General features: G+C 39.2%; 2 protein-coding genes and 2 pseudogenes across 4 annotated transcripts; 3 read left to right on the forward strand and 1 right to left on the reverse strand.

The window, feature by feature from the left end:
- Window positions 1–9,791: 9,791 nt before the first annotated feature.
- smad2 (SMAD family member 2) lies at window positions 9,792–29,244 on the reverse strand. 3 transcript variants are annotated; one of them, XM_084746616.1, is made up of 11 exons: window positions 29,098–29,244; window positions 24,104–24,603; window positions 16,404–16,493; window positions 15,479–15,672; window positions 15,024–15,158; window positions 14,852–14,914; window positions 14,248–14,301; window positions 13,802–14,014; window positions 13,219–13,356; window positions 12,216–12,360; window positions 9,792–10,256 (listed from the first exon to the last, which is right to left on the reverse strand). In XM_084746616.1, exons 2-11 carry the CDS (start codon window positions 24,358–24,360, stop codon window positions 10,133–10,135), a joined length of 1,413 nt encoding a protein of 470 aa, XP_084602742.1. In that variant the 5' UTR covers window positions 24,361–24,603; window positions 29,098–29,244; the 3' UTR covers window positions 9,792–10,132. The 3 variants fall into 3 exon arrangements, with proteins under 3 accessions (XP_084602742.1, XP_084602741.1, XP_084602743.1); XM_084746615.1 differs by having other exon boundaries at window positions 14,840–14,914; XM_084746617.1 differs by lacking the exon at window positions 16,404–16,493 and having other exon boundaries at window positions 14,840–14,914.
- A 1,956-nt stretch (window positions 29,245–31,200) lies between these two features.
- Window positions 31,201–34,451, forward strand: LOC146308212 (N-acetyllactosaminide beta-1,3-N-acetylglucosaminyltransferase 2). The gene is made up of 2 exons (XM_084745884.1): window positions 31,201–31,633; window positions 32,595–34,451. The coding sequence occupies exon 2, from the start codon at window positions 32,624–32,626 to the stop codon at window positions 33,971–33,973; it is 1,350 nt and encodes a 449-aa protein (XP_084602010.1). The 5' UTR covers window positions 31,201–31,633; window positions 32,595–32,623; the 3' UTR covers window positions 33,974–34,451.
- A 2,724-nt stretch (window positions 34,452–37,175) lies between these two features.
- Window positions 37,176–37,924, forward strand: LOC146308213 (heat shock protein 30-like; annotated as a pseudogene).
- Window positions 37,925–39,714: 1,790 nt separating this feature from the next.
- Window positions 39,715–40,401, forward strand: LOC146308214 (heat shock protein 30-like; annotated as a pseudogene).
- The last annotated feature ends 20,547 nt before the right edge of the window (window positions 40,402–60,948 follow it).

The following is a 60,948-nucleotide window of genomic DNA, read 5'->3' on the forward strand; positions in this document are numbered from 1 at the left end:
CACACACGCATCCTGTCTAAGGTTTAGCATCGAGGGGTCAGGTAGGTGAAATGTAAGGAACCCTGGGAGGAACCTTACCCCTGGACGTCAGGCGGCTCAAAAACAACGTCAGAAACAAAAGTCACGTTAATGATAGATGACAGTCTGGGGTCAGCGCTGGGGTCATATGTCAGGACCTGCACTGTGATGTCGCCAGGAACTGAAGATGACAGACAGGGAAAGTTAAACATCCTTTCCCGTCTGTGACAGGTAGGATTTTACCTTAGACACATAGACAGCAATGTAAGACACATGTACCATTATTAGACATGGACAAACCTGCTAAAAATAGGTGATTAACCCTTTTCCCATTGCCAGTTAGAGGAGTCTCCCTTTCTGTTAACTCATGTCTGTGCAGGAGAGCAGAGGGAAAGACTTTTTTTTTTTAAAGTGTCTGTATGTTCAGCTCTCGGTGCTTCCTTAGCTTCTAACTGGATCTCTGTGGTTTAGTTTCTCTCCTGCACCTCTGTTTGCACATTCAGTTATCTGCCTTATTTTACAGTTTAACGTTCACTTTCAGTTTAGGAGATGGGTTAAGTCACCAGTGACGAAAACCGAACATTTCCTGCTTCATAATAAAAGTTTTCAGATAGCAAAACAATAGGGGACTTTTACTGGGAAGAATTTACAGAAAATAAAATGTTTATCCACTGTTTTACAGACGTTTGACTAAAGACCAGTGCATCATCAGTAAAAACACACCCTCAAGCAAACTCTGCTGTGCTGGGCTGACGCTGAGCCAAACTGAGTCAAGCCAAGCAGCACATGTGTATGACAGAAGCAAAAGATTTGCTGAGGAGACAACAGAGGTGATAAGCCTTCACTGCCTCCCCATGAAAGGGGCAAAAATTTGTGCGTCATGTTTACATGACTGCCAATCAGGGCTAGAACCCATAAATGACTATGACTACTGCACAGTCATTTGACCCCGGAGTGAATGACGATTGTACTCTTTCCCATTGAAGACAAAAGCCAGAACTATAGAGAGATGGATAGCAATACATAACAGACACATTATAAATCAAGGAAATGTTCTCTGTTTCTACTGAAATGTGTGACTTAAGGTAAGCAGTACAGCTTAGTAAAAAAAATCTCCAATATTTACGCATCTGTGTTTGTTTGAATGTATAATGGAGAAAGTAATCCCAAGCATTTCTTTAACACAGAAACCAATGAAAGCACATAATTACACTCTAATAATCTACTCTTAATGTGATACGATATTGACAGAAAAATCTTTTGCATCAGGACGACATGCTTACCAGCACAGAAATCTGAACCTGCTATTACTCTCCTGGACCAGTCAACCTCATGTTCATATGAAATCCATAATACACCGCAGACTAACAGGCTGGTGTAAGCTCACTGTTGCAATAATACATATGCTGCTGAGTGTAATTTACCAACCTGAATTACTCTCATAGTTATTGGAAAGGATTTTGCATTTGCAGCCGCTGCACGAGACAGCGTGGTTACAGCACGTCTGATCGATATCCAGCCCATAAAGCAGACGCCACGGTCACAGGAATTAACGTGCCTGCGTCTATAAACCATTCAGAAACATAAACATAAACTGAAATCCGTTCTGCAACCACAAGAGATAAAAGTGACTGCCACCATTACCAGTCTATATTACACTTCCAGAAAGTTTAGGTACACACAGGATATGGTATTAATTTGTTTGGGAAATGCTTACTGCTCTGCACTGTAATAGGGCTCAGGGGAACAGATGAGATCCAAGGCCAAACCATAAGGAAGGAGGGCGAGCATCAACAACAACAGCTTAATGATGCTCTGGTAATGGAGCACAAGCGGGTCACTTAGAAAGAGTACTCACTCTGGCAAGCAAAAACACACTTTGCACACACATCAGGAAATATGTGCACTAACACAGATGTCAAGGGGAAACCCAGTGGGTGCTGAGTATTAATGCGTAGACACACAAACAAAATGTACATGCCTAAAATATGTAGAAGCAGGAGCACGTCTAGACAGATGAATAATAAACATGCATGTTTCAATCAATCCATGCAGAGGAAAATTAGCCATTTTACTAAATCTGGTACATTTCCATCATACGAAGTCAACTAATGTGCAAGTACAAGCCACACACACACACACACACACACACACACACACACACACACACACACACACACACACATACAGACACAATCTCATCACTCCAACTCCAAACCTTTTAACTGCAAAGGGTTTTAATGTGTTTTAATGTCGCTGGGATGTTTAACTGTAAGGCCGTCATTTCACTAAGTAGCTTGCTGCACTGTGCTCAGGAGGGAGGGGTTAGAGGTTTCACTCACTGACAGTAAACAATTCTAAATAATTCAGAAGGAGAAATTAACATTTTATTTATTTGTTATTTATCAATTACTGTTTCAGGGTTGTGATCCATTGTGTGTGTGTGTGTGTGTGTGTGTGTGTGTGCGCGCGTGCACGCATAGAAGGAAGATGGAACCAATTGTGAGTCTAATAGAAAGACTGGATTGATCAGAGTCCTATTGCTTGTCTTTCCTGAATCTGCTTTCAAATGTGATTCCTGCTTTTGTTGAAAAACTAAATGCTTCAGACTGCGAACAACAAAACCTTATCAACAGGCTTTTAAAATCTGGGTTATGAGGTCTCAGATGGTTCAGCATCAGAACTGAGGGACCTCGATGCAAAAGGAGACATCTCCTGAAAACACTAACCAAATATAGAGATAGGTTACACTTCTTAAAACATTTTTTTTTAAGTTTGAAAGGTGTATTTTCCACACAACAGACAGGTAAGACACAACATGTAATAATGTGGATTGAGTGCTGGCAGCTGTGTGAGTTTAAAATGATAAAACTGTATGTTCTTCATAAAAGCAAAAGTCTAAATTAACACATTCACAGATTAATAATCATGTAGGTTATATATGGCTTCTCGCTCAGAGGTCTTTCATTAATGCACCTCTACCTCCCTCTACTGGCTATTTAAGTGTATTACATCTTGCACCATGACTTCATCTGCTCATCTTAGCCCTCCTTATTTTTCCTAAACTGTGCATTTCTCATGAAGCACTAGAAGCAGTTCAGCATATTTCAGGAGACTTAATGTGCTTGTGTGATTCTTGAAGTTGTTGAGTTGTATCCACAGGGTTGAATACACTTATTGTGAGTCACTTTAGATAAAAGTATCACTTAAATGAATGCCAACAGAACAAGGCACAAACATTTTTGGTGTAAAATGTGTATTTTTAAACATAACAGGTTAAAGCTGAAAAACATGTCAATGACAGTGAATAAAAACAACGTCTTTGTTATAATATTTAGACTAGAATTGTAAATGAAGGCCTACTAAGTTTAGAAAGTGTTATGAAAAGACATACAAGATACTAGCCTGTTTGTACTTTTCATTTAGCAAATGCTAATAAATTGGGGGCACAAACTCCAGCTACAGAGGTGTAGTAGATATTATAGAGAGCTTAGTGTACTTTTTTTTAGTAAAGTGGTGTAATTGTACGTTAAAAGCAGTTAGAAACCGGTACAATATGTATATGAAGAGTTAAGGAGGATGTAAAGAGTGAGGAATGATTGGCTAACAGAGGACTGCTTTTGGCTAACATCAACATTAGCCGTGAGCAAACAGGACTCCTACAAACAGCCAGCCTAAATGGTGTGTTTTACTGCTGAAACTTACTCCAAAGACGAAAAAGGAAACGAACGAGGTCGACAGTCCCGGTTGTAGCAAAGCTTCCGTGCTAGCTTAATCCAAAAATAAAGGTTAAAAAAAAAAAAAAAAAAAAAAAAAAAAGTCTGTCCCTGTTGGCCTAATCAATTGATTAGCCCCGCCCTCTACCAGCCCATTGGTTCATCTAAGACTAAATTAAACAAGAAACAAAATTAACAGCAATAGAACAAGTTTAAATTAGAATATACTGAGTTATACTGTATTTCAGGGCCACTATTCTTTTATTTAAATTTCATCAGGCTCATTGGTGAAAAAAAAAACATAATTAATTGATTGAACATAAAACAACAATGAAGGGCCCACATGAGTGTTCTTTCCATAAGAAAATGAGAGCAAGACAAAAAAGTTATGTCAAAAAAATCAAAGATTTAAGGATAAATTGTCAGTCTTCACAATAGCCATTGTTTTCTAAGACATATTTGTGAGATGTAGTGTTCAGCTGTTATCAGGGGAACAACTAGTAAACAGTTTTTGCTTCATGATACAGCTTTGTAATGACTGACTTAAACTCTGGGTAGTGAAGGGATGGCTTGTGCAACAAGAAAACAAAATACAGGGTGACCAGACGTCCACATTTTTAGTAGCCAGATATCGCAAGATATATGATGGCAGCTCATCTGGTGAAACAAAACTGCTTCATTTAGTTTAATTGAAAGGAGATACAGCATAGGAAGTTGCAGCCACAGTCCTGGTGGTCATAAAAATATGTAACCTGGAAAACAAAGTTGTGGCTTTTTCTGCAAAAATTAAATACACTGTAGCCTATTAAACCATTATAGTCTGACCATGTTACACAGTTTACTCTAGCTTCACTCACTATGGTAAACTACGGTTTTTACTTAGTATCCAATGTTATCAGTCAGGGTGCACCGTAGTTTATTACAGTACAACAGTTACCACAGTCAAAGTACATGAAACCAGAACCATCTCCCTTTTTTATTTCATAGATAACATTTCATGATATATTTACTGTCAAAGTCTTCATGTACCCAGTTGTCATTGAAGAAATCTGTTCATCTTATTGTACATGTTCAACAGAGGAAGTACAAAATGCTGTCTTTTCCAAGACAAATGCTGCAGGTTTGGATGCAATTATAATTCTATATTTGGCACACATTATATACACATATACACAGTGGTGGACAAAGTACTCAACCACAGTACTTGAGTCAAAATATAGATACTCAAATATTAAAATATTCAGATATCGGTCAAATATTACTCAACTACAATTGAAAAACGCTCAGTCAGAATTTTACCTGAGTTAAAATACTGGAGTACTTGCTTTTAAAAATACTTAAGTATTCAAAAGTACATTTTCCAGTATCAATATATTGCTGTGCTGTTTTCACAATGCATTTATAGAACCTTGTAATTCTCTGAAAAAACCTGATGAATGCACTGACTCACTTATAGAACCACTATGCTACACAAAGCCTATAGAAACACCTATAAAAAAAAAAAATCAAAAACAAAAAGGACAGCTATTGTCATTTTATTTTTTATTTGAACACCCCCTCCCAGAGCAGCAGGGCTTTCATTTTTTTCTCCCCACATATTCACTACAAGGAGTTGCAAGGTTTACTGTACAGTCTGTTATCACGAACAAACCACATCTTTGCTTTCGCGAACTTGCCATTCTTTTGAATCACTTGGCTACACAGGAACAAAACGTGTGGCCAATTGCATTTTCGAAGAGAAAAAAAAACCAGCAACAGCTGACTTCAAAACTATGCTTAGCCTAAAAAATGTATTGAAGTACAGATACTCAAGTAAATGTACTTTGTTACTGTCCACTGCTGCATATACACGTCATATTATCTGTATGTTACATCAGTGAGCTAGCTGTGTTTTGGGTTATGCATACCACTCAATTTTGTTGTTAGGTTAACAAGACAAGATGCAACATGAGACAATTTTCTGTTGAATTAAAACAGCTTTATTAGTGTACACTGTAAGAAGTTGTCTGTATATGTAGAATAGTTGGAAAGCCTAAGAAGATCATCATCAGTGTTTGAAGAAGACAGAAATCCTAACAGCTTGTTGTCTAATGGAATATGCTCTGTTGATAGCAAGAAAAAGGAACAGCGTGTATGGTAAAAGAAAAGTACAACTATACAATAACATCACTAGTGACATGTAGAAGCTTCACTTTCTCCAAAAAGCCACCTTCTTTCTAGTGAATTCATCAGAAAGAGGCTTATTTGGAGATACACAATTGTCATCACAATAAGAAAAAAAAATACAATATGTTATCTGTAAATAGGAATGTGAACCCTCAAAATGTGTAGATGTAGCCTTCATGAAACCTAATTTGGTCTCATCTTCCATCTCCGAACAGACTTCCCAGGAAGTGAGAAAAGCTGGCTGGGTTTTGTGGGTACAATGTTGGGTGGCACTCATTTAAAGAAAAATAAAGTAGATACAAAGGCTTTTGCTGGACCCTGGCAACGTGCATAAAAGAGCATGTCAAGCAATCACAAGATGTATATATCTTCATGGGGAAATATTTTTGAGTCCTAAAGACTTGATGTCACTGCATAGAACAAACGTGGGTTAGCAATGATTTAACCTACTACAATTTCATTTTAGCACATGTACTGACCTCAGCAAAGTAAAGTCAACTTTTTCCCCAAATAAATGAAAAACAAGGACAGACCAACAAAAGGACAAGACAGGACAGGTGGACAAACATTGCATTTTGCTGGTTTCAGTCTCGTTAGAAGTGTAGACTATCAATATTTGATCCAAATGTCAGCAAATTCATTGACAAATGCTCTATGAATGAAGAAAAAGTTTTATCTGATTTACCGTGATCAAATTTTGGTTTGGTCCAAGTGCTAAAGTACATCACCCTACTGAGGAGGATGTCATCAGTCAAGTGTGTATCAAATGCAAACCTCAAATGATAAGGTTTCTGCAGACAATTTATGACTAAACATCAGGATTTCTCGGGTTCTTGTCTCAGCCATTAAATGAAAAACTAAACCTTCATTAAAGGGAAAATTATGCACTTTTCATGTAGATGTCCAGTCAGTAGTTAATGTAGTCAATTGAAGCAATAAACGCCCAAGCTTTTGACAACCCCACCCATGTTGCCATATATCACCCCACCCTATAACCATTATTTTGTTGAGAAAAAACACAGACCATTAGGTGACAAAACTTCTTCAGGAGGAACTACAGATCCTGTTGCAGGAGGTTTTGGTCAGTATAGCATGCACTGAGGAATTTGTTGCTTCATTTGACTACATTTACCATCAAGACTGACTGGACGTCCACATAAAAAGTGACATTTTCCCTTTAATCCTTCATTTGATGTTTTACAAAAGTTGTCGTCGCAGTACTGAGTGATCAAACAGAGAAGGCGAATGTGTTTACATGCACACCAGGTTAAGACCACCGTCATGTTTTGGTCACAGTCCGGAGTAAACAAGCCATCTGGAATGTGCCAGTGTGAGCAAAGACAGTCAGGCAAGAATATACCTAGTCCAATTTACTTACATGCCCCACTTAAAATCCCATTTTTCATTTGTGAGGAATACACTCGGAGATAGTATCATGTGCATGTGAACACGTTCACTGAAGATTAACAGTGTACAACCATACATACAGAAGTAATGAGAATCAAATGTCTGCAGAACTGAAACTGACAGCAGCTTTTACACCGCTTACTGGAATGTCCTATGTTGCTAAATTGAAACAGAATTCAGCAAATTCACCTTCCAGAGTCAGAGCATTTCAATTTAATACCAACTGCTTTGACACTGAAAATAATACTGTTTTGCGCAACTGCTGGACTGAATCCTAATATCTCCACAACACAGGAGTTTTAGTTATTCAAACAACTTTATTTTCTAATGGTATATTGAAAATAAAAATATTTTTAAAACGGGTATCTTTATTTGTTATTTGCAATTTGCAACTAACCAAACCCCAAAGAGACATGGGAAACTTGATATTGCAATTAAGCCAATAAAATTGAATACAGGAAAAGTGGTGCTATTAGGTTTTCATCAGCAATTAGATTAATGACACAGTGAACCTGCAGTGTACAGGACATACTGTAAATACATGCATTCAGTCACTATCATAATTTAGGTCACACCCATACAGCTGAAAAATCAGTAACAATAAGGCAGGAAACTACCTTTATTAATGACTAACAGATGATAAATTAAACCATTTTAGCAGCCAAATTAAGTCGTGAAGAAAATATGGTAATTATGGTGTCTTGGCCTCTCAGTCATTAAGTACACTATTTCAGCTGAAGTCAACTGTTTTCAGTGGTAAATTCAGTGAAAATGTTTTATCCTATGCTACATACTTCATCGTCAAGCTGTGATCATTTCAAACAGAGGGCATATTCTAAAAAAATATTGAATTCTAATAAAAAGGAAGAAAGCTTTTGACGATTTTAAATATATTCATATAGAAAAAATACGTGGAAATACAAAAAGATAGCTAAAAGAATGTGTAAAGAAAATAATAGCTGTGTTGTATTAACTAGCTTGTCAGATACTTAAAGCTTAAACACTTTTGAGTTGAAAAGATTTGGACTCTAAAATACTGCCATAGGTACCTACTGGCTTTTAAATCTAGACAAGAAATCTCATTAAAATCAAATCTTTAATAAGCCAATTCAGACAATATAAGGAACAAATCTTTATAGTGAATATTTATTAGATTTTTAGTAACTGTCTTGACTTAAATTGGGCTTTTCAACATTCCTATCTGTACATTTCAAAGCATATCTCACTGTATTTTACATCAAAGGCAACTTTCTTGTAGCAATATCAAGGGTGCATAATTTGGGGCAGTGCAAGTATGGTACGGAAGCCATTTTTTAAAAATAAAGTCCCATTGTGCAGGACCTCTTATCTCTGTCTTCCAATCAATAAAATGTCAATAACGGGGAAAGTGTGCATCAACTCAAGCATATAATGAAGAGACTTGCTCAATGTCTGAATCAGTGTAACGTAAGTGATTGGTTTCTCTTTTCGTCTGTTCAACAGCAGGGGGCGACATTGAGGCTTAGACTCAAGAGTCATAATCCTGCAGGTTTTCAAATCCAACATACAACTCTCCTTCATGAGCAAGATGATATAATTGTGAAAAGTTTAGGAAGAGAATGTATGTGAGAAAGAGCAAGAGCGTGCAGGGAGGAAACAGAGAGGCAGTGCAAATTGCTGGGCCTCAAAAACCAGAAACTGTTAATTGTGGCTAACTTGTTACAACTTTATTACTGTCTGAAAACAAGTTTATAAATTTTGTAAAGTTCCAGTGGAGTGACACATCTTACACTCTTGCCATGAGAATGCCTTTAGCTTACTAATTCCAGTTATCTGTGCTGGTTAGCCACTGACCACACTTTAAAATAAAAACAAAATACATGCTTTTCTGCAGCTCTGATCCACACTCAAACATCTCCCCCACTGCACACTCATGGTTGAATTAACACCACAGAGGAAATGATTTGTTGTTATGTCAAAGCAAAGATGGTAAAATAGAAAGTTACGAGGTGTGTGAACCGCAAAGGTTTGTCTGTGTTACAGTATATGTGTGTCCATGTCAAGACGGGGTGTGTAATATTAATTATAGACATCAGCTTGACCTCCCAGTGGTCACCCATTTAAGAGCGGTAGGACTGTCATGACAACACAGAGCTGATTAGAGGAAAAGCAGGAAAAGTGGAAATCTCAAGATAAAAATGGAAGTTTGGTCACCAAAACCAAGAAAAAAATTAATGTCCAGGCGGGAAGCTGACTTTGGTTGAACATGAGCCTGGAGTGGCAGTACTACTGTTGGTCAACCTTGTGTAAACGGAAATCTTGAATCAGAGTTGTGCTGTGGTAGGTAGGTAGTGAAGCGGCAAGGTGGGACTAGTGGTTGGAGTGACTCAATCCACTGAAACAGCCGTTCGCGTGTCAATGAACAGGACAGTAAAGCTCTGTTGAGCTTTGTGTTTCTGGATCAGAGCTTCAAGTCAAAAATACCAAAAATGTGAATGTAGTCTGGTCCATTATGACATCACTCTCTTGTCATTTTTAATATTGCAGGGTGATTTCAATCATTAGGTCCATGATTACTGGAATGTCAACATTAATCCAACAGTGCCTGAGGTGATCAGGCCCACTCTGACATCACTGTTAACATTCCACTATTGTCCATGAGTGATGTCTTTGCCCCATCCTCAAGGTCCATTGTGTAATCCTTTTTTTTTTTTTGTTTTTGTTTTGTTTTCATAATGTTGTTAGTACTTCAGTTTAAGACTGCATGGTGGTCTCCCTTAGGACATACTGGTCAAATGTTGTGAAATGTCAGTTTGAGTTAATCCTCAGAAGCAGCAGCACACTGTTTAGGACATACTGGAGCAGCGCACTGATGGTGAACCCATCTGGGTCAGCACCTTATCCAACCACTGGAGGGGGCCATTGAGATGCAGCTCAATCCAACAGGGAGTGCTGGTAACTGTCTGACGCCTGTAAGGATAAAATGCAGAATAAGGGTAAAAATATAAACTTTTCACTGGTTCTGCTTGGTTCAGCTGAAAGTGTGGTATGGGAGAGGCCTAAAGTGATTATATTGTCACTCCTTCCAAAGATTTCCTGAGGTGATTATTGCATAATTCTGATAATTGATTCATTCTGATTTGAATCAATAAATATAACATATAATTAAACCGTAAGTAGTGTGTGTAATGCTAGATCACTTTTATTTACGTGACTTGTCAATGGGATCTTGCATTGCCAAGGTCAGACCAGATGATCAAACACAGCTGACTACTTTGTGGTCCTGCCAGGCTTGGCCTGCGCTCTCCACAGACAGTGGAGACACTGACTGTTAACCAGACAGGCTACACAGCGGCTTAACCCTGGCCAGTGAGGACAAGCCAAAACACCCCCACAAACGCTGCTGTCTGGCTCCTGGGAGGGTGCAACACAAAGCAGAGCCAGGAGCAGAACAGATGTTTGCTGGATGGGTGGTTGGAGGGCCACAGAGACAGAGAGATGCAGACAAATGCCCTGTAATCTCTGACATTTTACAACAAAAGGAGGAATATAATAGAGATTATACGCATGAAGTGCAGATGAGAGCATGCACAAACCTTTTACCTTTCCAACCCTTGTTTACATAATGTACATCGACACTCCCTTGATTTTTATGGAAAGATACACCTGTATTTATTTACCTTAACTACAAAGTGGGGGAGCCAAAACAAAGGAGAAATCCATTCTATTTAAGTAAAATATCTTTGCCCTATTTGCTAAACGAAGTCAGGTTTTATTATATCAGCTTTTATTTGTACGTTGAAAGTGGCAATTCAAAATCTGAGGGTAAATGTTTTTTGAGACCGTGTAACCTGTAAACTTCTTTAGCTTTAATCAGTTGTGCCTCTTTCTCAAAGATGCTGCTATGACATTTGTAGTTTCAGTCCATTAAGCTGAGGGCCTATGACAGCAGCTTGTGAGTCAATGTTAAGGGCAGATGGTACAGCTGTATGCACTAAGCAACATTTGGAGACTCTGCAGCCTTCGCTGGGCTCTAGCCAGTGATTATGTGAAATGCTAAAAGTTAGAAAATACTGCTCTGCCAAATGAAAAGCAGTGTCAACAGAGGTGTCAAAACTAGTAGAGATGCTCCAGATGCAATTTTCTTGGTAATTTCTCTTTTCTGATTTTTTTCAAGTCTGACCTGCCAATTCCAATTTCTTTCTTTCTAAGAACTATAATTGATAGCAAACTGAAACATTTTCATAACTTTTCTTTTAATGGAAAATTAAGGCCTTGTCCTCTTTCCGTCTCTTCTCTCACTCTTTCCTTTTTTCTTCTCCTTCTGTTCTTTTAAATTTTCTTGTCCTCTCTACTTATGTCCTCTCCCCTATTTCTCCTTCTCTTCATTTTCTTAACTCTTCTCTTTATCTTGTCATTGCCAGGGCTGCAGCAGCTCTTCATCTTAAAATCTGACTATTTTTCTGCATGACACGAGTGGTTGTCAGCAAAAAATAGACAGTGAAAATGATCTGTTGATTATCATATCAACATCATACCAGTAACATTACACCTTTCGCTATGATCTTAATCTGTAGACTATATGAAGACTGTCATAAACATGAAAAAAATGGGTGAAGGGCAGTTTTCTGCAGTGTGTTCTCTCTTTTTCTTTTTCTCTCTCTCTAAATGAGGGTAAACAAAAATCATTGACTCCTTTAACTTTTTCCCCACAAGTCTTGCACAAACTCATTGTAGTAAAGACTGGCAGTAGCAGTGATGCAGCAGCAGCCACTACACAGCCTGATTGTAGTCTTTATGTCACCAAGCTTCCAGCATGACCTCTTTCATGAGGACACACAAATGAATTTCACCGTGCCACTCTCTGGTCTGACCTGACACCCACAACCATCCACTCATCATGAATGATGGTAAAAGAGAGTAAAATACCTGTACTCTGCTCCCCAGCCCTTAACGAAGCTCATTCTGATGGTGCACATCCTGGTTAGTTGGTAGACTGCCTCAAACCCCTGATTGACTGACTGGGCCAGCAGTGCAGCAAACTCCTGGTTGTTAAAAATCTTCAGATTACAGCCTGAAAATAAGAAACAAAAATAGGTGTGAGAGACAGGGTGGATACCACAGTCAGAGAAATTAATTCAGACATGAAAGAGCTTTTTCTATTTTGGTAGAGGAGGACGGCTTGTGAAAGCACTGAGAACAACAATGGGTATATGTCCAGGACTTTTTGTTCTATCCCTGGTTTAAGTCTGACATGTCTGAATATTTTATAAATGTGTATGATAAAATAAAAGTTAACTTTACAACAGCGTGTGATCTCAAAACCAATTACTTCAAAACTGGTGAATCTACTCTGCCATTTCTGTGAACACGACTTAAAAGCACCAAGCACGGGCACTGTGAGGTGTGGGTGTATTGTATGTTGGTGATTATTCTCCATGGGGCTGACAAGTCCGACCCCTAAATGTCTACGAGATCCTTGTTTCCTTTCGGTACAATTCTGTGTCTCAGTAATGATACTGTTCACACTGCTCATTTGTCCAGGAAAGAAATGTTCAAAGTTACATGGGTACAGATGAGTCAGTGAGCGTGGGTGGGAGTCTGAGAAAAACTGTCACATTGTGGAGGGCATGAGCGCTCTTCCTCAAGCTTCATTCTATCGATATCAGGTGGGAAAAAAATTTAGTCAAGATTATTTTCATCATAAAAGATGAACTGTTATATACCAACAGTTATATATATCTGTTCATTGGTACCAATTATTGTTCTCAAGTTGCCAGATAAAAGTTTGAGAACAAGCTCAATCTTTATGACAACAAATGTCAACACGACAAATATATTTTGTTAGCAAAGCAGAATGGGTCTTTTTTTGTCAGTTGTAGAGCATCCATATGGCTCAAGAGTCAAAGGTGGAAACACTATTTGTATAAACCTGGTGGTATCTTGCAGACTGTGGCAGGGTGCCAGCCGTATCGCTGGTTGCAGTTGGGACTCTGGACAAAAATGGCACTGTCGCTGAGGCACTCCGCGAACACCTCTCCTCCAATGTAGTACAACCTCACACCACGACCTGCAGAGTGTGAGACAGGAAAAATGTCAAAATAAAAGGGAGGAAGGCAGAAATCATAAAGAGGAAATCATGAATTTTGTGCTACAGAAAATATCATGTTCATTCAGCAGCAGATTCAAATTAAAATACATTTAAAATTCCCTCAAAGGAACTGACCACTATCTCTCCAAACTGGAAGTGTGCCAATTGCCATCTATTACAGGTAATACACTGACTATGGGTAAGTACCTCATATAACCCAAACTGAAATAATCCAAAGTAACCATGTAATGCAAAAACTACTGTATTTTCTATAACCTATAATCTCAGAAGCCTGACCTTTTATGATCCCAAAAATGCCCTTCATCTTTACGTTTCCTTTGTAAGGATGTAATTAACTTTGCCTAACCAAATCAGTCTGCCCATTACTGTGCGCCTCTGTGTGTAGAATTGTGTGTGCTTGTACCTATATGTCTCCTTGTCATTTCAACAGTTGCATTCCTGTTGACATTGCTGAGAAGCCCTAGACAGAAGCGTTCAGAGTTGGAGGGGTCGGTGAAGCCATCAACTGTCAGAGATGGCTGCGAGGCGTGGAAGGTCTCTCCGACCCGCTGGTTTAGCTCATAGTAAGCTATTGAGCACCAGAAAGCTGGCTCACTGTAGGTCACCGGCTGAAGGTCTGAAAGGAAATTAAGGAGCACACTTTTTATACATTAACCTCTTAAAACCCTTACCTGTTCATATTTGTCTGTTACCTAAATTTGCTTGGTTTTCTAGACTCTAATTTCTGGACAAGATGTTATGATTTCAGTCCATTTTTCCACTATTAGAACTACCTTGGGTTTTCAACCATTTAAACATTTTTTTTTAATTCCAACAGTAATGTATCAACTTGCAATCAAGTTGTCTTACCCAGGCCATGACTGACAGGTGACAGGGTGCTTGGTGACATTTCTGCTGGTGAGCCTAGAAGGAAAAAAGAACAAAAAAAACAAACAAATAAATCACATCATACAACAGCCCATGGATGTATAAAGGAGAACTGGATACGGCATTGGAGGCAGGCCTCCATTCATTTCTATAAAAACTGCTCAGTGGCACATGAGGCCAACTTCTGTGCTGGAGCTTCCACATATGCTTCTGTATTGTGTGGCCCAAAGAGTGAGCGCACTAGAGACTTCCTTCAGCTGAGAAGCTAACTCCCAGTTTAGCCCACCGCTAACTTGAATGGAAACAAAATAGTTTAATCATGCAGCTCTTCTAGATTTTCCAAATGTTATCAGACCAAACGAATTCTGATATGATTGCTTGGATCTGATTAACAAACATGCCATTTCATGTGGGCTTTTTTCTACGTAGACTCTCTAAAATCAATCTGGATAAGCCAGATTGGCTCCACATTGGATAATAAAATTTGGGGTGGGAGTCTGGACAAGGCATGTATTTTTCCAAACAGCAAGACACATAGCTGCATCTACACTGGCACATCACTCAACTAGTCTACCTGTTTCCATACTTTGATTCATCTGCTGGTCGCTGGTCTCTCCATCTTCACTGATGTAGCCAGGCGGAGGAGTCTCTGTGAAAAACAAATAATAATGCATTTTAAATGCCACATCGGTGCAAATAATAATGATGCCTTTGTGTGGGTAAAAAAATGAAAATGAGCTCTTGACCTGTATACAGACCTGGTATATAGTTATTAGGAGGGTCTATGCCAGCAGGGAAGTTGGTGTTTTCAGGGATGGAGTTTGTGAAGTCATCTAGAGGCGGAAGCTCTGTCAGAATCTCTGTGTGGCGTGGCACCAACACTGGAGGCAGCACTGGAGACAAAAGGAAGTGTCACTGACAGGCAAACATAATTTGCTGTACAAATCAAAATCCTATAATTAAATGTACCTTTTTGCTAAGCAGGTGTTCCTGCAACAACATTCTGCTTCTTACACACACACACACGAAAAACAGAAAAATAAACACTTACACTGCACAAACTGGCAAAAGTACAAGCAATAATAAAACTCAAAAGCATTTCAGTGGCCACAACTTATTAGAGGGCACCTTGAAGATCACATCCAGCAGTTCTCAAGAGTAAAAACTATGTCACACAAACACACACAAACACACAGTTCTCAAGGATCATTACCAGGCGTCTCCACTCTCTGGTAATGGTAGGGATTGACACACACTTCATCCTTTTTGAGGTTGAAAGCATATTGGCAGGCATCGATAGCCCTCAGCTCGTGGTGGCTGTGAAGGTCGGGCCATCTCCACAGGCGGCAGTATATAACGTGGGGCAGGCCCTTACGGTGGGACACCTGGAGACGCCCGTCCAGTGACCTGAGAGGGTTGGGCGAGAGGTTAGCCAATAGCTCAGTGACATGCCCAAGAGGAAGCTATAAACTGGGAGGGATATTCAAAGAAGTCTGTGCTTTCTTTAGTTTCTGGTTTGGCAGAGTGTCAAGGCAACATCCAAGGCAACCAACTCGCCAGCCAGTGGAGTCCAGGACGCTGGTTATGTTTTATGGCTAGACCTTATTTAATGAGACTCATCAGCACAGCTAGAAAGGACCATTGCACATTCAGAGTGATCTTTGAAAGTGCCACTTTGAAACTAGTAACTAGTAACTAAAAACAAAACAAAATCAAGCCTATAATTGACTAACCTGGTTTTTATAGAAAATGAAACTAATCTTTTGACAGAATGTTTTGATGAGTAATATGACCACTTAAGCTATGCTTAATGTAATATATTTTCATTTGCAACTTGTTACATGCACATTTCCATTAAAATACAATTCAATTATTTCCTCATTACCCCTTTTATCTACAGCACTATTACATTCACAGCTGTGGTATGAGAGGGGATGGCTTTACAGACAGTCTCAAAGTCTTACCAGGATCTTAATAAACAAAACTGGCCACACAAATCAGTGCATAGCGATCCTAAAGATTACAGTAAGACAGATGAACATTAAAGCAACGTGTGGTGGTATTTTTCTGGCAGGAATGAAGACATGTATAGCAATTGTTGACTCATGGTGTGTTTGAGTGCGTGTGAGTATATTCACCTGCTGTGGTCAGGGTATCCGTACATGCCTGAAGAGTCCCACTGCTCTATCGTGTGGCCTGAGCCTAGACCCCACAGATCTGAGCAATTACTACAGACACACACACACGCAATACATGCACACACAGACACACACACAGGACATGTGCAAAAAGGATAAAAATAAAAGAAAACAGATGGTAAACATGAGGCGTTTCATTCCAAATTAGTAGGATGAAATCACAAACATGTACAGTTGGTCTCTTATTGGCACGAAGGAAGGAAGGAGAGATCCACCCTCACTGTTCTCAATAAGAGACATTAACTGAATGACACATGATCATGTGATAAATCTAAACTGAATGGACAGTGGTGTGGTGCAAACAGGTGATGCAGGGTGTAGACAGGATCAAATTTTGGTAGCCTGTTAAAAAAGATGAATTGATCTTCTGAGTACTCTTTCTTGCTTACATATGTGATCATACTCACACTGTAAACACGTGAAAAAGAACATGATCATTTCATTTGTTTTAAGGCTTTGATGGTTAAATAAATTCCTGCACTGCCTGATTGCACATAATATCTGTATAATACACATGAGTCACATATCTGCATATTATTTCTAAGACATGAGAAGTATGATGGGAAGCAAACAGGAAATATATGCATTTACACAACAATGACACATGAGGAACTAAAGAAAGTCAATTGAATACATGTGTCAAGACGTGACAACAGAAAAAACAACACAAATGTGTGTGTACGAATACAAAAGTGTGTGTATGACTGAAGAAAGAGCACATGCCGATGAGGTCTGGGTACCGATTTTCAACACTTCTATGGCACATGCTGAATTGCTGCTTTTTAGCACAGACAAAGCAAGTGGTCCTAGTACTCCACTACTTGCCCACTACCTCCCCAGTGCTTCACTATTTTCCCACTATTTTCCCTCTATGCCACCTGAGTGCCACTATTTTCATACTACACTGCTGAGTACCTCACTATTTTCACACTATGCCCCAAATGTGACACTATTTTCCCACTACACCCCCAGTATTCAGCTATTTTCCCATTATGCCCTAGTACTCCACCATTTTTCCACTACGTGTCAGTAATCTATTGTTTTCCCCCATGCCCCAGTACTCCACTATTTTCCCAGTATATATTAATATCTACAGATATTTAATCACAGTAAGAACACAAGAGTAAAAACATTTCTCCACTTGCACCAGGTTTTCAAAAGCTTCATCCGTTGAAGTAAGTAATTGTTCCCCAATATTTAATGTAATTTTCAGGAATTGGCAGCAGAAATTTATGTAGTCATAATCCTGACAGTTACTAACTTGTTCTTGTTGAGGAGAGGACAGGACAGGACAGGAGAGGAGAGGAGAGGAGAGGAGAGGAGAGGAGAGGAGAGGAGAGGAGAGGAGAGGAGAGGAGAGGAGAGGAGAGGAGAGGAGAGGAGAGGAGAGGAGAGGAGAGGAGAGGAGAGGAGAGGAGAGGAGAGGAAAATTTGCTGTCTGATCAGAACAAAGTAAGTGCCAGACCTGTCTGTACAAGGCCTGCTATCTCAACACTTATCAGCCTACTCAAAGAGTTCTACAAGCACAATCCCCATGTAGATTATCTCCAGACACAGCTAATGTCTCGCCTTCTTCCTTTCTCACTTAAAGGTCACCGTACAATCCCCACAGTGTCTGTTTGTCAAGACTCTTGATCTCCATCCATTCACCTACAAGTCCCCCTGGATCAAAGGTCAAAAGCTAGATTTGGACATAGGCATAATTATTGATGATGTAGTTTGTGACTGACAACATGTTGTGGGTTGAAAGTTGTGGGTGAAAGCACCTAAAGTGATTAAATGAGTTTGTTGTATTATCAATGGACAAATAGACAAAATAAAATATCATTACATTTTTGTCCAAATACCTCAATATTGATATTGTGTCAATATTGTAGGGATGGCTATTTGTGCTTTAACTTGACTAAGTGGGTAAAAATAAATAACAGGACAGCTATAGCAGTCAGGTAAGTTCAGAAAATATTTTTTTACTGTAATGCAGCCTCCAAAACCAGCCATATCATGATATAATGATTTCCAAAATCTATCACAATATCTAGTCTCATATCGCAATACAATATAATATTGATATACTGCCCAGCCCTGCTAGTACACAGTCCAGATATAATGAGAACATTTTCCCCCAGAGCCAAACCAAACATACTGTTTTCTACCTTGCCTGGCCAAAAAAAAAATCACCACCTGGATTTAACTAAGCAAATAGGTAAGAGCCTTCCATTGGATAATCACTGCAGTTGATTAATATGCTTCAGCGTGAAGAGAGTGATGAAGAAGAGAGGCAGATAAAGTGATGCACCCAGCAGGCCTAGTGCCTACTGTACAAGCCTGTGGGGGCAGTGTTATGATCTGGAGTTGCTTCAGTTGGTCAGGTTGAGGTTCAACAATGTTATATGCCAAAAAAAAAAAAAAAAAATTAGGCCAGCTCACTACCTGAATATACTCAATGAGCAGGTTTTTCCATCAATGGATTTTTTCTTCCCTGATGGCATTAGGCATATTCCAAGATGACAATGCCAGGATTCATCAGGCCAAAATAGTCAGAGACCGGTTCAGGGAGCATGAGACATCATTTTCAAATATGGATTGGCAACCACAGAGTCCAGACCTTAATCCCACTGAGAATCTTTGAGATGTGCTGAAGAAGACTTTACACAGCAGTCCGACTCTCTCATCAACAATACAAGATCTTGGCAAAAAATTACTGCGGACTCTGGAGAGAAATAAATGTTGTGACATTGCATAAAAATATCCAAACAATGCCATGGTGAATGCATGCCGTAATAGAAGCTAAAGGCAGTCCAACAAAATATTAAGAGTATATGACTTTTTTTGGCCAGGCAGTGTAAAACTTTCTGAGGTCAGCCACATTTTCATCATTACTCAAAAACCTACCAATGTCTGCTATCTTGAGGAACAGTTGAGCTGTTGCACTCTCCCTCTGTCACATTACTTCTTAACACCACTCAAACAGAAATCTACAAAGCCTACACTTGCTATCTCTGGACGATCCTCAAGACACTGCTCTGACATTCTCAACCCCCCCAAAAAGAAAAAAGACAAGTGCAAGAGACTTTTATCAACCCTACTGTGCTCAAAGAGAGAGTGAGCTATGCATCAAAGGCTAGAAGTGATATCTACCAAAACTGAACGCTGCGGATTAGTACATCCGGGCCTAAGATTTGATGGCGGGGTTGCCCTCAACATGTGGCCTTTTCAACCAAGCAACTGTCAATCTGACACACAATGCAAAACAAGTAAGTGGTGATATGACTCATTACAGAGTTGAAAGAACCTAACTTGTATGGTCCAAACCCTGAAAAAAAAATCTAAATTTGTTCTTCAGAGACTGAAGCAGCATTCAAGTAACAAGAACCATCATCACCTTATCAGTACCACTTCAGAAGCTATTATCTAGCCTACATTCCTCAGAGTAAAGAAACAGGCCTGGCATCACACACTTAATCCTCACATGGTTCGACTGCTTGTTTTCCTCTGTACCAACTTGTTACATTTACAGTACTTCTCTAACTTCCCACTATTTCCGCAACAATGACATTAGTTTCAGAAAAACTGCTGAGCAGACAGTACGTAACCACATCCTGTATGTGTGGTGATGAATGCTGCAAAGTCATTTTGGATCAGTATCTATATTTCTTAATTTGAACTCACTGCAATGATGAGAGCTGCGATGATGAGTTGATTAATCGATTAGAAAGAAAATTAGTTGCCAACTATTTTGATCATTTCAGTAATTTTTCAAGCTTCTCAAATGTAAGGATTTACTGCTTTACTTTATCATTTATGACAACACATTAATCAGATGGATTTGGATTTTGGACTGTTGGCTGGACAAAAGAATGAAACCATCACTTTGAGCTCTGGGAAACTGTGATGAGCATTTTTGACAATTTTTACCAAGTTGTAGACTAAACAATAAATAAAGAAAATTATCATTAGTTGCAGCTAATGTATTATAACACTGTCCTGCCTCATACTTTCCCACTAGTACACACAAGTGCAGTACCAGCAGTTACTCTAATGACAGGGAGAGCAGGCACTGGCCCCACAGGTCACCAAGCTCCTAAATTTGGTGGCAAAAGTACATTTTTGGTGGCCCAAATGTAAAAGAGTACAAACAACTAACACAGCCTTCCTCACCCTGGGGCTTGTGTTGTCCACTTTTCCCACAAATTGTGATATTGTGTTTTCCACTAAAGTGCATTGACCACTGATGTTAACACTGGTTCAACTTTATAACTATTAAGACATAAGTCAATACAAGGTGTACATCTTCAAATTAAGGCTGTGATGTTTGTAGAGCTGCTTGACGTCAGCCAGCAATCCGTACAGACTAGGTCACTGCTGAGAACCTATCCACCTGGAACATCACCATCTGATATTACTGGAGTTATAGAAGATGAACCCCTCCCTGTCAAAGGAAAAGTAAACACACGCAGTACATTAGCACAGCCTCTACTAACCAGGCTATGTTTATTTTTCTTGCCACCTCCACAGCTTCTCACCTGCAAGTCAATACAATGCTGTAAATGCAAATACACCATCTGATTGATGTATCTCCAAATGCATGTCAGATTTACCTAGATCGCACTATAATACCTGGTACAAAGGAAGTCTTGATTCCTGTTTTTGTTCCTATCTATCAAAAATTAATCAGAGGAATCAGTATGGTGATCAGGAATAGCATTCTTCAGTGAAAGATCCAGGTTCAAGATATCATTTTAAAATCAAGCTACCCTGTTGAGGTGTCTACGAGCAGGATATTAAACACCCATCAGCTCCAGGTGAGCTGATTTGTAGCTGACATAAGTGTGGAGTGTGTTACAGGGAAAAAAAACATTTCTGTGCAGGGACAAATTCCATTATTGATAGTTTATAATTAAAAGGTAACAGAGAGACAGAGAAAAAAGACGGAGGGTAGATTACAGAGAAAATTTGAGAAGGGAAGCTCATAAAATCTTCACAGAGCAGCCTAGTTATCTCCCCTTTCTGCTGATCCTCAGAGGATTGATTGACGTTAATCACATGCTTCTCATGGGCCTCCCCTGACTTTGCCACCTTTGAAATGATAAGGTTTCACCTGGTCTGGTGACTTGGCTCCTGTACCTAGTCATGCGACACAGGAGAAATCTATACTGAAAGACACATGACCTGTAACCATTCAAGTATCTACTGTAGTAGCATGTTTGGGTGCACAAAGGTTCTTACAGAAAAAAACACATTTAATCAAACTAAGTTGATTTTCAAGTCTGTGAAATGATTTTCTCCTGTGAAATAATATTATGAAATTTAAGGTCAAGGCGTTTTCTTTTCAGAGAGAAATGTGCAGATATAATATACAGATGTTTTATTTTTTCCACTGTGGCTTTGCTTGTTAACAACTTTCAGAAACACTCTGAGGTGATGAGAAGACCCTTCACATTAAATGACTTTCCACATTAATCACAGCTGTGCAGTGCTTCTATTTATAAGTATTAATACTTTAATTATTTCTACTTAATACAGCTTTATAAACCTGTGTGAGGCATGAAGTGTGCACCAGGAAAACATAGTATAACATCATGCTGAACTAGCCATTCAGATTGCTGTTTTTTTTTTTTTTTGTTTCCTTACTTAAAATTAGGGATGTCATGAGGACCAGTAATTCAGTACCAAGGCAATGCCAAAATATTGAAAATGTGATGGTACTCATTTTTCAAAAGTAGTGTAAGGATGCCATTCTGGACCTGATAGGGACAGCATGTTGCTTACAAGTGTTCTAGTCTGCCATAAAATACCAAAGAAAGAAGAACTCCTACCACCACAGAAGAAGAACAAGTGTAGCTGGAGCAACAGCTCCATCTCGACTCGAAAAGAAAAACAGTGAGAGTCAATTCTGGAAATACATTGCATTTAAGGTGGATCATCAGGGATTAATAATAAATTCACAAAAAAAGTATTCAAACAGCACCATCAAACTTTTCAGACAATAAGAGGAAATACTTCCAACTTAGCCTGAGTACAGTGAGGTTCAGTTCGTGTTAAAATTACATTTTCAGTGTATCCATAGTGTTATTCTTGTTATCCTTAACCTGAAATACAAGTGTTCATTTGTTTGAGACAGTTGGCACTGCTGTGTAACCACTGTGTTACACAGCTACTGTGTTTAGGTTAATGTGACATAACCACAGCCCATTTGGCTAAGTTTTAGCATTTTCATAAAAAAAAATATTTCTTGACTAATGGTCTGTCACTGTGTCAGTACTACTTGCACTATATAGTCAACTTAAATTCAACAACATGCTCCCCTGACAGTGGTTTTCATCAGGATTAGTAAGTAGATGCCCTTCATTGTTTTGTCCTAGAAGCTCAGAGGACTTTTTATTTCAGTAGGCAAAGAAAAATAATAGTTGAATATTGTTATTGTTGTTTTTTACTGTGGTACTGAATTTCATATTGAGAAATGAGAAATTTCACTGGTATCAACAACTAAATTTATGGTATTGTGATATTCCCCACTTAAATATTTTTATGAATTAGTGCACCAATTGCAATTCTTCAGAACTCATTCAGGTATCAAGTACTTGCAGAAAATGTCAAGTACCAATATAAACTCATGCTGTTGTCAGGAGGTACTCAAATATGTGCCATCATTTAGAAAGACCTGAATCTGGCAAAACTTTCATTCTGCATTTTTCCCTTAAAATAAAACATTATTTGACAACACTGCACTACTACTTATCCTGTCACCAACCGCTGGAGTCCATAACAAACTCTCAAGCCATTCAATTTCTTTTGATTAAATTCCTCTGACCTTAATCAAAGTATCACCTTCTAACAAGCTATGTTAACCTTTCTAATCAATATAATGAGATGAAATTAAATACTGAAACAAGGTTTGGCGGTGCTGTAACAGCAAAAGACACAGCATAGGTGCAATCAGAGACTGTGACACTTACATCTATCAATCAGATGACAGCAAACTGTCAACAACGCTGCACACAACATGACATATAGGTCATGAATCCTGACAAAGCTCAAGGCAAAGACAAGTTTCGCTGGCATCATGTGGTGGACATCTGTTTCCTCCAATCAGGTTTCACTTCTGTTGTCTTGCTAGCCTATGGAACATGACAATGGGGAAGTGGACCCGTTGTTGCCCAACTGTAACTCTTCTTTCTGCAAGGCTGTGGGTGCCCTTTACCTTCCTTCTTGCTTTCATGTGTGTTGACACAACACAATGTATTGATCTATATTGGTGGTATTGTGGTATACCAGTGTACAGTGACTGCAGATGTCAGTCTGTGTGAATGTGAGTATGATTTCAAGTGTGTTAGTATTGAAATGATTTGTCAATTATTTGATTAGGTTTCATAATTATTTAAGACATTTAACAAAAAGAATTCTCAAAATGTGGGAAAGCATATCTGCCTGCTTAAGTATACATGTGTTTGTGTGTTTACTATGCCCTGGCCCGTGGGTGAGTGGGTGAGACAGTGTGTGTTTTACCTAAATGTCTTGTCAAATATGGTTCTTACTACTTTCTTTGATAATAACCATGCTGTGTGTGCAAGTATCTATAAGACAGAGTCAGAAAGACATAGAAATACAGGATGTGACTGTGTATTGTGTCCTCATCTCACCTGGGTATAGTGACACATTTTGTGTTGCTGTTCTGTGTGCTGATGGCTTTCTCCAGCTCATCCAGCTGCCCAGTCTTCTTCAGCTTCTTCACCAAGCTCTTTACGGCCTTTTCGCACCATTTCTCCTCCTGTCCTCCTCCGTTCTGCTCCCCTACTCCTCCAATTCCTCCCCCTGCTCCTCCACTCCCAGCTGGAGTCTTCTTCCAACCAAGGAGGCGTTTCACTACTGGTGGAGTGAAGGGCAGGATGGAGGACATAGTGGCCTATGTATGTATGTGTGTACTAACAGTTTTTTTTATGTCCCTCGTAATCTGATGTAAAGAGAAAAGGGGAAAAGGGAAGGAGGATGGCACGGTGATGGGTTGAGGTCTAAATTCCTTTTGGAGATTTTTAAAAACTACATACACAGAATGTCTAGTCAGAACAAAGGCTTTAGGGAGGAGTTGGGGGGAAATATGAGATGCAACATATGGAGTGGAGAGAAGTTCATCCAAAGAACCCTAAGAAATAAGAGGGACAAAAAAGAGAAAGCACACATCAACATTTGTGAACACACAGAGTAAGATGGTTCAGAAGATGAAAAGTCTGATGAACAACTCATTGCATAACAGTTTCTTGAAATGATGACATCAATTATGCCCACACATCCAGATTCACCAACAGTTTTTTCTGCCCAGAGCCATAACTATCATATCTATCTACCATAACCCCCTGCTGCCAACTCTCCCACCATGTGCAGAACTGTATAGATCAGTCAGACCTGCAGTCATAGCACTACGTGCCCTGCACATAATAACTGATTCAAATACAGCACTCATTTCTCTGTTGGTTGACCTCTAATGAATATACTCAAATGATGGTGCACACTTTGCAGTGCATTTGAGCAATACTGTTTACTGTTAATTATTAACAAAATCACTACTCAAAACTACTTTAACTTATTAACATCCCTTAACACAGGGATCTCCTTTTTAAGGGGTGCATGATGTATTGGTCATTTGATTGATATTGGGTAACAATAGCTTACATAATGCACATCTTCTCACAATGTTGGAGAAATAAAAATATTCAGGTTCATCATGAATTTTAAAGTTCTATACACCAATATGAAAAAAAAAAACAATACTTGATATCTCTTTCAATACCACGGCAAAAAGAAAACACGTCCTACATAGACATAACAGGTCACTTTTTTTTTTTTTTAATTAAAGATCTACACAGTGCCGATATAGAAAAGGTCACTGAACACTGATATGCTATGCTGCATGGAAAATTAATAAAGACTGAACTGAACTGAGGTCACGTTTTAAAGCCTTGGTACTTTCAATACTATGAAATGTTAGTATTGTTTTTAAACATGGTATTTATACAGTATTTATACTTCTGAAAACTTAAATACATTTGATAGTTCATTTGTAGGCCAGTGAATTAATAAAGTTCTACTTTCTCTACATTTCTGACAACTCTGGTGATGGATGGAGTGAGCAGATTTACCCTTTATTTACAAATACTTGTTTTTATTCATGGCAACATGGCAACACATAAGTCATACATCATCAACCAGCATTTCACCATGTATTAGGAGTGGGAAAAAAAATACATCCAGTAGTAATTTGTGCGGAAATATTACATTACACGGACACCAAGCATCAATCAATCAATTGTATGCGTAAATCATTAATATGAAATGCAAATTAAACTTTTGATTCTAAACTAATAAGATCAACTGCCTTTTTAGTCCACTAGATGGTGCTGATTTTTTTCTGGTGAGGTCAGCAGAGGTCCCAGTCAGCAGGACTGGTAGCTTTGTTTTGTTTGTTTGTTTTTTTCCAATTACTTTTTGGGGCTTTTGCACCTTGATTTCATAGCATAGCCAAAGATAGACAGGAAACTGGGGAGAGAGAGATAGAAGGGATGACATGCAAGAAAGCACCACAGGTCAGAGTCGAACCTGTACCAATAACCAGTGTATGGTTTATTTTCTTCATTTGGTCAACCTTTAAAAACTCATTCCAGGCAGCTTACAATTTACAGTTACATTCAAGCATCGTTTTCAATGGAAGAGAGGATTTTTTGTCTGAGGTGACGAATCTATGTCAATATATTTATACTAATCCTTTGCTAATCCTAAAGTAAACCTATCCTATTATTGAAACCAGTGTTCACCCACTCATTCGAAAGCTGAGCAGTGTTGGGCTGTGTTTAAACCTGCTCCGGAGCATGGTCTTATGTTCTGACCTACTCACACCAACTGCAACCCGTTTAAGTTTCACTGATCCTTTCCTCAGACTTTAAAAACATTGTGGAAGGTGAGAAATTCACAGTTTTAAAATTCATGAATGGACAGGTAATGGTGCTGAAAACAGATGATGAAATTATTTCAATGGCCGCAAGATACACTAAACAGTTCTGGGCATATGTAACCTTATTCTATATTATAACGCTCATTTTATTCCCAGAATCCATTTTCCAGCCTAATAAGGAAACACACAAGCTCAGACAGAGCAAATCCAGAAAGGATCTACAGACTAATGTAATTATTAAATCAAATTTTAATACTATTTTTCTTCCTTTGACCCACACCTCTCAAAAGAGAAACACTCTGGTTGTATGTAGATTAGTGCAGCAGATGATTTATCAATGACACTTAAATAAATATAGGTAAAACCACTCAGTGATGCAGATTTCTCAACTCTGCTGCCAGGGAGGAAGGGATCACTGTCCTCCACACCACCTTTAGCTACTCTGAAAGTCCAAGCTCCTTCTAAGAATTAATTTCACAGGCTTAACCCTTGGACTGCTCACTAATAGTGCAGGAGTATGAATGGCTTTCAGAAGGAGACAGACCATTCCTGAAAAAAATTAACTACAGTAATCTTAGTACCTGCATTTGCTTGATATTGTCTAAACATTCAAGCATGCTCTCCATTGGGGCCACTATACAGTGCAGTACATAGCCTAAATAACTGCCTCAGGGAACAAGCTTTGATGCCAGGATAGAAGAAGGCTGCAAAACATAGTGTACATGTAAAATACGGTGGGTTTGTCCCATTGATGGGCAGCATTTTAGTTAAATGTAGCCTGTTTCAAATAGTAATTACTTTTAAGTATTTTGTCATTTGTATTTTGCTTGGCTAAGAAAATATGATGTAGGCTAATCTGTAACGAAATACTTTCAAAACTTGAATTTCTGTACTTAAAATACTTAAAAATATTTAATGTTATTTTATTCTCAAATAATACAACCCCCCCCCCCCCCCCCCCCCCGCGACAAGACTTAAACTGTAGGGGGGAAAAATGTGTACAACTGTTAGCCTAACCACAGTTTTGGGCTAAATGCAAGTGAATCACACATGTGCTCTCAAATTGGCAATTATACTTAGTGGCTGATAATGTTAGTGTAACTACTATCCGTGGAATTGTAAGACGGGAAGGGCCAAGGCTAGTCGGTTAGCGTGCTGACACAGACATCTTTGACATAATGTCCAAACTGTTAGTTCTTCAAACTTTGTTGACAATTTTAGTTAAGCCTATGTAACATGCCCACATTAAAATGTCAAAAAATTATAGAAATATATTTTGATAGCTTGTGTACTGACCTTTTGACAAATGTTTCCAACAATGTTGAACTGCTGAGAAAACTAATTAATTTAAGGTAACGCTTCTTACTAGTCATTGCTAGCTAGTTGCTATAACTTCCCAGAAAAAAAAAGAGCTATGACAGATATGTTAGAGAACGAGCAAGGAAGTCGGCAAAAGTGACTAAAACTAAACAATATTACCTCGTCCATAAACATGATTTCTGCCTGATTCATGTCAGATGTATTTTCATCAGGCTGTTTACAAGTGAAGATAACTCCAATTATCCCACACCACTTGACAATGTCATCAAACTATGTCTTTTGTTATTGTTTCAATGTAACCCCCAGCAGCAGAATTTACATTCTATACATTTAATTTTGAGTGATGTAAACTAAAAAATTCTTACATATTGCCCCTTTAAGGTCAGATCCATATTAAGGCTACTATGATAATATCAGTCTGTATAATGTGTTTTGTATTTTCTAACAACTTGTATTGTAATTACATACACTTTCTCATAAAAGTACTAGTTTGTGTTTTACTTTGGGAGCAAGTATTTATAATTTGCAACAGGATGTTTTAGATGCATGTGTCCATCTGTGTTTGGTCATTGAAACGTGATTATTTAGCAAAATTAAGGCTCACTTAAATTTTGTCATGTGGTTACTCCTTGCGAAAGGTGGATACACAAAGGAGGAGGAAGAATAAATTGCTACAGCAACAAAAGCCTTTGCTGAAGGGGGTCTACCGGGGACAAGACCTTGTCGTATGTGGGAGCCTTTGAAACTGAACACAAAGTCTTAATGTAAGAACAAAAAGCACAAAACGTGCTGATGTGGCCACAATGTATACGTCTAGTCGAAATGCTGACCACGGCTATCAGGGCCTTTTGGGCAAAATAAGCAACATTATTTTGTCTGCAGCGTCTCGTCTTCTTTGTGAGAAACTGTCTGTTTGGGTTACTTCTTCTCCGAAACCGTACACATAACACACACACACATACATACATACACACACACTCACATACATACACACTCTCATACACACTCACATACACACATACATACATACACGGTTTAGAGAATAAGCTAACGCTACAAACGGTAATTCAGCCTGAACAGCTAACTAACGTTTAGTAGATGAAGACTTTGACAACCCACGAAAAGCGACTTGATTTCACTGCTGGGTGTCATCTGCTTTGCTCTACTGAGACAGTGAAAATATTCACGTTTCTTTTGTCTCGAAATGACTGATAGTCCCCCCTTTCCTCCTCCCCTCGCCTCCAATAAAAAAAGAGTACGAAAAAATCCGCTAGCAAGCTTGCTACTTTGTGTCACAGACAAATAAACAGGTCTGTTGCATGTTTTGTCGCTAACAATTCAAAACGTTTTCATTGTTAAAAACACTCTTACCCGACAAGGAGATGAAAGGACGCTGAATTATCTCTCAGGTACCTGTCAGATAAGCCTGCTTGTTCATTTTAAATGCGTCCAGAGAGACTTTAAACTGTATTTTCCACCTCCGAGCGAGCCGCCGGGATGATGGCCCCTCATTCAAAGCTCAACCAAACATGTATCGCTTCATGCAAAATATAAACGGCGACGCGACGCCACAATGCCCCGCCTTCTCTCTCTTCCTATTGGCTGAATCCCGGGGTTCAGAAAATAACCTGTTGCCAGACGTGTATCCTATTGGCTGGAGGTCGTGTCCTTCATATGACGTTCCATTCGAAGGTATGTTGGAGATGTTTATCAGTGGGTAGGCCTACCTTGATTGTCCTTCTACAATTGCAAAACACAGTAGCTTGTAAATAAAAAAAAATAAAAATATAATCGACTTAAACAGAATAAAATAAAATAGAAGAGAATGGTATATAGCATAATATCATAGGTATAAGAATAAATTAAGTAAATGTTTTTCACCTATTTTTTTTTATAATGCTTCTCTTTTCCAGACTTACAATATATATGGTTTAACATCACTGCATCTTAAAGCACTCACACTTGTAATGTGCAATTTTTGACAATCACAGTTTGATCACGGTCAATCCATATAATATTAAACATAAAGCAAACCATGCTGCTGCTGACAATAAGATCACCATAAACAATATAAAACTGTGCAATATCACAGTGATTTCAATGATATATGCATATATATGACAACAAAAGATATATGCCAGTAGATACATAGTCATGAGTCAGTGCTCCATCTCTAAACTAGGTGGGGGAGACTGGGGACAGTTGCAAGACTGTTCTTTAGCATTTCTCTCAGTTACTCAGAGACTATTTGGAGTAGACCAACCAAATCTTCACATATTAAACATACATCTGCCTGCTAATCACTCATACAATTAAAAGATGATTACATATAACATATCATTCATAATATTTATTTGGAAGGAAGAAATCATATGTTGCAACTGACCCCAAACCCTGGGGATATTTACTAGCAGGTTAACCATTGCTTTTTGTCTCAATAAGCACAGTATTTTGGCCATATGCATCATTTCAAATTAGTATTAGAGTATTTCTTTATACAATAATATTATAGTATTGTTTAGTTAGTCAAATAACAGCTATTGAGTTTGTTTATGTGTAGAACACAGGTCTAACTTGAGTCAATGTGTAGATGTTACAGATGTTATTCAGTCTCTTTATTTTTTTCAGTGTGAGAAAGGAAGAGTAGATCAATTTGCAATGCAACAAACTTTTATTATATATGTATTTATTGCACAAAATTGCATCTGTTTTAAAAAACTGTTTTTTTGTCAATTCAGTGTGTGAACTGTACTTATACAGCTTCATTTGCTTGTGTGTTTTGAAAAATACTGATGTGTGGTCTCTTTGTGTGTGGCTGCTTAGCGTGTTGCAACTGTCACCACCTTAAGAGATCATCATGTGCCTGTTAGACACATTGACATATAGACCCTTGCTTAACATGTTGCTTCCAATTCAATCAAACAATTATTCAACATTGTATTTTTTATTAATTCATAGAAAAGGTCAGGTCAGTATGACACAAATACAGCTAATGAAAAAAAACTTTTTTTTTTTTTCAATAAATGCAGTAGCAGATGTTGAAATTGTCCTCTGTCTTCCTGGTGGGGAAAGGGTCTAACTGAGCTTGTACAATAGGCCTATAAGTGTCATCACTCTAACATGTCTCTGATCCAGAGAGTAAGACTTTTTACAACCATCCCCAGTCTACCCTATATCACATGCTAGCCTGTTAACTTAAGTTAAATGTTTTACAGATTTTTTTGCATTGTTAATTTATAACTTGAGATATATATTCATCCACAGCTATTCATTATTTTATTTATTTGCTCATTCAAAACGGCATACAAATGCAGGCCTATAAAATGACACTGATTTCTACCTGCGTATTAGGGGAAGCGCTTTTTAGTGTTTGTGCAAGTTGTGCGATGTTAAACCCCAGTCACTTTGAAATAAATGGCAGAGGGTGGTTGAGACAACCTTTGGTTTCATGGGACATTGGCCACATCATGCAAATATACAGACATATGCACCTGCATGCAAATCAAAGCATCTCTCGCGTCTCTTTGTGGAGAAATCATTTCCCGATGAAGCTGAATTTAGTCTCTGCCCGCACAGGTAGTAGGCCTACGTCAAAACTGTGATTGTTTTCCTCATCATCATGCTCTGTTAAGGACGCAGAGGGGCGCATGCTCTGTGCGCACAGTCACCTGGGACCTGTTGCTCAGCTGCGGCTGTTTCTGCGTTGTGAGGACGACTGTTTTAGATTTAACGGATGCTTCTCTTTATCCTTCATCGTTATGGACATAAATGATCCGCTACGGACCTGCAGCATTATAACCAGCCTATAACCAAGCCGGATGAAAACACTACAACAAAAAGTGGAGAACACAAGTCACTGTGCCTTCTGTCTGAGTCGGTTAAACCAAAGGAAGAAGTCAACACACTTGTAAGTAATCTTGTCCTTTGTCCTTTCATGCATTACCTAAATCAGTAAGGATTTGACAAACAGTTTTACTGTTGTAGTTATGATGCTATAAAGGTTAGAGGAACAGTATGTTGACAATAAAAGTAAATGAATTATATGCAGAGGAATCATAACCTAAATTTAAATCGTTTCACAATTCACAGTGATGATTTTAAACAAAGAAAATGTAAGAAGCGTGAAATGATAATCAAATACTATTGAAGCCAGGACCAAAATAGCATGGCCATGTTTACCCAACTCATAAGAGCTGAGGAAAGAGGGAGTTAATGCACTTTGTTGCATATTACATGTTCCACACTGTGTCTACAGGGGCTGTGTGCCTACTGGCAAGTAGGTGCTGGATGATGCTCTGAGTGTGTACAGTTAATAACCCTCACTGGACCATCACCAAGGAGACAGAAACTCCAGAGGGTTGCCTGTATCGTTAGCTTTAAAAAAAAAAAAAATTCCTAGGTAGAGCAATGCCACTGCAGTGGTCTAAATTCAGTGGGGGTGGGGTGGCAGTTTAAAGAGAAAATGACCCTACTTGTCATGTGATTTATGACCTCACTAAACAGCTTCCTAATGAGCTCGGTTCAAGTCTTCTCCAATACAGTATGAATTTCATTTTGTAAATTATGGTCGCAAATGTTTGAATAAAATAGACAATAATTCAAGGTGGGGCTACTGTGCAATTGACCAGTCATTCTCAGTATTCTGTCAAACTAGACAGGACTTGCTTAAAATGTTTCTCATAAACATATTTTCATGTACTGTTTAGCTGTAATACAAGAAAGATTGTGACCAGACAGACCGCTATGGTGGTCATCCACAGACCAATACATGATGTCATAGTGACTCCGCCCACTTATTCTACAGTATATGGTTATGATTATTTATTAGAGAAATCATATGTCCTTATATGTTATTTTTTTGTGTGCAGGTGTGTGTCTGATCTGTATACTACAGGCAATGGGCAGATACTGCAAGTGCAACGGGAGACTGTTGTGCATGTGCCTGCTGCCTTGCATGATGACCGGCCATCTTCTGATCTATATCATGGTGTCCATATTCGTCACCATCTCCTATTCTCCTCCGAAAATAACTCTCCACTATATTGCCCCGGGGATTTCTGCTAACACCTCCTCGTTGGCCTCTCACCCACTTGGCCCTTTCTGGAACCTTCGTCTGGAGGACAGGGCACTGTGGAACCAGTTGCAGCACGCTTGGGACCGTCAGCACAATCCAATACTGCGAGGAAACACAACCAGGATACTGAGGAAGCCAAAATATAGGCTTGTATCAGAAATCGAAGATAAATGCGTCTCTGACTGTGTGTCACATCAGTGTTCAGTCCCTCGTATGCATGATTTAAACAGCTTGCCGGAACAAATGAAGGCATTTATCTGGTCAATGCACTGCAGGGAGTATCCTCTCCTTATCAATCAGCCTGGTATGTGCAGGAGCAACAATAGTACCTTTGGTTTGGAGTCTCCCATGCTCATCATGGCCATCAAATCTCAAGTGGGCAACTTTGAAAACAGGCAGGCCATCCGTGAAACATGGGGACACAGTGGGCTGGTGAGGGGAGAATCCAGAAAGAGAGGCGGATTAGTGCGCACAGTGTTTCTGCTTGGAAGACAGGACTCAAGCACAGGTCCTCACCCTGATCTCAAAAACCTTCTTGAGCTTGAGAACCAGAAATACGGGGACATCCTGCAGTGGGATTTCAGAGACACTTTCTTTAACTTGACCCTCAAGGACCTGCTGTTCTGGGATTGGCTCCGGCAGTACTGCCCCAATGCCATGTTTGTGTTCAAAGGGGACGATGATGTCTTTGTTCGAACGGGTGCCCTTCTGGATTACCTGCACAAGCAGTGGGAGGAGCACAACCTGTGGAGAGCCTACACAAATGGAACGGACACAGATTTGAATTTGTTTGTGGGGGATGTGATCAGTAATGCAATGCCAAACCGCGAGCCGTCCACTAAATACTACATACCTGAGCGTTTCTACAAAGGTGCGTACCCACCGTACGCTGGTGGAGGAGGGGTGGTGTACTCTGGCACACTTGCATTGCGATTGAAAGAGGTGTCTGAGAGGGTCCGCCTCTTCCCAATAGACGATGTGTACCTGGGCATGTGCCTGCACAGACTCGGGCTCTCTCCAAGCCACCACCCGGGTTTTTTAACATTTGATCTCCCAGAGACAGACAGGGGCAATCCCTGTGCTTACAAGTCTGTTCTGCTCGTTCATAAACGGAGCCCCAAGGAGATGCTGACTCTATGGAAGCAGCTCCAGAACCTGGCAGGTCAATGCTGAGGCTCATTTGCCTGCCAAATAGGATTCATTGAGCACCACCACACTCATTTGGAAAATACGTTCAACTCCATGACTGCATCTTCATGTAACCTCTGACGGTCACATGCAACATATGGTACCTTTACTCCAAAGAGTTGCGTAACATTGAGGACAAGACTGATCTACCTCAAAGGGTACATTTATTATGTGGGCATTACACAGTAAGAGTACATACAAGTTACATTTTCAAAAAATACAGGTATTTACTGGTACCCTTTCAAGTTAAAAGTTTTATTTTACTAATGGTCTTAAGGAAATTCACTGTCTTATATGTTGTTTCATGATGTTTAAAGAGAATACTTAAGGCATGTTAGTCATATGTTCACTGGTGAACATGAGTTCATTTGTTTACTCTTGTTTAAACCATGTTTTCTTTCAAGGGACAGTTCACTCCAAAATCAAAAATACATATTTTTCCTCTTACCTGTAGTACTTTTTTATCCACCTAGTTTGTTTTGGTGTGATTTTCCAAGTTTGGGAGATACTGGCCATATAAATGTCTCTTGAATATAATATACAATATATGTATATATATTATAATATAATATACAATACAACTCCTGTCTTATTTTGGTGCTCTGAGCACCACAAGCAGAATTCCATCTGGTTCAGTTATATTTTAGACAAAGCAGATATCTCTGTGGCCGAAATTCCCAAATTTGTTTTAAAAAGAAAAATTCTATATGGATAAATAGAACTGCAGGTAAGAGGAAAAATATGTTTTTATGATTTTTGAGTGAATTGTCCCTTTAAGTCAGGAGGGCCAACTAAAATTTCATTTTTTAATGTCTTACATCCACCGTACCCAATATTTACAATGCAACTGATTCTGATGAAATGCATGTTTCATCATGGACATTTTCATGCACAGTCTTTTATAACTTAAAATAATAATAATAAAAAAATTCTAGCAGTCATTGACTTTCACAGTTTCACAGTCATTTAGCCAGGGAGCATGCAGTATATAGAAGCTTATGTTATGTTGTCTGACTTTGGAACAATAAACGTTAACTCACTTTTTAATACACAACATGTTGCTGATTTAAAAAGTGGCCTTAGATATTACAAATTGTTTTTCTAATTGTTAATAAAGACAAAACTCTACAATTGTTGTTTTTCCTCTTACTTGTTATTTCTTTAAGTCGAAAAAATGAATACAACTGACTCGGTTAATGTTATTCAGTTAACTTTTTATTGAAAGATTTTGTCTTTAAATTGGAGGGGACGTGAGTGTTATTGGATGGGAGCACAACCAGCTGGGATGTTATTTGTTGCTGTCCTCAAGGATTCCAACAATTTGGGATGTTCAGAAGTAAATAAATGGTTGTCTCTAATCATTTTACTGAATATCCTTATGTATTTATTTTGTTTTTGGTGGTATAATTCAAATATATTTTGGTTGAAACCAAGATTTAGAAATAAAATACTAATCTTCTTACTTCTTCATCTTACTATAAGGTTTCTTTATAAGGGCAAATATGGAGTCAAATTGAAGGCAAGGCATTACCCAATAGATCATAAGCCCCCCAGCCTTGCAAATAGCACACAGTAATCAAATTAAAGTGAGTATTACTGAGAGCATTTAGTCTGACCTTTCTAAATTGTATCTCATCAGCCATGTAGCTGCATCATGTTACAGTGCACAGATGTGTGTTTAATACTTCAGTCTTGATCACAGTAGTGAAGGGCACTGCTTTGCATATGAGTGTTTACACAAAGATAGAAGATATGAATTTCCATCTGTGTAATATGCTATTGGTTATTTGGCTCTTTCTACAAGATACACAGGGAGTTATGCAATTTTGTTTTATTTTAATAAAAGAAATCAGGAGGTTTTACAAGTATTATTGCAAGTATTTTGGATACCACCTTAAGGCTTCTGTAATAAGTGATTTATAAATGCTTTATAATTAGGTTATTATTTAAGTTGTAAACACTTTATCAATCATTCACAAACAATTACACAGTTCACATACATTGATGAGGGCTCACTATTTGGCAAGTGTCAGTTACTGTACTACCATTACTCTGAAGTGTAAAAGTGGCGCATGCTGAAAATAGTAAGACAAACAATATTGCCAAATGGTAAGCTGAGCAAGCAATCAGATTTGAAGTTTAGCAGTCCAGATAAATGTGGGCTCACTATTTGGCAAGCATTAGGCCACTTTTGCCCATTTAATATTAACAACCTAAATAGTAGAGGAAAAAAAGAAAAAAATGTATACAGTGGTAGTCTTATTTTAAAGTGGTGCTGTATTTTGCATCTGCCTTAAGTCAAATTAAAGCAAAGGAAACTACAACAGTCATCTTTATTTACACTGCTAAAAGACTAAGGGAAAGAGGAGTTGGGAAACGAGACCCCAGGAGATGAATTTCCTCCAGGGAGAATGAAAGCTGTTGCAGAAAAACACCAACACTAAAAAACACTGAGTGTCACTATGTTCACACTGAACAAAAACAATACATTATAAAATAAAAGTTTTTTTCACCTTGTAATTCTTGAAGTGAAAGGGTGAAACCTCTTCTCTTCTCTCTTCTCTTCTCTCTCTTGTCTGGCCTCTGCCATTGATTTCAGTACTAATAGGCAGACAGTGGCTTCAGAGTGATGTGGTTGCAGGGGAAGATAAGTCTATCTATGGATGACAGGAGGAAGATAACTGACCTGCTGAGCACTAATAAGGAAATGGACGGATGGAGGCAAGGTGAAATGAATTCTGATGTAATTCTGATTCAATATTTGTACAAACTACATGCCAAAGTTGCTCCATGATTTTTCTCATAATAGTGGTACTACTTCTCTCTTTATCCTGGTACGGGGTACTGGATAAATAAAACCCAAACTACTATCTACCTAACTGAAAAACTGTTGGAGGAATTCAGGTAAATGGACACTTTTATTTACTTTAATGTCATGAATCTGAGTGACATCCAATGTTCAACTCTTGCAAATGCAGGAAAGTTCCTGACAACACAGGAAAAATCCAGCAACATCAGCTCTCCTGAGTAACAGCTCCATCCAGTGGAGAGCTGTGGTAATGACAGGAAAGTTCCTGAAGACTCTGGAGCTCCTCCAGTTAGGATATAAAAGCCGGGACAGTCCCACTGCTGAGACAGAAAGACATACAGAGACACTTCAACAGTGCTTGATCTGACAACAAGAGGACTCGACACTGAACACACAGTGAAGATGCTGTGCTCTCATGGACTCCAGTCTGCCCTCAGTCCATTCATGGACTTCTACTGGCCTGTCCACAGTCTGCGTCCACAGGTCAAAGCTCTGTTCCACCAGCAGGATCTACTGCACAGAAATCTACAGGAGCTCCACAACAGTCTGGAGCTGATGGACAAACTTCAACACAACATCCTGGAGGACACAGAGCCTTTCCAAACCAGTGTGGCCATGCAGCTGCTTTCCTGCCAGCTGGAGAAAGAGGGAGGACGCTTTGGCCTGACCCTGGACACTCGAGGCTTTTCCCCAGAGGAGCTGTCTGTCAGGCAGGTGGGCAGGAAGCTGAGAGTCAGCGGGAAGACAGAGAAGAAGCAGGAGGACAAGGAGAAAGCCTTCTACTCTTACAGACTCCAGGAATTCAGACAGGACTTTGATCTGCCTGAAGGGCTGAACCCTGAAGACGTCTCCTGCTACCTGGATCCAGACGGGAAGCTCCACATCCAGGAGGACAAAGCTCCATGTGTGGAGGAGGCTGAGAGACAGCTGACTATCAAGAGGAGCCTGGAGGAGAAAACACAGACAGAAGACAGCAGCACAGAGACAGACAACAGCACACAGGACACACCTCAACACATGGACTCATCTACATGTTAATCTAACAATTTATTGTTAAATGTGTTTTACACAAGTGTTACATGATAATCACATGTGCTTTTGCATATTTTATAACTGAGTATGATAAATAAATGTTTAAAATAAAATCATGCTTCCTGTCAATTTGCTGTCAAAATGTATATAATAGATGCAATAAATTAATGTATAAGTTCACTCCCACTCCAGTGTATGCAGATAAATATTTGTAGAAGGACAGGCTGCCATCTACTGGACAGATGTGTAAATGACAGGCGAGGATTACACAAAATTATGAATGGCTGGGATACTCAACTTGCTTTGTCAGGGGGCTGCTTTTACAAAATGACGGCAGGTCAGGGACCAGTCAATAAACAAACATTAATAATGATAGTATTTATGAGAAAAATTGAATAACATCAAAAGGCCCATAACCTTTCAAATTATTTATTTTCAAATTAACTGACTTATTAACTTAACGTATTAATTAAATCAGCTAAGTGTATGAAATGGCAAAAAAAAAAAAAAAAAAAAAAATCAGGTATTTTACTGCATTTATTAAATGCAACTGCACTTTATTTGTAAATACTTTGGTAACATTTGAAAGGGTTTATGCAACATTAAACAATACTAGAACCTCTTCCATCATGCGATCACTGAAATGTTGGACTGAATCATGAATAGAATCCATAGACATAAACAGCTCCTACCAAGGACAGAGGGAATAGAACATTTAAACTCTTTTGGTATGAAATACACAATTATGGGAAATTATCCTGATTTCTGTGAAGCATTTCCTTCTCTTCAGCTAATAGTTGTTTTCCCCTGCAGAGCTTATGTCTGATCGCTCTGCACCTTGTGATGATGTGAAATATCATCACACAAACATCAGCCTTCTCTGTTACTAACAGCCTCATTTATCACATCATACAAAACTGATAGATCTGCCCCTCCTTCCTACAAAACATTGTGAATCAGTTTATTTTCGTTGTGAATTAGAAAATGGTCAGGGGGCCACCAGGCACCCCACCAGGGGTCAATATTTAACCCACAGGCCACAAGTTGAGTATCACTGATGCACAGAGTGTTTGGACAGTGTCATTCTGAGATAGTTAGCAATACTGTGTTTCATGTGGGAAAGCAGTTTTCAATCAGAAGAAATTTATGGTGGGGTGAATATAGTATTCACCATTTTTTGTTCTAATCAGTGGATCTGTGATAGAAAGAAAAAAAACATGTCTCTGTTAAAAAGATTATTCACTGATATTGCTGACATTTTATTATCTTTCATCTCTGATATTTTAAACAAATTTTGGAAGTGTGCAGTTTTTCTCAATCTTTGGACTGTAACATTTTTGCAAAAAAACAAAACAAAACAAACAAACAAACAAACAAAAAAAAAAAAGACATTTCTTTCTTTTTTTTTCTGACAATCACATTTAGATTAGCAATTGACATCAAAAGAAATAATCATCTAACAAAAATGTTCCTCAAGATAATCTGGAGAAAAATACATAATGTCATCATCAGTGTATATTTTAAGAGGTAACTTATCCTCAACAGTTCAATTGAACTGTTTAATATTCAAATCTCTTCATTTGTACCAATGAATACATTCAAATCTCTTCATTTGTACCAATGAATACATTCATCATTTAAAACAGAAAACTTCCTGATCAAACAGGAACATTCTGATGACATCATCACTCCTGTGTAACAGCTCCATCCAGTGGAGAGCTGTGGTAATGACAGGAAAGTTCCCGAAGACTCTGGAGCTCCTCCAGTTAGAATATAAAAGCTGAGACAGTCCCACTGCTGAGACAGAAAGACACACAGAGGAGAAGAGACACTTCAACAGTGTTTGATCTGACAACAAGAGGACTCAACACTGAACACACAGTGAAGATGCTGTGCTCTCATGGACTCCAGTCTGCCCTCAGTCCATTCATGGACTTCTACTGGCCTGTCCACAGTCTGCGTCCACAGGTCAAAGCTCTGTTCCACCAGCAGAATCTACTGCACAGAAACCTACAGGAGCTCCACAACAGTCTGGAGCTGATGGACAAACTTCAACACAACATCCTGGAGGACACAGAGCCTTTCCAAACCACGGTGGCCATACAGCCACTCTCCTGCCAGCTGGAGAAAGAGGGAGGAAGCTTTGGCCTGACCCTGGACACCAGAGGCTTTTCCCCAGAGGAGCTGTCTGTCAGGCAGGTGGGCAGGAAGCTGAGAGTCAGCGGGAAGACAGAGAAGAAGCAGGAGGACAAGGAGAAAGCCTCCTACTCTTACAGACTCCAGGAATTCAGACAGGAGTTTGATCTGCCTGAAGGGCTGAACCCTGAAGACGTCTCCTGCTACCTGGATCCAGACGGGAAGCTCCACATCCAGGAGGACAAAGCTCCATGTGTGGAGGAGGCTGAGAGAGAGCTGACTATCAAGAGGAGCCTGGAGGAGAAAATACAGACAGAAGACAGCAGCACAGAGACAGACAACAGCACACAGGACACACCTCAACACATGGACTCATCTACATGTTAATCTAACAATTTATTGTTTTATGTTTTAAATACAAGTGTAAAATGCTAATTAGTTGGAAAAGGGGAATGTGGGAGGAAGTTATAGATATCAGTAAATAATCTTTTTCTAAAGATGCAAGACACAAACTGGTCTACGAGGTGCTGAATTTTCACACACTTCAGACACCACAGGAGGGAATTTGATGTCACTGCCTGTCTCCACTAGGTGGTGCTATGACTATGTACTGATTGTCATGTGGATATATCCAGGCTGGGACTCTTACAAAACGTGATGTTTGGTGGATCAATTAATCCAAAATTATAGCAATTCCATGTTTCATGACAAAGTCAATCAGATTATTTACATACATGAAGTTTCAGGTGGAGTCCACCATGTAAACAGAAGTTTTTACAACTTCCTGTGTTTCGGCAAAAAAATTATTTTCACTTTGCTGTCATGGATACACTGTGTTTTGATACATCAAGACCTTCACTACATAGAATTACCGAGGTCGTAAGGCCTATATGAACAGATTTGAGTTGGATATGGTCAACCTGTTTGGAGGAGCACGTTAGAGTCTAAAACAGGTTGCCAGTAGGTGGCACAATCACTATTGCAGGATATCGTCATCTAGTTGTGTTCAGGGCGGGGCAATTATCAAATGTGAAGTTTGATGCCGATTGGATCATTTATACAGAAGTTATAGCAATTTTATGTTTCATGGCGAAACATCAAAATACCACGCCACACCATGGCCATGCCCCCCCATAAGTCCGTCGTGGCAAGGTCAGGCGCTGGTCAGATGCCAGCCGGCCACACCAGCCGGACACAGGAGGCACCGGCTCAGCCCACGACCATCATGGCGAGGTCGGGCGCCCGTCAGACGCCAGCTGGACATGCCAGCCTGATATAAAGCTATAAAAATGCCACATATCCAATTATCTGCCTTCAACTATTTTGGGTCAACAGCATGAAAACTTTAGAGTAATTTTTTCTCAGTTCTGCTCTTGGGCAGTTACAGCTGTTTTCTGCTGTAGTGCATTGCTGTTGGCCAGACACAAATGTGATGTAAGACACAACAAACAACTTTAATGGTGACTTCAGTGATGCAATACTTCGGAATCCATGTCTTGTTAAATATCCAGTGGCGACCTTTTCTCTTTTTACCATTCATCTTTGCCACTCAACTACTGTAGAACGATGTTGCCAAACACAAAGCAACTCTCACATTCACTTCAGCTGTCCTATTGATTAAAAAATATATTTATTTAAAAAAAAAGAGAAAGATACAGTTTATTATCATTAACAATGAACACAGCTCAGATAGCTTTAGAATAAGGCCAGATAACAGTTAAACAGTCAAAAAAAAGTCTATATCTTAAAATTTTGATTGCAATATTTCTAAATTGTGATGGGCCTGTATGGAACATCCAGGCTCTGGGCCATATTTGCCCGAGTCTGTTCTACACGCTTGGAAGGGAAGAGTAACCGCTAGATGCCACTAAATCCTTCACACCGGTACTTTACTATTTCAAAAGGAAACGGGCAAAGCTTTTTCCTTCATGTTCTGCACAGAGTTGTCTCTGACCTCCCACTGTCTTTTACACATCTCTCCACTAGATGGCAGCATTCCCTTCCACAAATATTTACCAGCAAAACGATGCTCCAACCATGAGCATCTTTCCTGCTATCTCAGCATTTTGCCACTAGTTGTCATCCTAGTTTAAAGAAGACTAAATTAATTTTGTAACACAAATGAAAAAAGCCTCACTGACCATCGCTATCTATATGATTATAAATAGTTTAGAACTAATACTGCAACTGTCAGTTATTCGCTCATTCTTTTTTTTATTGTCATGACTATTAGTTTGTATTAGTTGTGATTAAAAGTGAACAACACACCCATATTGATGCTATAAAGCATGAAGTGATCATAATGGACTGACTGTACAGTGCTGTGTCCAGATTAAATCAAACAGATCATTATGTAACCTCATCTGGATACATTTTAACTCTGGTACAAAGAAGTAAATTAGAGTCTGTTTTAAGACAAATTTCAATGAAAAAAAAGGAAGGAATACACTGTATGAAAGAGTTGTTCTTTATAAATTCTTGTGACCTCTAGTACTAATAATGTGCAGTAATTGTGATGGAATTAACATACATACATAGTGAATATTATCTTATTCACTTGTGAATAGTGGTTTACACCTTCCATTCCACCTGCCATGTTTTTTCACTTATTTATCCAGTGAGTGTACAGAAGAAGAAAGATATGGAGGACTATGCAGAGAAGTAGGGCAACAACAACAACACAGAAGGCAGGATTTAAACCCACAGACATCTTTTCAATGTTTTCTATCTCTCTCCAGAAAGAAAAAGAAGAAAAAAAAAAACAAGTATGGATGATGAAACCTGGACTGGCAAACACAGAGCTTAGCTGCTCGGGGATATCGTGTCAAGGCTGGTGTCAATATTTTTGACACATAAAGAGAATATATGAGATTTTTGGAGGGTGGGAGCGATACATTTTTTTTTTTTTTGTTGTTAGGCGCTCACCTTTGGATGAACTCCCCAAAGTGAAAGCAAGATAGAAGCGAGGAGGAGGAGGAGGAGAAGGAGGAGGAGAACGAAAGGTAAGGAAAACAGAGGAAGGATGAGGAGGAGAACGCAAGACTCAGCTCCATGTAAATCATCCGCATTGTTCCCCTAATTCTGTGTGTGTGCACAAACGCACACACATATATAGAAGCATCAAACAGACACACTGACATGCACAAAGAGAATCTCGGGCACATAGTCGCACTTCCTTGTTCCTGTCTTAGTTTGTCCCTCACAGCGATGGTTTTTAATGCACCATAATCCCCCTCTTTCCCCTGAACACATAAAAGAGATATCCTTCTATCTGTGTAAGTGGTTCTGACGGCCACCAGCTCATCACAAACACACACGCACGTATAGACACACACACATACAGCCGCCAGCTCATCAGCATGCAGTTATTCCTTTGGCTCTGGATCGCAGGCTGTTAATTGGCTGCCAAGCAGAATGTGTGTGTGAGTGTGTGTGTTTGTGTCTGTACTGCAGAGCCCGGGTTGCTTAGAAATTCCCGTCACGTCTCCGAGCCTCGATTAAGACGTTGCTCCAGTTTCGAACAGACAGACATGTGGGGAGGAGGGGAAGAGGGTTGGGGAGAGAGAGAGAGGGGGAGAGGATGCAGCAGGGGGGAGAAAGATGAGAGAACGCCAGAGGAGTGGGAAGAGAGAAAGAGAGGTGATGAGGCGGGACTCGGCAAAGGAGGGGAAAAGAGTGAAGGGCGAGAGTGAGAGGAAGAGGTGGTGAAATGCTGCAGTGGTCCTGGAACTGATAACTCCTCCTGTACTGCCTTCCTTATCTCTGTTATAGAGTTGCAAAAGACGAGGTGTTATTTCAGGCATCTGTACTGTCTGTGGAGTTCCAGTAGGAAAAGTCCTGTTCATTTTCTGCAGAGACAATGTCAGGTGGCCGGCTTTGGTGCACTTCTAAAGCTTGGGAGGGTACGAAACGCTCCTGGTTGAATCTTCAAGACAAAAAGGGGAGCAAATATGTAAGAAAATATCTGGTTCTTCGACGAAAAGTCAACATTACAGAAGTGTCTTTGCAAAATGTGCACCACTAAAATTTAGATACCTGATAGGACAGATGGAACGTGATGATGCTGATGTTCTAGGTTTTGACCTCTCGAAACTTTTCCCTTCTTTGTGCACCTTGGAAGTGGGTGAATGGCTGCCAGATCCCTAACTTGCATCAATCTTTTGTGAACTGAGCAACTATGGTGCAGTGTTTTGTTTCTACTTGACCCTTCCTGAGCCCTGCTCCTTTTTGAACCTCGTTCAACTTTCTCTTTTCCTTTCCTAATGTTAGCAAAACCCAAGCTAACAAACTATCTGATAACTAGCTGATATACACATAAATATGTTGTTTTTACAGGTTCCCTGTTGACAACTTTTGACCATTTTCATGATTATTTTTTCTTTTCAAAATAAACAAACCCAGCACATAGCATGTCTAAGTAGAAAGTTGACCGAGGTTCTGTCGGGCGCCAATCTTGCCCAACAGTTATTGGAGCACAGAGTGAAAAGGGGTGGGGCTTAGGAAGGGTCAACTACAATGACAAAGCATTCTGAATTTGTAGCTTCACAAATTCCCAAATCTACATATGTTTAAGGGACAAAGCCCTCTATCAGCCATAGGAATCATGACCCTACTCTGTCAGGAGTGGAGGAGGAAATGTGGTGTTTTAGAGCTGCTAAGTCCACAGAGGGAGGAGGTCAGGTGAATGGAAAGGGTTTAGGACTTAAGATGTGAAACCACCTTCCTCTTCACATTTCCTATGAACTGCTAAAGCTGGTGTCTTTTAACCATGTGAACTTTGCCTAACCCTAACCAAGTGGTTATTATTGTAACCCGAGCCATGATGTTTTCATAACCCTGACTAAATTGCTTCTGTGCCTTAGCCTAACCAAATCTTATCTTCTACCTCCCTTCTTCCTCTATTACCTAACCCAACTTAACAACAGCAGTGTAAGATCATCAATATATTTCAAACAACCTAATTTTAATCTAATCTGGAGGATTTGTTGTGTATAACAGTTTTCAAAACACCAGCAGCCATTCTTTTCTTTAAACCAGCACACTGACATTGTCTTAATGTACATCAACACGTGTCACGATGAGTCACTGTCAAATTTCCCAACGTCAATATGTGCTAACTCTTAAAAAACAAGTTCTGAAAAGGGAGATCAGAGTGAGGAAAAATACTTTCAGAACCAGTGGCTCCTCCCACTTTGCAACTCTATAAGGGAGAATGTCTATTAGAAAAAGTTAGTGGAAAAAGAAATATGAGACATGAAGAAAATTGTGACAAGCTTGGTATGACACTTTATCAGAAAATAAGAAAATGACCAAAACAATGATACAAAAATGACACTCATACACACAAACACGGCTGCAGGGAGCAAGTTGGATGATAATGTGAAGGTTATAGATTCTGAACTTTCAGTTTATGCCCTAATGAAGCCATGAGAGACTGTTTGACGTTTCTAGGTCAAACATACGCACTGAGTCACACGACACACAAACTTGCTCTCAGTTGCATGCTCATACTGTACACAGACGTACACAACACACACACACAGATTCCACTGCAGATCTCCTGTTATGTAATCATGCCAGAAAGAGAGAGGGGGAGAGAGAGAGAGAGAGAGAGAGAGAGAGAGAGAGAGAGAGAGGACAGGCACCCCAGCCTAATCAGACACCAGCAGACACACATACATACACACACACACACATTTCTCACAGCTGTCTGTCAGACGCTGACTGCGGTCATGTTGCTCTTTCCCAGCTGCAGCATCCAAGTAGCTTGTTTTTGTTTGTTGCTGACAAGTCATCATCGGTATAAATATTTTGATCTCAGCAAAGTCTTGATTATTTATGCCTAGTCAGATGAAGACAGTAGACAACAATGGCTTAGTTGCTTTGTAACAGATAATAATACTTTATGCCTCATGGCACTTTAGATGACACACAGTAGCATGAGTTCCTTAACCCATGATATATTAACATGGAATTACAACCCTGATTCAAAAGAAGTTGGGATGCTGTGTTAAATAGATATTTAATGTTCATATGGATAAACTTTGTTGTTTTTTGTAAATGTACACTAATTCTGAATTTGATGCTCCAAAAAAGTTATGACAGGGGCAACAAATAACTGGGAAAGTTGTGGAATATTCAAAAACACCTGTTTGGTCTTTCAACAGATAAACAAGTGAATTGATATCAGGTGACAGAATCACAAGTGGGCAGTAAAGGGGGATCCTTGAAAGGCTTAGTCGTTCATAAGCGATGATGGAGCAAGGTTCACAATTTTGAGTAAAACTGCTTAGGCAAATAGTCCAACAAAAACAACAAAACTCAACACAAAACTGCAAGGCATTTATGTTTTCATCATCAACAATCCATAATGTCATTAAAAGATTCAGAGAATCTAGAGAAATCTCTGCACGTAAGGAGCAAGGCCACAAACCAACATTGAATGACCATGATCTTCGATCCCTCAGGCAGCACTGCATTAAAAACCAGTCTGTTTCCAGGATAATACTACATGGGCTCAGGAACACTTCAGAAAACCATCCTCAGTAAACAGTTTGTCACTACATCTTCAATGCAGGTTAAGAATCTCTCATGCAAAGCTAAAGCCATATATCCACAATATTCACAAACACAACATTCCCTGCTTATTTCAGCAAGACAATGCCAAGACACATTGTGTGTGTTACGTGGCTTTGTATTAAAAGAGTTTGGGTAGTAGAATAGCCTGTCTGCAGTCCAGACCTGTCTTCCATTGAAAATGTGTGGTGGATTATAAAGGACAAAATGCAATAACAGACACCCAAGACTCCCGAACACCTTAAGTCGAATATCAAGCAAGAATAAGAAATAACTTCACTTTCAAAACTTCAACAGTTAGTGTCCTCAATTCCCATTAAACATCCTGTCTGTGTACTGCATTCAAATGAATATAAGCTGAAAGGTTTTTGCAAATTATTGCATTCTGTTTTTATATACGTTTAACACAATGTCCCAACTTTTTTGTTATCGAGGTTGTAAATGAGAGCAATCAAATGATGCTATCTTACATAATTGGCCTCCTGTTACCTTTTTTTCTGCCAATTCCGCACTTAGAGGTCAGAGAACAGGGTTAATTAAACAACCTGCTATCTTTGCTCTTTTGTAAATGCATATTTCTTCTCTACTTTGGTGACCTTGATTTTCTATTATTTTCTCTGACTGCAAAAGTAAAAAAAGACCCTGTACTGTTGTGTATTCTCTCTGTAATAATGGTGTATGTGTCCAACAATGTGTGTGTATATGTGAAGGACCGTGGTCTAAGTGATCTCAAGGTGCTATCATGTTTGTTTGATAGAGGATAATTAAATGGGTAATAGAAACCAGCCTGCTCTCATCACTATTGATTCATTTGCAGCACACACAAGCACACACACACACACACAGACAGACACACACAAACAGCCTAAAGCCTCTGGTCTCTAAGAGAAGATGTCTTCTGATACTCCCACATCAGCTATCAACAACCTTTCATGTTTTAATGGGTTTGTTTAACCTAATCCACATTAGCCCCCATCCTTCAGCCCTGCGCCCACAAATTCTTCAGCCTGGCGGCCCAAATCCATACACTGAGTCCTTCACTGAAAAGTGTTTGTTTGATGAAAATCAAACAAATAATCCCGTAAAAGACCCATCCTCCATCACAAGCATTCGCTATTCTCTTGATCCATGGATCTGAAGGGAAGCCAAACCACAGCAGTGATACAAACTTAAAGCCTTTCACTACAAATTAAACTATGACAGCAACTCTAAATAATAAGACTGTTGCTGAGAGCATCCTACAACAAAGACGAATTTGGCATTTTTACAAACAGCTCTTGATGGTTCTGAACCACAGTCAGCGAATCTTCATTAGAACACAACTTGAGCTCCTTACTGCATAAAGTAAACTGAATAATAGACAAGGTAGGTGAGTAATAGAATACAAGTAATGCTGCAAAATACAAAAAAATACAATTCCTGTCTTGTCCTGATACACTACTGGAACAGAATACTTCATCTATTTTTGTTTTATTTGTGCTAAAATTCATATGAGACACTCATTTCCCATCAACAGATTACTTTTGGAGCCACTTCCTGTTTTGAGGCCTTCCTTTATTCTTTGAGAAGAGATTTCAGACTAGATCATCATCCGTATTGTTATTAAATTCAGCAAGCAAACACCTGGTAACAGGTGCGTTGAGGTTGCAGCAGATGTTTCAGTGTCAAATATTTTAACACCTTGGCACATAAAACCCAAATTGTCTGCCTGGCTTGACACCTCTATGTGGAAGTGAGAAAAAAAAAGCCTTTTGGTTGATTTAGGTGAACTGACCCTTAACTGATTTTGTTATAACGTTGCAGCCCCAGATTTCTATTTTCTCAGCTCACTGTTACAGTGATTTAGCATGAAATTTCGATAATAAAGTTTTTGACAGTTTAGATTCCCTGAACACATACACACACATTTATTCACATTAATACGCACTATACATTTTGCATGTGGCATCTGTTTCAGTGTCTGTTGTGTTTTTCTTTTTAAAGTGCATCATTTAATTTAACAAGCGCACCATAAACCGCAGCGTGTTCCTTTGCTCCATGTGTGCCTTTGTTCTCTACATGTGTGCGCCTTTGTTCTCTGTAATGTGTTTTGTTTGTCCATGTATCTGTATGACAATGATTAGCTGTGATGGATGCTAGTGACCCAATAATTGTGACAAGGACACAACATTAACATTGAAGCAGGGACAATGGCGGTGCAGCTGCATAGCCATTGCATTATTCAGACAGGATGGATGGAGAAAAGGGGAAGGGGAGAAAATGGGGAGTGGGAATAAGAGGGGGACAGGAAGGAAGGATGAGACGAGGGAGGGAATGTAAGGATGCGAGTGGGGCTATGTATGGAGCGATTTATGAATAGAGTGGTGGAAGGAGGGAGGTCAGATGAATGTACAGTACAGATGGGGGAGGAGAATAGGTGGATAACATGAGCTAACAAAAGGAAAGGTGAAGTGGACATGTCTGCACGGGTGGTTTAATATGCAAGTGGTAAACACAGAGTAAAACCTGTCATGTGACTAAACATTTCAAGAGCTTTAATTTAAAGGGATAGTTCAAATTATTTAATATGAGGTTGCATGAGGTACTTATTGATAGTCAGTGTATTACCTAAAGGAGATGCCTGTTGGCACGCCCCCAGTTTGGAGAAGCAGAGAGGAGTACCAGCACTGAACCTAAGCAATGTACTGTTGTGTACAGGGGCAGCAGCAAAAGGTATTTCAGCCACTTAAAAAAGGCCTACCTAAAAAAAACAAACAACAACAACAAAAAAGAACAATATCAGATCATATTTTCACTGTTTTACTTTGCCATCAGACAGCCTTTTCCAACTGGAAATCGCCATCATATAAGCCAATATCACTCTCTCCAAACCAACCAAACTCTAAGGGTGAAATCAGCCATTGTTACTTTGCAGAACATGGGAATTGCGGTTCTACTCTCTCCTTGATCTGTTATTTTGTTTGTATTATTGTGTCACTTTGGTGAATCCGAACTAAAGCTTTAAAACACCAAAGTCACATACTAACAGAAACAAACTGGTAAACTGATGAGGGCAGCAGTAGACCACCAGCTCCTGTGGTCTGTGAGGTAAAATGACTGATTTTGCCAGTAAAGTCTGGTGGTTTGAAATGAGCAATATTTGGCTTATATAACGGCATTTTGCAGTTGGAAAAGGCTTTCTGATGGGAAAGTAAAGGTAAAGTAGGAAACGCACTGTTACCCTGAATAAATTACAGATTTCTCTGCGTTTGACATTGTTGGAAACATTTGGGACAATATAAGTACACAACTTAACAGAATATTTAACAATGCCTCGTGCTTTCAGACAATTATATGCAGAAATGTTACATATAGCTTTAATTTTTTTCCATCTAGATAAAGGAAATTCATAGGACACAAATACTGTAGACAATGTGATCTTATAGCTCTATCCTCAAAACAAACAGGATCAGCAAAAAATTAGGTGTCACTGTAATTTTGTTCTATATTTTATAAAATATATGGAAGTCACTTTTCAAACAATACAATTATTTGTATATTTCTAGTGATTTATTTTGACATGAACTGCTGTGAGAGTAAATTTTCCAAATATATTTTTTTCTAATTTTGTGTCATTGTCAGATTCTCAGATTGGAAATGACCTTTCTAATGTGATAGGCTGCTGCTACTGTAGCAGCATCATTTCACCTATTCACCAATGGCTGGCCAGCACACACACACACACACACACACACACACACACACACACACACACACACACACACACACACACACACACACACACACACACACACACACACACACTGCCCAGCCCCCACCCTCACTGCCATAGGAACTATTAGTGGAAACACCATGGGGACACATAGATAAAGGCTCTCATTGCCAGAGTACTGATCTGTAATCACCGCTGTCTTTTAACAAGGAACAAGACAAAATGGGGCCCTGAGGACTGTTTTTTTGAACCTACAGCAGGATCTGTCCGCCTGATCTCTGCGGTGTCAAGAAAAATTTGAACCTTATGTATAAAATATAAGATCTACATTGCCGTCTAGACCTCAATTTCATGTGTTTATTCCACTTGTATAAACAGCCAAAAGGAGACTGTGTTTACTCAATATCTGAGTAGTGTGTCATAATTTCAATAATTAATCAAGTGGAGTCAAATCTGCTTGTAAAACTAATTTATTTGTACCTTTGTAGACAAGCTTTTGTTGACAGAGGGTCAGGTTAGAAGGTTTTTGGCCAACAATGTCAGGAGGTTCGGTGTTGCAGCTTCAGTATTTGGTCCTATCATGGGCTATTTTAAGTTTTGCTCTGTGTTAAAATTTGTTCCGTCTTGCCTTTGGTGTCAGCGAGCTGATAAAATATGCATGGTTTGGACTTTTCACCTTTCCGATTTTTATTCCTTGTATAAATCAAAGGAAAATGGAGCCTTTTATGGTTGGAGCTCATCCATGTTTGATGTGCAGCCAGGAGGGAGACCTAGATAATAGAAGCTATCAGAGACATACAGCACTCTGTGTGTGTGTGTGTGTGTCTGTGTGTGTGTGTGTGTGTGTGTGTGTGTGTCTGTGTGCGTGTGTGTGCAGACGTGTGTGTGTCCTCTTTTGGATTCTGTTTCATTCCCAGGCATTAATGGACTTGAATGTATTACGACATACACTTTCGGAAGGTCTGACACCGAGCTAAACGGGTTCACACACACACACTCATGCTCATGAACACACATATACATGCCTGTATTTAATACCCATATTAAAATTTTGACTGCAGCGAGATGCAACAACACGAGACGGAATCAGCCAAATGAGGTCAAGCTGTCAGGAATTTCTATTCCCTCTATTTCAGACAGATGTTGAGGCACTGAGATGCTCAAATTGTGTGCTCTGAAATGTGCTCATCTTAACCTTATGCATCATTCATTCAGTGCTTATCCATTCAGACAAATCATCCATTCAAAGTGATTCAAACATTCATTGATTTTCCTGCCAGGGAAAGTACAAAATAAGAAAGAAAATACCTCGAGGGGGATATCACTGAGGGAAGAGCACAAAGTGATCAAAGTACAGCGAAGTGATTCATCATCACTTGTGGATAATAACTGATCGCCTGCTGAGATTGTCCTTATAGAAATTTCACTTATATCTCTATCTGCGCATTTTCCTGTAGCCCTCGGCGGCCTTCTCTCGCCGTGGGACAAAATCAATAGTAATTTAAGAAACATGACTTAATAATGACTTGTAACACACTGTAGTGAGCACTGGTGCTGAAGTGAAGGTCAGACTGAATGACCATTTCTTGCAGATTTATGTTCATAGCTTGTATCAGCTAAATATGTTCTGAGGTTTTTGAAGAGGTTTTTAACCACCATAACAACAAAACACTCACTTGAACATACCTGTTAACATTTTCCTACTTATTTCATTCATTGGGTACTGCAGTCCAGATGAACTCTAACCATGGACTTTAATCAACTCCATTCCACTTTGTTCATTATCTGTTGTGTTTAATCTAGAAATAAATATATATATATATTTTTAACTAACTTTGTTTTCTTCATCCATGTTGGTTCTTTTGACCCACTGTCATAACATATGGGGGCTCATCCAGGATCCAGTCTCAGAATCAGTTGCATAACTTTGGTTATAGTTAAACAGAACAAAACAAAAGCATGTTTCACACTGAATGGAAATTTCAGACGAGAACATACTGGCCATAACATTGTTGTTGAAGAAGCCAGTATTTCAATTTAGCTTGTCTCCTTAATTGCCGATGTCATACCATAGTCATTTTATGATTTAGTACAGAAAAGTTTCCCCTTTAAGGTAGCTAAACTGTTTGTCTTTTATCTTTAGGCAACTAAGATCACATAGTTAAGTTGAGACTGAGCAGATTGATAAGATTTGGGAAAAGATTACATTCATGCTCTGAGGGGAACTCCACTCATTTTACACATCAAAGTCCACCTCTGCAGGTCTGTTTACAGGTCTTGGAAGTGCGACTGCATGTGTGAAAAAAGCTGCATAAAATCTTTTGAGGTTAGCTGTCTGGAGTCTGATAAATGGCCTCAAGTGATTTGACTTGAGTCAGCATCAGGTGAAGACAAGTTTGAAGATGAACAAAATCAAGGGGTATGAAGTGAGCTGCAGTGAACCAGACCTCTGGGCTAAAGTCCACTCCTCATCTCTGCTTGAGGTTAGTGGCTCGAGGCAACATTAGCCACTAACTAGCATAACACACCTGAATCTCCAACCAAACTGTCAGTGATTGAGCTGTGGGCAACCGGTTTTGACAAGGAAGAGAAAGATGTAGAATAAAAAAAAAAGATGATGTCACTTGTTCTGCAGCTCTGAGTTTTGATCCTTAAAAAATCTGCACATCATGAGTGAGAATGTTTTTGGAGTGCAATGCTAAATCAGTGGAATATTCTTTTAAAAGATAGGCTCGTGCCATATAGATAACTGAACTGCTACCATCCCAAAATAATGAAGGTGAATAGAATTCTGCTTGTGCTGCTCAAAGGATCGACAAATTACATTAGAAAAAAGCACAGACCTCACAGTCAGTGGTTTTAAATAGGTAGAAAGTAATTAGAATAAATACAGCTTGGATTAAACTTTTTTAGGTGGCTAAATTATAATTACTGGCACTGTGCACAGGACTACATTGATTAGCTTCCTTCACCAATACTCCTGCCTGCCTCCCCAAACTGGGAAAATCTGTAGGAATTACACTGACTATTGATGTATAGTAAGTACCTCATACAACCCCACTTCAAATGATGTGAACACTGAAGGCATCTGCAGGGTTAAATACCACCTGGGTTAAGGTTTTTTTGTGATTCGGGTGAACTGATTCCTTAAAAAAAGTCAATGTGAACCCAGGCCCTAAGTGTTGAAGTGGCATACTTAATGTGCCCAACCGCCTCCACACATTCACTTTTTCCTCCGCGATATGAGCATAACACAATGACAGTTAATGTACAATGGCCAGTGAATGAAAATCACAATTCAGATTCATTGCATGGAATTCCAAGGAGACGGGGTTGAACTGAGAGCCACTTCATTACACATACATGATGCATTACACATGTGTGACACTGAGCAAGATACTCCAACAGACATACAGGGAGACCGACTGAGAAAGAACATTGTTACACACTGAAATAATCCACACATCCATCCACACACTCACACTTTATATTGAAATACAATATTCAGGTGATGCATTGCAGTCATTAGTGTGTCTATGTAGAGCAGTGAATATTAAGACAAATGGGGTGTTTCTCAGACACCAAGGCATTCTCGTGGATATTAACCGCAGTTTATACATATCTGAGGAAAACCACAGATTTTTATATCATGTACTATAGAAATGGTGGTCCTTTTTTGTATAACATTATCAGGAAACTGCATTTTTATGTAAATGTACAAATTTGCCACCTGACATTTTTGTGCTTTGTTGTGAGTTGAAGAATTTTGCTTGAATTCTTTATTTTAAATATGTAATCTAATGTACCAACAATTTCTGGGATAAAAACATTTGTTATATGCTGATTTGATTTGAATTTAACTGAATTACACTGAACTGACTGGATTCTAATGAACAGAAATTAACCTAATTACACTCAACCGCCGCATTTAACTGAACTAAAATGAATTGAATTAATTCATCAAACATTTATGCAGATTTAAATCTTCTGAATGGAAAACATCATTACATAAACTACTTAAACTGTGCATGAAAATCTATTTTAAAAGGGGGAAAATATAGGTTTTATCCTCACAAAACAAAAATGTTGTGACTTGTTCACACTGTGAGAAACATCTGGTCCTCCTCTCCCTCAGGATGCTTTCAGAGGGGAGCTGCTTCTTTGCATTACTGTATGCAACATGCTTAACCCAGTCTGAATTATGAGTAGGAACACTGTGCACACAACACAGTGAGCGATATCACAAGGTTAATAAACAATGTTATGTGGAAGCAGCAGTGCTGCAGTGAATCAGATATAAAGAGGAGCAAAAAACACTTCTGGTGAATCCTCCAGTCCAGTGATTTGAAGGTGTTTTATTGCATTCTTCTCCTCATTGGCTGAAACAGAATATCTTGTATCCGACAGCATTGCCATACTGCAGCGCTAACTTTATTGTTTCATCTGCATAGCATTTTATTTTTTGTAATATCCAGGCAATAAACTTGTTTGGACAGTTCATCAAGAATTTAATTGAATCATGCACCTGTACAACAGTACAAAGTAAAGATACTGTGCTTGATTTTTAACATGTTATCACCATCACCGCACACACGTGTGTACAGTGCATGGATACATTTAGCCATGCATGGCGAGGATGATTATGGTGGATGTATGGCAAGCAGATGCTGTGGAGGATAATTCCCTTCCAGCTCTCAGTGGGTAATGTCAAAATAATTATCAGAGCAGACAGCTCAGTGGGCATGGCAGCACCTCTTCATTATGGAGCAAGGTTGAGGGGGGCTAACAACCTCCAAATGTGACAGTGTGCGCACCATGCAAGCTTTGACGTGAAACTCTTCAAATCCTTTTCACCTTTGTCCTTAGTTTTTGCCACTTCTCTTCTTAACACATGATCCTTTTATGCTCGTGAGGGTCATGTCACGGCCCTGTGGGTCTATCTCTTTGACTTCTCCTGGAATGTTCACAATGTTATTACCTTTTGTTTATTGAAGTGTTGCATTTGCATATCAAGCATCTGCATATGCAAAAAGGGTTGTCGGAGTTTTAAAGATGCAAGTAAAGATAATTCTTTCAATATATTCCTAATAAGATATCATCCCTTTCATAGAATTTTCAAGCTAGAAGTGTACTTTATACTTGAACAAAAAAAACTGAGGTCAAGGACTGGAAAAGGTGTGAGAAACCCCGCTTTAAAGGGACAGTTTGGATTATTTGAATAGAGGTTATATGAGGCACTTACAGATGGTCAGTGTATGAAGTATAGATGCTAGTCAGCACACGTCCGAGCACCAGCACGGAAGCCACACCAGTTACTAGTTTGGATGCTGTGAGAAGCAAAACCTACTTTAGTTATTAAGATATCCCACCTAAAAAATCGATATCAGTTATATTACACTATATTTATAATACTTTCACCCCTTTAACTTGCTGTCAGACAGTGTTTTCTGACTTGAAACCACAGGTATGTAAGCCAAATATTGCTCTGTCAAAACCAACCAAACTCCTTAAGGAAAAAATAGTAATTTTACCCTGCAGAACAAAGGAGCTGCTGGTCTCCTGCTGCTTCAGTTGGTTGGTTTGTTTGTGTTGTTGTGTGACTTAAATGTTTTAAAAGGATCAGATCAAGGCAGCTGTATATGAGCAACTTATTATTGATTTTTTTTTAAAAAAACTGATCTGACATATTAGGAATAATTACGCCATATTTGTCTTTGCATCACAGCAGTCATTGCAGATGATTTCATCACTTAACATGGAAATGGGTTTGTGGGCATTCAAGAGAATCGTGAATGAAACTGCATCGGAACAAGATGCTAGATTTGGTTTTCATGGAGAGAATAGGAACAAAGAGTGTGTGCCCAGCCAAGTCAGTTAAATGTGTGTGTGTGTGTGTGTGTGTGTGTGTGTGTGTGTGTGTGTGTGTGTGTGTGTGTGTGTGTGTGCCAGAGTGACAGACCTCATTAGACCAGAGAAGTAGCAACAGTATGTGTGTGTCTGCAGTGTGTGTGTGGGTTATTGTAGTTATAAATATATTACCTCTCTGGTCGCAGGTTAACTGCACTTTCATCTCACCTTGACTGACCTTCCACACACATGCATGGCTGCACATACACAAACTTATACATACACACACAGAGCAATTGCACCAAAGGGACTTCACATTAGGGACATTTCTGCTCATATGATTGACTGCTTCGAATAAAGGACCTTGGAAAAACATCTGGGCAAGTGACAAATGCGTCCCTCTGGCTGCTGTTGTATGAAGGAGACAGATACTGTGGGTGAGTGAGAGAGGGAGCCAATATGTGTGTGTTGAGTTATCTCCAGCGCTACACAAAGACCTGCCAGACTGCTACCGCTGTCAAGGTTTCTGCCTGAGTGTGTGCGTGCGTGTGTGTGTGTGTCTAAATGTGTGTCCTTGCCAGCCACTTGACATCACACAGCCCTCTCATGGCAGGCTTCTCGGATCAGTAGCAGAATGGATAAGGCTATTTACCAGCAGCTTATTTGGTCTGGGTCAGACCTCCTGTAACAGTTTAATGGCTGTTGAGGGTGGCTGCTACATGGAGGCGAGCAGCTTTATCTGGCCATGTACACCTTGAGCTCGCATCTGCATGAGAAATGATTTAAAAATGTACATTTTGACAACAAGCATGCTGTGTGCTGGACATATTTGGACAACATGTTTTCTTATTAAATTTTTTTGGTGGAAATTATCATTTTTATTTATGACAAGATGCCAGATGGCAAGTGGACTGTTCTGACTCAATATCGTACTGAGATGCTTCTTTCAATTTCTCATTTAACTGATTATATGCTTTATTGAGAGTGCTATGTAAACACCACTTTGCTGAGCTTTCATTCATGTAAAAAAAATAAATCTATCCCAGTATTTTGAGTTTTGTTAGCACACATAAAAGTTACACTTCCTAAATTTCTAAAGATGATTTAAAACTGAAAAAAACAAAAAACAAAAACAAAACTACATTGCATTTCACAGATATTAATTGACCTGCCTAGGTCCTGCCTTTTTTTTGCTCTGTGCTACAATAACAATTAATCAACCTTGGTGAAATGGTTAGATTAGTCCAATTTCTCCTTTTTTATACCCAGTATACAGACATGCTATGTTGAAAAGACAACCAAATTCTGAAGATGGTTTTAAAGATTTTGCTGAGGGACCTGTAACAGCGACATATGTGGTAACATCTTAAGTTAGCTAGGAAAATGCTTGCAAATTAGCTAGCCAGTGATTGATGGAGATAAGATACCTGGTTAGCTAGCATTTTGCTAGCATTAGGTATCAGATGTAACTTGCTAGCTAAAAACTGATGTAGGTCAGATAGCTACTTATATAGTGTTTTCACAAAAACAACTTGGGTACGTTTAGAAACAAAAAAAAGTACTTGGGCAGGTTGATGAAGAGATTGTGTTTGGCTTCAGATAATTTAAATTAGTTAATCCAGTGATCTATCTCATGGGGCATACCGTGTAATAAAGTGGACATGTCTTGAATGCTGTGAGGATGCAGATAAACCTTTCTCAGAGTTTTGCTAACATTAGCTATTGGATGTAACTACCTAGGTAACGATTGACGTAGAATAGCTAGCTAGTTAGCAAGCGTTTTGCTAACATTATCCAGCTTAAGATGTAATTACATGTCACTTTTATAGGTCAGCATTTCTTAACCATCTTAGCATATCTAAGTACACTACAGGAAACAGGGAAGGAGAAAGCGGTCATGTCTGGATGGGAAACCTTGATCTGCAAAAGTCAAGGTTTTGTTCTTCAAGAGAAGTCTGGGATTAAAGTCTGGGAAGGTTTAGGTAAAAACAAGACTTGGTTATGGTTAGAGACAAATCATGGTTTGGCTTAAAATCATCACTCTCTCGGGAACTTTGGAGTTTCCTTCTAAACACGACTGGAGAAGTTGATCGAGATTCTGTGAAAAGGGGCAGGATTTAGGAAGGGTCAACTGATAGTTTAATGCATGGTAATTGTTCTAATGAGCCGTTTTACAGTAATCTACACAATAGGCAATCATGCTCACACTAACAGATGCACACACAAGCAATTACTGCTTCAGCCCAGCGAGTGATTCCCTCCTAGAAAAACCAATACAAGTGTGAGGCGACCATAACCCCATGAATCTTATAATTTCCCTGCAAGTTTCTGCATTTTTAAAAGGCTAGGTCAACTCTGCTTCAAAATAGCACTGCCATTTTAAACAATATAAAATCTGTACCAGCAATAGCTTTTGACAGCAAAGTACTCTCTGTAGCCTTTTCCTGTAGGACTCTTACCATAACCTTTTTCTTCAGACAAACAAATTGAATAAAATGTTATAAACAGCCCACCTAAGTCAAATGTCAAACACAAAAGCACGTATAGGCGTAGATGCACATACTGTATTGAACAAACACATCCAGACAGAGAAATGCAATTACATATACTCACAGACATGTCTACATTCTGACACACTTATAAAAAAAAACCCATAAATTCTCAGACACCCACACATTCATGCCTAAACTGACAGCTAAGGTTCCGCTGAAGGTCATTCATAATGATTTAAGAGGCATCCCTGCAATGATTTTCAAATGACCCTCGGGACGCCTCGACCACTGACACCTCTTCAGTGGAAAATTACTTTATCGTGCTCAGGGATACCTGACTTTAGACTGTCACAATGACGGTCTAATAGACAGCCAGACAGTTAAGAGCGGCAGAGTGGGACAGAGACGTAAAGGCAAACAGAAAGCCAGACAGGGAGACCTAATAGTCGCAAACTGAATGTCATGCAGATATGAAGATGCACAGGCATGTAGCAGTCAGGCAGATGGAGATGGTCAAAACAGAGTGAGGAGGCAGGTATGTGAAGACATGGATGTGTGCAGAGAGACAGCCGGGGTTGCCCAAAGCGAGAAAACCCGTCCATCCATCCAGGAACAATCCCAGTCAGCACCAGTGGGAATATGGCCCCAGTGCAATCCCAACACACACACACACACATACACACCCTGCAGCTCTTTTCTTCGAGCCGCTGATACAGAGGTTTCAGTAATAGCCGTGCTGATGGTGTGATGGCTAATTTCACCTTCATACACTTTCTGTGTGTGTGTGAGTGTAGTAATCACCTTGAGCCATGCAGGCAGTGGATTCCCCCAGAGATCAGATACGTTTGGTTTGACATCATAACACACACACACACACACACACACACACACACACAGTCATCTGGTGCTGATATTTACATATAAACTACTGTAGCACTATAAGAACTGAGCATCACCTTCACACATGATTCAAGGTTATCAAAAAAAAAACATCATAAAAAGACGTGCAAATTAGGGATTTTTTATGTATTGCAAAGGAGATTAAGCACATCTTTTTCTATTGTAAAAACTGTCATAAGGATTTAAAGGAGAAAAAATGAGTAATGCGGTTCAAATATCAAGAAGGATCCATAGACAATATACCAAATAGGTTGTATCGTTATTTAACAAACAGTCTAAGCAAGTTCTTTCCTCCCACCTCCTCCTCCACAGACTGAAGCTGAGGCAGGTTGCCTGCAGGTTGCAGGGACACTCAACACAAGCGCAAGACAAGTGCAACAGTATAATTGGACAATGACAAGCGCCATAGACTCGTTCAATTAAAGTTGATCAGCTGCTTATGACTGTCAGTTGTCTGTCAATGTAATACTAAGCCTGTCATTCCAAAAACAAAAGCCCACTGTTTCGGAAAAAAAACACGTGCCAAACTTTGTTAGCATATTGCTTTAATTGTTAGAAACATCTACTTACTCCGAAACATTCTTAATGATTTCTTTCCACTCATAAACAGACACTTACTCATTCTGCATTATTTTAAACTCTAATAAATGTGAAACAAGCTAACAAAATCAGATCTTCCATATTTAAAAGGAGAACATGCTGGCTGTGCACTCTTAGAAATGAAAGTGCTAACTATAACCATGAAGGGCTCTTTGGCTTCTAGTCTCACAAAAAAATCCTTGACAAACCATCTCTTCAATACAGGGTTCTTGAGGAAAAACCCCTTTGGACCCTTTATTTCTAAGTCAATTTAGCATGTTTTCTTAATATCTGATGACCTTCATAATTACCATTCAACACATTCTGTTTTTCTAAATAAAATCAGATATACTCGTCTTGTATAATACGCTCTTTGTTAGCAGGGCTTTCACATATTGTCTCTTTTGTGAAAGAGGGATCACACAATAAAATGAGCTGCTGACATCAGCAGCTAATGCATCTGACAGACACACCATTGCCGGGGCTTGCATCATCAGGTTTTAAAACATCATGCATTTTACAGAAGCTCGCAGCTCATTATCACCATAACCCAGTGATGAACTGTATTCTTCCAGATGCTGTTGTCTGCCACGATGCACCGTGTCAATAACTTTCACCAAATAGCTCAACACAGACGGGGACCGTGTTATCTAGGGTGACGTTCTTTACTCGGGGCAGTGTTTGATTTGCTTCCTAGATCAAAAACTGTCTTTGTGTTCATTTATCCATCAGTCTCTCATCCTCCTCCTTCCCTCGCAGTCTCGATCGAGACAAAGAGAAAAAGTGCTAACTGGCTCCCTTGTTACCCTGACAATTGGTATCTCGACCAATAAAGCATGTCTAATTGCATTGCTTAGAAACATCTTGAGCATTTACA

The sequence above is a fragment of the Lutjanus erythropterus genome, chromosome 20 (assembly GCF_056507025.1).
Source record: "Lutjanus erythropterus isolate fLutEry1 chromosome 20, fLutEry1.hap2, whole genome shotgun sequence".
Taxonomy (NCBI): Eukaryota; Metazoa; Chordata; class Actinopteri; order Lutjaniformes; family Lutjanidae; genus Lutjanus; species Lutjanus erythropterus.

What these genes read in the sequence shown, in the direction of transcription:
- smad2 (XM_084746615.1), bottom strand. Translation starts at nt 24,360, where the DNA reads ATGTCCTCCATCCTGCCCTTCACTCCACCAGTAGTGAAACGCCTCCTT. An exon ending in ACCTGTCAGTCATGGCCTGG is followed by an intron (nt 14,015 to 14,247) that starts GTAAGACAACTT and finishes ATTTCCTTTCAG; the next exon opens with ACCTTCAGCCGGTGACCTAC. An exon ending in GGCTGGGGAGCAGAGTACAG is followed by an intron (nt 10,257 to 12,215) that starts GTATTTTACTCT and finishes TTATCCTTACAG; the next exon opens with GCGTCAGACAGTTACCAGCA.
- LOC146308212 (XM_084745884.1), top strand. Translation starts at nt 32,624, where the DNA reads ATGGGCAGATACTGCAAGTGCAACGGGAGACTGTTGTGCATGTGCCTG.